Source organism: Pleurodeles waltl, chromosome 4_2 (assembly GCF_031143425.1).
Source record: "Pleurodeles waltl isolate 20211129_DDA chromosome 4_2, aPleWal1.hap1.20221129, whole genome shotgun sequence".
NCBI lineage: Eukaryota > Metazoa > Chordata > Amphibia > Caudata > Salamandridae > Pleurodeles > Pleurodeles waltl.
In genome coordinates, this window is record NC_090443.1 from 215,655,569 (window position 1) to 215,727,657 (window position 72,089).

Consider the following 72,089-nt stretch of genomic DNA (forward strand, 5'->3'; position numbering starts at 1 on the left):
ACCTATGAGCACTGGGGTCCTGACCAGCAGGATCCCAGTGACACATAACAACCATACTGAAAACATGGTGTTTTCACTATGAGCACTGAGGCCTGGCTATCAGGATCCCAGTGAGACAGTGAAAACAGTGACAAACACCCTGACATACACTCACAAACAGGCCAAAAGTGGGGGTAACAAGGCTAGAAAGAGGCTACCTTCTCACAGAGAGGGTGTAACAGCCTGCTCTCAGAGGAAATGCTTTGTTCTGCCTTCCTGGGAGTGGGCTGCCCATATCCCAGAAGGGCAGAACCTTGTCTGTGAGGTGGCAGTAGCTGTAGCTGCAGTGCAAGCCTCAAAGAGCTGGTTTGGCAGTACTGGGGGTACATGGTCGAGCCCCCAGAATGCATGGAATTGGCTCTCCAATACCAGATTTGGAATGAGGGGACAATTCCATGATCTTAGACATGTTACATGGCCATATTCGGAGTTACCATTGTGAACCTACATAAAGGTATTGACATATATGTAGTGCACGCATGTAATGGCGTCCCCACACTCACAAAGTCTAGGGAAATGGCCCTGAACTATGTAGGGGCACCTTTGCTAATACAATGGTGCACTCACACTTAGTAACTTTGCACCTAACCTTCAGCAAGTGAAGGTTAGACATGTAGGTGACTTATAAGTTACTTAAGTGCAGTGAAAATGACTGTGAAATAATGTGTGCACTATTTCATGCGGGCTGCAATGGCAGTTCTGTGAAAGGGTTTGTCTGAGCTCCCTAAGGGTGGCAAAAGAAATGCTGCACCCCATATGGATCTCCTGGAACCCCAATGCACAGGGTACCTAGGTACCATATATTAGAGACTTATGAGGGAGGTCCAGTGTGCCAATTGAAATTGGTAAATGAAGTCACTGGCCTACAGTGAGAAAGTTAAAAGCAGAGAGAGCATAAGCACTGAGGTTCTGATTAGCATAGCTGCATGACACAGTTAGGCACTAGCCAGGCATACAGTTAGGCCATAAACTATGAGCACCGGGGTCCTGGCTTGCAGGATCCCAGTGAGATAGGCAAAACACACTGACATATAGGTTTTTATCTATGAGCACTGGGGTCCTGGCTACCAGGATCCCAGTGACACAATAAAAACACACTGACACACACTCACACATAGGCCAAAAGTGGGGGTAACCATGCTAGAAATAGGCTACTTTCCTACACAACCCCACCCCAAATGACGGACAATAAGGCTAACCTTGGCCAGTTGAGACTTTATTGTCTAAGTGATGATAAGTGGAGAGTAGCTCTACAATAGAGTGGTTACTCCCTTTATCATCCACTATATGGATACTTCCCTGTGGGGATGTAAACCACCCTGTTTGGAGATTTTCACCTAACCAACAGTGTGAGTGTAAATTCTCAGAGTTCCTATTAGTATGTTTCAAAGTTGGGCAGTGGGATTTGTCCACTGGGCCAATGTTAAATGCAGGAAATGCTAGACGGGGATGCTATCTCAATAAAGCCATAGCTGGGCTAAAAGTTTGTCCATATGGTTGTAAGAGAGAACAGGGTTGCTGTCCTATAAGCTCCATACTAGGACAGGGCTGCTGTCCTAAGTGTTTAGAGGCAGTGCAGGGCTGCTGCACAAAAGTTTCTTTGGGAGGGCTGGAGGGGTGCTCCATACTTACTAAAATGGTGCAATATTGCACATCTGGTTTAGTAGTTGCACAGAGAGGTATTTTTACCTCTGGGAGTCCAGCCGTGGTAGCTGATGGCTCCTTTGGTACAGGTTCCACCCTAGGAGAGGTTTCTCCCACCACCGGAATGGTATCCTTAGTGGCAGGGTGGGGAAGGTAAACTTTGATACCCTTCTTACCTGTTGGTGGAGAGGAATCCTGAGATTTCAGGCCTTTTTCTCTCCTTTGCTTTTTCATTTCACCAGAAATGAGAGGAAGCAATTCCTCAGAAATACCTAGCATGGATGCATGGGTACTAAAGTCTACCTCAGCCCAACCTGAGGTCTCTAGGTCATTCCCTAAGAGGCAATCTACAGGTAATCTAGGTGATACCACCACCTGCTTACGGCCAGTAACTCCACCCTAACTAAGTTGAACTACAGCTAAGGGGAGAGACTGAGTGGAGGTATTGATATAAGTAACTTGGAACTTCTGTCCAAGCAAGTGTTGTGCAGGTGACACTAGGTTTTCAATCACCAAAGTGATACTGGCACCTGTGTCCCTGTAGGCCTAGGCCTCAACACCATTTATTAAGATTGACTGCCTGTACTTATCCATGGTAAGGGGACAAGCAGCCAAAGTGGCAAGGCCAATGCCACCAGGTATCACATAAACTGTCTTGGGACTGTCTACCCAAGTTTCTATTATGGTCCCTAAAGTGAACCCAACTACACCTTTAGTTTGACTATTGCCATTAGTCCCACCACTATTACCACTACTGCTAGGGGCACTAGAGTCTGATGTCTTAGGGGCGGTAGGCTCAGGGGCTTTACCTGTGCAGGACTTATCACCTGGCCAATGGCCTTTATTTCTACACACATAGCACCAAGGCTTTTTCTGATTGTGTGAAGAGTTTGAAGAAGATGAAGAAGTTTTATCCCCACCCTCAGAGGAGTGTTTTGGACTTGAAGAAGGATCTTTTTGTTTACTTTTATCCCCATGCTTGTCCTGAGATTTTTCACCATCTTTCTTTTTGCCATCCTTGTTACCCCCTGTATGAGCTTTTCTGCTCACCCTTGTTCTGACCTATTTGTCTGCCTTCTTTCACAATTCATGGGGAGCGATCAGACCTGAGTCCACAAGATACTGATGTAACAAGTCAGACACACAATTATTCAAGTTATGCTCTCTCAGAATCAAGTTATGTAGGATTTCATAATCAGTCAAGTTGCTGCCATGTAAACAACCTTCTAGGGCCTTCACAGAACAGTCCACAAAGTCTGTCCAGTCCTGTGGTGGCTCCTTTCTGGTCTCTCTGAACTTAAGTCTCTACTGTTCAGTGGTTAAGCCCAGATCATCCAAGAGTGCATTTTTAAGAACCTGATAATTATCTGTATCATCCTCTCTGACAATGAGACGTCTGTCTCTACCTTTGCCAGAGAAGGATAACCAAAGGATAGCAGTCCACTGTACATGAGGGACCCTCTGAAATTTACAGGCCCTCTCAAGTGCAGCAAACCACTTGTTCATGTCATCACCATCCTTTTAACGAGGGACAACTTTATGCAGATTTCTAGAATCAAATGAAGGTTCCCTAACATTTTTATTCCTAAAACTGCTGCTGCCACCATGGGGAACTAACCCTAAACCCTGCCTCTCTTTCTCCACAGCCAGAGATTCCCTGTCTAAGGCCAACTGCCGCTGCATTAGCTTCAGTCTGGCCTCCTCTAACCTCAGCTTTCTGAGTTACCTATCTAGGGACTGGTCCTCAGGGTTAGAATTATGTGAAGCCTCTGAAACAGAGGTAACATGAGAGTTTGCAGAGGCAGACCTATCTCTAACAGGGGCCACTCTAGGGAATTGGCCTCTAGGGGTGATGGGAGCCGAACTTGAGTGTGAACCCTTCCCACTACCAGTTATACTTGGGGGCTTGTTGACAGACAGGTCAGTAGAAGGACCCTCCCCAAGATTGTCATCTTGCTGCTCTGAGCATTCCTGGTTGGAGTCATCCTCTACCTCTTCCCCTGTCTGTACTGGACCAGTGCTGAGTCCCTGGTCATCCTGAAGGAGAAGATTTAAGAAGAACTCCTTATTGGAGTTCTTCCCAATCCCTAAACTTCTTTCAATGCAGAGACCCCACAAACTTTTAAAGTTTAGATTCTCATAGGTAGTCTTGACAACTCTAGGGGTAGCTTCTACAGAAGACATATTGAAAAAAAAAAGTTTAGGAAAGTGAGTAAAAAGTTAGTAGAATAACAGAGGTAACTTTTTAGAGAAAAGAAGGAAACTTTTCAGAGCTTTGTAAAAACGTTTGCAAAGTTTAAAGAACTTTTAAGAAAGTTAGAAAATTGTTTCTGGGTATATATTATATATGCTCTAAGTATTAGAGCAAGCTTTTCTTGTGAAAAGCACAGGTAACAAAGTGGTAAAGCAGTTGCAAGTACGTATCCCACCACTGCATCACCAATGTAGGAGGCTGGCCTGGTTTGTAGTGGGTACCTTGGGTACTTACACCTTATACCAGGTCCAGTCATCCCTTATTAGTGAAATGTAGTAGTGTTCTAGCAGCTTAGGCTGATAGAGGTAGCTATAGCAGAGCATCTTAGGCTGAACTAGGAGACATGCAAAGCTCCTGCAGTACCACTGATAGTTACACAGTACTTACACACAGGTAAAGACAATACTTAGGGGGTCATTACAACATTGGCGGAAAAAGGCGCTTACCGCCGTGCAGAAGACCGCCGATACACCGTCACGGCCGTGGAATTCCGCCACAGCCATTATGACCCACAGCACGGAATCCGCCGAAATTCAGACACCCACACAAGTCCGCCACACCAAAGGTAAGTGATAAACTGGCGAAAACAAAACCTCCACCGTCATGCCAACAGAAACACGCCCATGCTATTATGGCCCACGAATCCACGTGGCGGTCTTTCAACCGCGATATTCCATTGGCGATACACACTGCCGCGCTCAAAATACACACACATCTCCAAAACACCGCCACATTGGACAATTCAAAATATACACACCTGAGACACATACAAACACCACTCCCACACACACAACACAATATAAAACACACACCAACATCACCCACAAACCCCTACGACCAAAAAATCTGAAAGAAGGCCAGAGAGAGACAACAGCAATAGACAACCCCACCACACAGAGGCACACAACACCATCACCCATACAACATCCATGCTCAAAACACCCCACACTACCACACATCACCACACTCATCAACACATACACCACCCCACACATCACCTACACCACACCAAGTCACGCCAAAGATACCTCAGGTTTTCAGAGGAGGAGCTCAGGGTCATGGTGGAGGAAATCCTACGGGTAGAGCCACAGCAATTTGGAGCACAGGTGCAGCACACCTCCATAGCCAGGAAGATAGAGCTATGGCGAAGAATCGTCGACAGGGTCAACGCTGTGGGACAGCATCCAAGAAATCGGGAGGACATCCGGAAGAGGTGGAACGACCTACGGGGGAAGGTGTGTTCAGTGGTCTCCAGGCACAACATCGCGATTCAGCAGACTGGTGGCAGACCCCCACCTCCTCCCCCACAACTAACAACATGGGAGGAGCAGGTCTTGACCATCATGCATCCAGAGGTCCTCGGAGGAGTTGGTGGAGGAATGGACACTGGTAAGTCAAATCTTAACTATCATATCCCCCACTCTACCTGCATGCTAATACACACCCCCACCCTCACCTCCTCCCCTATCACTCCAACTCCTGACTAATGTACTAATAACACAAACCACACATCCCAACACCAAGCCCTGCATGACACAACTAAGCATGGATACCCAGCACTAAAGCATGCTCACTGCACATACCCATAACAACCCCCCAGCCATCATCATACAAGCCCCCACACAGGAATGCTTGCACTGGGGTACACGCACACCCACCCATTGCACACCATGACACACACACATGCAATAATCATGCTCTTATACCCCTGCAGGACCACTACGTAACGTCACCACACAGGAGGGTCCAGACATCTCCACTCCACCCACAGAAGAGGCCCACAGTGACGACAGCAGCTGTGGCCAACTGGATCCAGATGACCAGCCCGGACCATCGTGGGCCTCGGGACAGTCGGTTCCCCTTGCACAGGCACAGCCTAACACTGACCTTCCACCCTCTGGTAACACCAGCACAGCACCCACCCAGTGGGCCCATACCTCTGTCCCCCGGACACGTCAATCAGCGGTGTATCCACCACTACAGGGAACCCAGGGTAACCCACCACCCCAACAACAACAGGGACCTGGGGGCAGTGGTAGTGGGCACACGGTCCAGGGGACGGAGGCACAGGCACACAGGGGAACTGGGAGGGCTGCTGTGCGACAGGGGGCGGACAGGCCAAGGGAACCCACCCTCCACGAGGCCCTCTCCTCCATCATGGGAGCATACCACCACTCCCAGGAGACGATGGCTACGGTCCTGGCCAAGTTTCAGGAGACCCAGCGCCTGCAGGACAAACAGTATTTGGGGATCAGGGAGGAGCTCAGAACCATCAGCTCCGCCCTGGGCACCATCATAGGGGTGCTGAAGGACATTCAAAAGACCATGAGGGACACCGTGGCACTCCAAGGGGCCCCTGACACTAGCATGGACGATGAACTGCCCACCACCTCCGCCCACACAGTGGTGTGAGAATTTTGGCTGTTTTTGAACGATCTTCTCTCTGTGACTCATAATCTGGCAGTCGTGAAACTGCCAACACTGGCAGTGTTTTGGCAGCCCCCACCACGGCGGTCTTCAGTAAACACCACCGGACTGATAAGTATTTTTCTTTTTACATCCTTTAACACCTCCACAAAGTGTCCCATCCGCCCACATTTATTACACTCCTTTCCAATGTCAGGACATTGAGTTGACAAAGCTAAATGCCACACCTGTAACATGTAACTATTAAAGTATATTTTCTTTCTGTTTTTCCCTGTTTGCGAATTGAACCATCCCCAACAGCACACACCTCATCTGTCACAGTCATACTTTTCACTTTACTATCTTTCACAGATCACATCCATTTCTCTGACTGCTCAATAGGTTTAGCAGTGGTAATAGCATGTTGCAAGTCTGGGTCTCCCATTATCCATGATCTCTCTTGTATCTCTTTTCACATTAGATCATTATCAGTAATATTACCGAGATAACAGTGATTTGGAAGAGTACATAAAGTTGTTAGGAACTCATCAAAAGATTCTCCTTCAAATTGAGCCCTGGTATAGAATTTGAATCATTTCAATGCTCCACTGGAAGTAGATTATAATCTATGTTCAATTTGCAATAATGCTTCTTCAAACACATTAAGATCTCCTTCCCCCTGAGATGTAGCCTGTGGCAATGTTCTAAGAGTCAGATGCCGTTCAGAGCCTAAACGGTAAAGTAAAATATTCTTCTTTCTTTCAGCTCCCTTTCTATCCCAATAAATGACTTTCATGTAGGTCAAAAACTCCTTCTTTCATCGTGCCCAGGGTATAAGAGGTCACCCTTATTTTGTACAAAATTTGTAGGGGGCTCAAATTGTATTCTTATAACTATAAATAAAGAAAATTGCAAATGAACATACAATCACAAGCTGGAAGAATCTAAATGTTTTGACTCGTTATGACAGAAATACTGGTTAATGCACAAAGATGAATACATTTGTTGAGGGGACAACAGTCAAAGATTATGCAACACTTAATGTACTTGCATAGTGATGTGCATCAGTGGGATTGCCCTAAATTCTGCCAATGTCAGTGTATTCTGTGGGCAATGAATTTCATACCCAACTGTGAGCATCAGTGTTGATTGAGATTGACGAGTCGTGTGCGTCGGCATTGAAAATCCAGACGTCCAATGTAATCCAATCTGTGTGCATCAGTGTTAAAGTCTTGACATGCACCCAAACTAGGATGGAGTTGCTGTGTGCAATGAAGTCTATTTAAACTGTGAGCATCGGTGTTGAAGTCTTGTTGCACACTTTATCCAATATGGTATAGTTGTGCAGTGCAACAGCGCATAGCTACGTGCTTGCTGATTTGCGATGTTGCATTGCTTCCGTAATTGCTATAACAAGTGGTAGCACATAGCGTGACTCAATGCCACAAGGAAACCCCACTTCTTAGCAACATCTACATTCTGTTGTCACAGATCCTTGAATTCGCTGCAAAGCTGTTTGGCATGAGGGAGTAACCTGAGATAGCGAGCGTGCCTCACATCCATTAGAACTGTGTCAAGCCTTAAGAAATGTTAAACTGCCCAAAAGTAAAATAACATTTCTTCATGAGTGACATAGTTTTTCACAATTAAGCTTCCAGGAAAGAAGATAGAAAATCCTCTTTTCTTAAAATAATGGATGTCGAGTAACAAAACTAATTGTGAGTCCATACAATGTGTTCCAATAAAATCCAAGACTCATAACACTCCTGTGGTACCACTCCTGCTCGTCACCAGTATTAAATCCTGAAATAGGAGTCCAAAAGAGTTTTTCCAGTAGCTTATTGGAGAACAGTACAGTACCTGCCTCAAGTCAAGGAAGCCAACTCCAAACTTCTCATAATTCTAGATTCAGAGTCCACGTAGCAAATACTGGCAAAAGATGCAGGTTGGAATAGAAACATACCCTTTAAAGCAATATGAACACACAGTATATGTAACAAACTCTCCAACATCATCAAAAAATTCTCCAACCACTAAGCCACAACAAGCAATATCACACTCTCACAGGAACTCTGCAACAACTTTGCAAACTTCTTTCATAACAAAGTTTCCAACGTCTACCGAACCTTTGAGCCCAAGGTCACAGACTTCTTCAAGCAACACAATGACCCCATTGCCACCACACACATCTGACTAACCTAATGGAGACAGCTCACTCCACAGAACACCACCTCCACTAAGGGGCCCTAAGCCACCCATGCCCTCACCACCTTGATCAACATCTCAATTGCTACAGCCACCTTTCCTAAGGACTGGATACATGCAGAAATCCACACCTTCTAAAGAAACCATTGGCAGAGCCCAGAAAACTCAACAGACCAATCTCCTTGCTCTCATTACCAGACATGATATTAAAAAATAATCAACCAACACATCTCCTCACATCTGAATGGAACCTCCTACTCCACTCCTCCAAATCCAGATACTGCAGCAACCACACAGCCAAGATGGCCCTAATCGCAGTTACTGATGACATTCTAGCCCTACTCAACCAATGAGGGACTGCAGCGTTGATCATTCAAGACCTCTCAGCAGTCTTCAATATGATCTCCCCTCACATAGATATCCAAGGAGCCACTCTCAGATGGCTTGCCTCTTTCCTCACTTGATTGGACCTGGGCTTTAATGTCGTACTAGCTGCGATGAGGGCCCTCTTGGTGCTGTGGTTGCTGCGGTATCGGGATCATGTCTCAGCTTGGTGAACCATCAGTTGGAGCTGCAGAGTTGGTGTTTGTGCAGGAGAGGTTGGAGACATTATTCAGTCCCTTAGCTCAGAAATTTCTGCAAGGAGCTCAAATTGTGTATTAAAGGCCTTGGTGCTGTCATTGTTGCAGAATCCAGATTAGGAAAAGAGTTCTTTGCTATTATTGTGGCTTGATTCGGTGTTTGAGGCTCAGGTCTTTTTCTTCGATTCTTTCAACTGTCTGTGGTAAAAGTTGAGGGCTGTCTTGAAGGGGGTCTTGTTGGTCGGGTCCTTGCTGGTGCCCCATCTTCTTTCCAGTTGTTTACAGTGTTGTACATTGGTTCTGAGATTTACTGTGTGCCAGCTAGCATGCTTGGTGGACCTTCTGTAGATGTTGTTGCTATTGGGAGCTACACTGTCAGTGCAGTAGGTGAACTAATTATTGAAGTTTCTTATGTTGTGGTCTAGGTTGCTGGAGGAAATGGGGTGGGTTGTGTTGAGGGCATTGATCCATATGTCCTTTGAGACTCTGCTCCAGCTGCAGTGGGGGGGGGGTTTGGCAGACCCGGGGTGGAGATCCATGATCTGGTGCTGTTGAAGTGAATGATGGAGTGGTCAGTCCAGGTGAGTTCTGTGGTGTGGCTGCACCTGATGCGGTCGCTGAAACTGAAGATTGGGTCTATTCAGTGGCCTGCAGTGTGCTTTGGGTCATGGACTAGTTGGGTGAGCCTGATGCTGTTCATGCTGTCGAGGAGGTTGGTAATATTGATGTTATTGTGGTCGTCGAGATAAAAGTTGAGGTCACTGAGGAAAGTGTAGTTGTTGGAGTCTATATAAAGGGGGTCATGAAATCAGCGATGAAGTTACAGAATGCTGAACGTGGTCCTGAGGGAAAGTAACATGGGTATAAATGAAAAACGAATGCAGTAGTACTTTAACAAAATGTGCTGCATTGTGCCACATAATTTTTGTTTTCTTGACGCATAATTTAGTCAGCCGTCTGCATACTTTGGCCCTCCTCTGCCACATAATTTCAGTGGCCCTGCCTTTAATACAACAACATTCCAAAGTGTTCCCCTAGTCCCAAAAATCCTTTCCGCATATCAGGATGGCATCTCCAAAGTATGGTGGCATTAATCACAGCTGAAATGTGGCCACAAGGGCGTTTGAGGTACCCTTACAATTGGGGATCTTGTCCAGGAACAAGTCTGTAAATATATTCCCATCATCATTTGCCCATCCCTTCCACATTCAGCATGTTTGGCCCAAGGTTTAACTGGTTCTGATGCTGCTGATGAGTTAACAGATATTGAGTTGCTGATGAGTTAACAGATATTCTTGCAATGGGCCCCAGTTGATCTTTGGCTACAGAGAATTGGTAATGGTGGAATAGCGGAGTTCTAGTGGTCAGTTGCAGTATATCATATCATACAATCATGTCTTCATTGTGGGCATGCGATTCCCCTCTCCACACATAACGCACACCTCTCCCACTCCTTTACTCCTCATGTATACCCTCTCACTCCTCAACCTTCACTCATCAGTCCTTATCGATTACTCATCCTACCTCACTCCTTTCTTTTTATTCCTCAGTCCTTCCCTTCTTCTTCACTCCTCATTATTTACTCCTCTTCTATCACGCTTAGTGCCTGGTTTAAATTTTTGGTGGAGAGGGAAGAGTGGTATCTGTCAATGCTTAAAAATGTCTGTCGGACCAACGGACATTTCAGGGCAACGTGGTAATTTACTTTGTCGCCCTGTCAGAGTATGGGTCAACCCACAAAATATAAAGGAGGCAATAATGCCCTATTTCCTCCTCTACCATCACTCCCCATCCCTCACCATCCACAAGCCACCCTCTATTCCTCATACATGTCATGTCTCACTTCTGATTTCTAGTAATCACTTCACTGTGCATCACTCAATTTACTTTTTGTGATTCATTCCTCACCCCTCAGTTGTCCCTCCACACCTGTTATCCCTTATTCCATACCTTTATCTCCTACTCTTTTCTACTCACTCTACATTGCTTATTTGTCACACTTCATTCCTCACTTCTCCCTATTCTTCTTTCCTCATCCCTCACTGCTCCTACCGCCCCCTCTGAGAAATAAGTGAAATGGACAATGATAATAGCTTAATATGCATATCACACTGTCCATTTTAGGACATGCTGGCCTTTTACATCTCATGCCTCAGTTCTCATTCCTCACTCGTACCCTCTTGTACTCACTCCCTTTTCTTCGCTTCTCATCCTTTTTTCAATCAACCATCATTTCTCATTATCATCTCTCCCTCCTCAATGCTCAGCCCTGACATCTATCTATCTATGTATATATATATAGACATCTACGACAGCTTCCTGACCCAGGACCATCCCGCTCCCAACACCGTCATATCTACCACAGAATCTCCACCTACTGTGCTGGGCCAACATCTCCAAAGAGGAAACCCTCAACATCATGCACTCCATCCACTGCGGCTCTTCCTCCGATCCCTGCCGCCACCACATCTTCAACAAAGCAAGCAGCACCATCGCACCCATACTCTGGCACATCATCAACTGCTCCTTCGAAACCGCCACCTTCCCAGAAATCTGGAATCACTCCAAAGTCAAGCCCTCACTGAAGAAACCAACCACAGACCCAAACAACCTTAAGAACACCCGGCCCATCTCTCTACTCCCCTATCCAGCCAAGGTCATTGAAAAGGCTGTCAACAGACAACTCACCAAACACATGAACCTCAACAACATCCTTGACCCCTCACAGTCAGGCTTACGGAGAAACCACAGCACCAAGACCTCCCTCCTTGCCGCCACAGATGATGTCTGCATCCTCCTAGACAGGGGTGAGACCTCAGCTCTCATCCGTCTCAACCTGTCCAGCGCCTTCAACACCATCTCCCGCCTCACTCTACGGACTCTTCTCCACGACACCGGCATCCAAGACAAGGCACTAGAATCTATCACCTCCTTCCTCTCTGAGAGGACCCAAAAAGTCTGTCTCCCCCCTTCTACTCAGAGATCATCTGTGGCATGCAGCAAGGCTCCTCTCTGAGCCCCACTCTCTTCAACCTCTACATGGCCCCCCTAGCCACCATCGCCAGAAACCACACACCCAACATCATCTCATATGCCGACTACACTCAGCTAATCATCTCCCTCACCAATGACCCACACACAGCTAAAGCCAACTTCCACAATGGAATGAGGGCAGTTGCAGCCTGGATAAAGGAGAGCTGCCTCAAGCTAAGTACCAAAAAAAACAGAAGTCCTTGTCATCGGCAACAACCCCTCAGCTTTGGACATCTCTTGGTGGCCCACTGCCCTCGGAAGCTCTCCAGCCCCTAGTGACCACGCCGCAACCTCGGATTCATCCTGGACTTAGCACTCTCGATGAACCACCAAGTCAGCACAGTGTCTTCCGCCTGTTTCAACAGCATGTGCATGCTCCGGAAGATCTTCAAATGGGTCACTGCCAAATTCAAAAGAACAGTCACCCAGGCCTTTGTCAGCAGCCGCTTGGACCACTGCAACGCAATCTACGCCAAAACCACCACCATGGTACAGAAAAGACTGCAACGCAACCAGAACGCCTCCGCCAGTCTCATCAAAAATGCCCCCAAACATAGCCACAGCTACACCCTACTGAGAGACCTGCACTGGCTCCCAATTGATAAGAGAATCACATTCAAACTTCTCACGCACGCATACAAAGCCCTCCACAATGCCGGAACAGAATACCTCAACCAGAGACACCACTTCTACAAGCCCACCAGGCAGCTCTGCTGCACTGACCTCGCCGTAGTCGCCATCCCGCACGTCCGGAAGGCCACAGCCGGAGGACGGTCCTTCGCCCACCACACCGCCAAGACCTGGAATTCCCTTCCCATCCACTCAGATCTCACACTCAATCGCAATTCAGAAAAGACCTCAAAACTTGGCTCTTCACTTGATCCCCTCTGTTCATCGATGATCACTCACTTACTGACCCCGCCGTGCCTTGAGACCCTTGCGTGTGACTAGCCGCGCTTTACAAATATACTGATTGATTGATTGCAAAAAAGGAAGCAGGGAATTCTGGGTAGTTCCCATGTTTAGGTAGAGAGCAGCTCCTTTTTATGGAGCACCCTAAAAGTGCTAATTTTTGTAGCACAGTTTTCAAGCATAGGATTTGTACAGGTCCATCCACGCCAAGGTAGAAAGTGACAAAGCCTTTTGCCCTTTTTACAGCAAAGTCGTTAATCATAGGTTTCGCTGGTGCTCTCCACACCGAGCTAAAAAATAACAAACGTCTTTTACCACAATCTTTAATTGGAAAAATGTCATTAAAGGAAACCTGGAAAGTATAAAAGCAACCTCTGAGACATGTTTTGCTCTTATTAGAGCTCTCCAGAGAGGTATAGTGTTGTCCAGACACAAGGAAGCACCTAGTATTTGGTTCACCTGCACATCTATGTATATGTATACATATATACAGATATTAGTGTGTGCACACACATGTCTATATCTTTTTACATATATATATATATATATATATATATATATATATATATATATATATACAGTCATACACATACACACACACATAACTACACATAACTACATGCCCAAAATATGTAACACGCATTACATAATGGATAGAGGTCAGCATGTTATATTACATGTGTGATAAAGGTATGTGTTGAATTTGAATGTATTGTAATGTCTAACAACCATCAAAAATTGTTAAGAGGAATCCAACACTCATTAATTCACCAGAGGAAATATATGCACAGTGTGGGGATTAAGGCCCATATTTATACTTTTTGACGCTAAACTGCGCTAACGCAGTTTAGCGTCAAAAAATTTAGCGCCGTCTAACGCCATTCTGAAGCGCCATGCGGGCGCCGTATTTATGGAATGGCGTTAGCCGGCGCAAGCAGACCGGCGCTGCCTGGTGTGCGTGGAAAAAAAACACGTAGACCAGGCAGCGCCGGCATTGGGAAAAAATGACGTTAGGGCGTCTTAAAATGGGGCAAGTCAGGTTGAGGCAAAAGAATCGCCTCAACCCGATTTGCGCCATTTTTTTACGACGCCCAGACGCCATTTCATGACTCCTGTCTTAGTAAAGACAGGAGTCATGCCCCCTTGCCCAATGACCATGCCCAGGGGACTTGTGTCCCCTGGGCATGGTCATTGGGCATAGTGGCATGTAGGGGGGCACAAATAAGGCCCCCCTATGCCACCCCAAAAAAATTAAAAAATATAAAAAATTATACTTACCTGAACTTACCTGAATGTCCCTGGGGTGGGTCCCTCCATCCTTGGGTGTCCTCCTGGGGTGGGCAGGGGTGGCAGGGGGGGTCCCTGGGGGCAGGGGAGGGCACCTGTGGGCTCATTTTGAGCCCACAGGCCCCTTAACGCCTACCCTGACCCAGGCGTTAAATAGTGGCGCAAATGCGGGGTTTTTTGACCCGCCACCTCCCGGGCGTGATTTTTGCCCGGGAGTATAAATACGACGCATTTGCGTCGCCGTCATTTTTTTAGACGGGAACGCCTTCCTTGCATCTCATTAACGCAAGGAAGGCGTTCACGCAAAAAAATGACGCTATTTGGCCATACTTTGGCGCTAGACGCGTCTAACGCCAAAGTATAAACATGGCGTTAGTTTTGCGCCGAATTTGCGTCGAAAAAAACGACGCAAATTCGGCGCAAACGGAGTATAAATACGGGCCTAAATGTTAAGGAAAAGTAGTGAGAAATGAGTTAAGGATGATAGACAGAGATTAGAAAGGAAGGGGGTAAGGACTAAGAGTACAGCATGAAGAGTAAGGAGTGAGAGATGAGGAGTGCTGCATGAAGTATGAGGAGCAAGAGATGAGTAGTGCAAGATGGGAAGTGAAGGATAAGTGATTAGGAATGAAGGTTGATAAATGAAGACTGAAGGGTAAAAATACAAAACCAAAGATGAAAGTTGATGGAAGAGGAGGGCGGAATGAGGAGTAAGGGATAAACGTTAAAAAGTGAGAAATGGTGAGTTACAAATTAAAACAGAGGTGTAAAAGGTGATTGAGAGACAAGTCGTGATAAGTGAGGAGTGAAGAATGAAGAGAAAGAGAGGAGAAGTGTAGGACAAGCAGTGAGTGAAGAGAGGTAAATAATGAGGTGTGAGGGTTGGGAGGTGAAGGATGATAACCGAGGCTTGAGGCCATAATAGTGAAAATGTAAAGAGTGAGGAATAAGGAAAATGGCATGAGAAGTAAGGAGTGACGCACGGGCAATGAGGTAGTTGGAAGGATAGATGAGAACTGAAAGATGTGGGATGAAGATTGAGAAGAGAAAAATGAGAAATAGCGAGATGGGACAGAAAACAGGGAATTAAGAACAGTGAAGAAAAAATTACTATTGAAGAATGGAAGATAAAAATTGGGAGCTAAGAATTTAGACGTAAGGCATAAGCAATAAAGAGGTGAAAATTAAAAGAATGTGGAGTGAGAGATGAGGAATGAAAGATGAAGAGTGAGGTGAGAAGAGTGTGAGATAAATGATTAGGGGTGAGAAATTAGGAAGGATAGATAAGAATTGAAGGGTGACAAGTGGATCATGAGGGTTAAGAAGGGAGGTTTGATGGATGAGGGTTGATCAGTGAGTTACACGGACAATGCAAAACAGAAATAGGGATGAGTGATAAGGAATGAGGAATAAAAACAGAGGCATGAGTCATGAGGGATTAGATTATCCTAAAATAGACAGGTTGATTTACCTTTTAGGACATCACTGTTAATCAATTTCACTCATCACACAAAATTAGGAGAAAGGGTGAACCCCCAAGACAGATAGAATGAATGATTAGGGACAAGAGGTGAGGCATAATGATGGCAGAGTGAGAGAATAAGAATGAGGGGTGAGGGATTGGAGGTGAGAAATGAAAGATCGGTTATGAGGAATGAGGGTGGCACATGAGGCCTGAGAAGTGAGGAACAACATGATGTTTAAGGGAGCAGGGCTGAAGAATGAGAGATAAGGACTGAGGGATGATGAGTGAGCAATGAGGATGTCTTAAAAGGAATTAGATACTGCATGTTTAAAGAATGGAGAAATGGGAATGATGAAGGGAGAGTGAGACATGAGAAATAAGGAATGAGAGATGAATTGTGAGGGCTGAGGACTGAAGGTTGATTGATGAGGCTGACATGAGGAATTGAGAATGAGGGAACAATGAGGGGTGATGAGTGAAAAATATAATGGAATATTGAGATCTTTATCATGAGGAGGGAGGGATGAGGATAGTCTAATATGTTCACAGTGGTAGACAATTTAGGAAACATAATTTGTTCAGTTCCCTTGTCACTGCTGAAGTAAGGGGGAGTGAACAATGATAAATGACGGATGTTGAGTAAGAAATCAGGGGTGAAGAGTGTGTGAAATGAAGATGAAGAGTAAGGAAAGTGGGTGAGAAAGTGACCTCCTGTTTTTTATCCTGTGCTGAATTTTGTTTTTGATAGCTTTAGGACTCTGGGCACTTTACCACAGCTGACCAGTTCTAATGTGCAAGTGCTCTAAGTCTAAAAGGTATTGGTGATTGGTTTATCCATCATTGCCATATCTGAATAACCAGTAAGTCCAGGTGTGCCCTGGGCCTGTAAAACAAATGCTACTAGTGGGCCTGCAGCACCGAATTGTGCTACCCACATGAGCAGCCCTGTAAACATGTCTCAGACCTGCCACTGCAGTGTCTATGTGGGCAGCTCTAAACTGCAGTTTCGACTTGTCAAGATCACCCATTTGCCAGGCCCAAACCTTCCCTTTTATTACATGTGAGTCACCTCTAAGCCAAGCCGAAGGCAACCTCATGGGCAGGGTGCAGTGTATGTTAAAGGTAGAACATGTAGTGATGTGTGTTTCATGTCCTAATAGTGACATACTGCCAAATTCGGTTTTCACTGTTGCAAGGCCTATCTCTTTCATAAGTTAACATGGGGCTGCCTTTAAATACCTTTTAAGTGAAGTTTCCCTTTGGGAGCAGAAAGGGATATGGAGTTTGGGGTATTTGAAGTCATAATTTAAAAATACATCGTTTGATAAAGTTTGTTATTTAATTGTCAGTTTGAAAATGTAACTTTTAGAAAGTGGGCATTTTCTTGCTTAAACCATTCTGTGATGCTGCCTGCTTGTGTACTCCCTGTCTGGGTCGGACTGACAGTTGGGTTGTTTGTGACTCTCCACTAGACAGTGACACAAAGGGAGCTGGAGTATATCCTGCATATCCTGATTGGCCCGCTGGGCTAGTGTGGAGGTAGGATTGGTCACTTAAATCTGCCAGGGATGTGCCTGCCCTCACACAATGAGGTGAAGATGGGGTCAAGTGTGTGTCCGGAGAAGTGGGTGGGCGGGGTTATGAGTTGCTTGAGTCCAAAGTTGGCAAGGTTTTCGAGCAGCGTCGTGGAGTTGTTGTCATTGGGATTCTCCAGGTGGAAGTTGAGGTCCCCGAGGAGTATGTAGACCTTGGAAGCAAGCGTGTGGGTGGTGGTGAGGTCAGTGATGGTGTCGCAGAATGGAGGGTGGGGGCCCGGCGGCCTGTAGATGAGTGTGCCCCGCAGAGTGGTGTTAGGGTTGGTTCCATTCTGGAAGTGGAGGAGTTCCATGTTGGTTGTGGAGTCTTCGGTGCTGGTGGAGAGGCACAGGGACTCTTTGTGGACGATGGCGATGCCTCCCCGAGGCGGTTCATGCAGTCTATGCGGATTATCTTGTAGCCGTCTGGGATGGCGGTGGTGATATCTGGAGCCGAAGAGGAGTTAAGCCAGGTTTCTGTGAGGAAGGCGATGTCTGGGGATATGGCGTCGATGAGGTTCAGGATCTCGATGGCATGCTTGTGGATGGAGCGAGTGTTGATCAGGATACGTCTGAGGTTGTGTTCTGCTTTGTGTGTCTTCCGGGGTGGGCTTGAGTGATGGAGGCTTGCGAATTTGCAGTGGCGACAGGTAAAGTGTCCCTTGTTGTTACTTGGTGATGCCATCTTACAGTTGTTGTCGTGTCCTGGGTTGAGTGCGATGAGTGCAGCTGATGAGTAGCGGTGGTGAGTGAGAGGCCCAAGGGTCCTGGCACTGGTTGCGGTCAGGTCACGGACGGGCGCAGACGGGTTGCCTTCAGTGTGCCAGCGGCGTGTATCTGCTGCATGGCTACGCAGCAGCCACTATTAAGTATGGACGGGAGAAGGGGGAGAAGGGGACAGCTGGGAGGTGGAAGTGGGAGCGTTAAACGGCGTGAAAAAGGGGAGCGGGCTGTAGGGGCATAAGCAGTGGGGAGAGAGAATGAGAGAGAAGAGGGGGCGGGCCCACGGGGGCAGCAGTGGCGGGGATAGAGAATGAGAGAGAGGAGGGGAACATCCGAGGTGTCCTGTCTGGAAATCAAGGCATCACTCTCTTGCAGGAGAGAAAAATTACGTATTGCTTACCCGAGTAGAGACGAAATGACGAAAAGCCTCACTTGCAAGTAGAGAAGCAACGCATCACCGAGTTTTTCAACACGTACTGGCCCGTGCGGCTTTATTTTTTACTCAAAGCAGGTACTTTGTGTAACAGCAATGTTTCCATTGTTTTCTAAGGAGTAAGGTTCTATTATTTTAAAAATTCATAAATTTACGTGTGTATGTTATATTTTGATCATTTTTGTCTTCTTTGATTTAGATAAATATTGGCTATTTTTCTAAATTGTTATGATGTCCATTTTGTGGTGTGTTCACTGTATTACTGTGTGTTTTGGAACAAATAGTTCACACATTGCCTTTGAGATAAGCCTTGTGCCAAGCTATGAAGGAGAGTGAGCAGGGGTTATCTAAGTGTGTATCTCCACTGTCCTGACTAGAGTGGGGGTCCCTGCTTGGACAGAGTGCAAACTGACTGCCAACCAGAGACCCCATTTCTAACAGTTTGAGTTACTGCTTTATTGTTTACAGCATGGACCATATGAATTTCACTATGATTGATATATATTGCAGTATATTTCTTATTCAATTTGGTGTGTGTGTGTGTGTTATTCATATTAATCACCAAATAGCTTATTCACTCTGCCAGGTTTCATATTTGATTTGGCTCAATTTGTATTCACTCTGTCAGGTATGACATTACATTCATTCTGGTGTGTATCATATTCATTTTGCCACACGCTATGCACTTCAGGAGGAGTCCTGTACATGGGGAGCTGCAATTTTGACATCAATGGCTTCCCATACATATATACAGAGAAAGAATGTAATAGACCCATAAAGATATTTAATATTGAGATACACATGAACGAAGATATACATATGCACTTGGTCTCTTAAATTACATCAGGTAGAATAGACAGACTTTTGCATGTAATGTAAACATTCAGAATACATCACAATAGTGGCTTTTAAATGAGTATAAACATTGATGACATTACACAAGGGAGAGCGGATGGGAGCAAGGAAAAAAAAAAAAATAAAAAAAAAAAAAAAAACGTACTCGACTCCCACATAAACACAATCACAAAAAAGGGGAGTACGGGGTTGTTTATAAAGTAGGGGGGTCAGTAGTGTACTAATTGTGACGCTAGACCACTCGTAGTCCTCAACTAGAGGTGAAAATTGGGTGGGCTGTGTAGTGGTGTTCGGTATGGGGGGAAGGAGAGGATCTGGGGAAAAAACAAGGAAAGGAAAGTTTCCTTTACGGACTAGGTGGTCTCACACACTATATAGTGTCATGCTTCATCATATGACCACCTAGCCCCACCCAGGTAGGACAGTGCCACCTGGGCGGACTCGACCTCACTGTTAAAAGAACAGGAGGGAGTGCGTAAATTAATCTTATTCCTGGAAATAGGGATCCAGCTATACTAGGGAAATAAAAACACCTACTCAGGTACCCGGGTAACTTTAATGGGGGTCCTGTGTGGTGTGGTTAAAAAGGATGGGGAACCAGTGTGAGAGCAATGACTCACAAGGTCACCTGTCTAAAATGGGGTAGCCGACATGTTTCTGCCCTTATGGTGGAGCTATGGAGAGTCTCTGGGCATTCATCAGGGCATTGGATCCCTGTAGTGATTCCTACTTAAACACTGCGAAAATAATCACATAGGGAAGGGAGGGCCTACCTTAACCAAGAAAATATCTGGGGAGGACCTAAAGAAAAAGGGATGAAAACAGACCAAAACATAGTGAATAATAAAACACAGCACACCACTCCACACGTGTCAAAATTCATGCATGCCGCAGAAGTGCTGGTTGCAAAATTTAAATCGCAATAGCATCGAGGTAGGTAATGCACGGTACGCATTAGGAGGGGAAGACAATTTCTTACCCTCACAGTTGAGGCTACTAGCCTCTGGTATCCTGGAGAGGGAGCGTCCCCTTATAGTCAGACTCTAAGGTTCCAGGGGAAAAAGAGAAAGAGCAGAGGAAAAAACCGATAATAGTTAAAGGAATGCAGGGGAGGGGAAGAGAGGGAAAAAAAAGAAAAAGAAAAAAGGAGAGTGAAAAGAAGGGAAAAACAGGGGGAAGGAGTAGAGAGAGAGGGGATCCAATGACAGAGAGAGAGAAATGGAAAATAGAGGCAAAGATTATAGGTCAAGATGGAGAGGAGGAGATAAAAAGGAGAAAGAACGAGAAGAAAAAATAAAAAATAAAAAAGAGAATAGGAAAAGGGAAGAGAGGAAAAAAGGGGAAGAGAAAAGGAAGTGGGAAGATAAAATAAGAAAAATTAAAAATAAATTAAAAATAAAAATAATAAGAAAAATAAATTAAAAATAAAATTAAAAAGGGAACAGAGATGTCTTATCTGTGTCTCCCACGCTGTCTGACTCACTGCATCAAAGGTGGGCGCTCTCTGTGCGCCTATACCGACCTCTCGTTCAGGACCGCTTGGATACAATGGTCTGGTGGTGAGGGGTAGATATAGTGGCCTTAATTAGGACAAATGGCAGCTGATGTGAATCACCGTCGCGGCCCAAAGGGGCGGGGCCGGAAGTCCGGAGTGGTCCCTCCAAATATGGTCATAGCCCGAAGTGGCCCATAATGGCTTATAGAGTGCCGGGGGCCGGAACCTTCAAAATCCACTAGGACGTGCGCCGAGGGGAAACACTGTCCCCGTAGAAGGAAACGCCGGTATGGGGGCGAGGACGCGTCAGCCAGAACACTGTTACTGGCGATGACGCTCGCCCCGCGAGTGCCGTAGGGAAATGTAGTTTTCCGGCAGCACTCGCGGCTGACCAGCGGTGGGAGCCGCCGGGAAACAGAGTTTACGGGCGGCTCAGTGCGCTTAGGGAGCGCAAACTGAAAAGAGGGGGGGGGGAAAAGGGGGGAGAAGGAAGGGGGGGCGGGGGGAAAAAAGGAAGGGGAAGGGAGGAAGGGGAGGGGGAACGGGGAGGGAACAAGGGCAGGGGGGGGGAGAGAGGAATGAAGATGAAAAATAAAAATAAAAATAAAAATGAAAATAAAAATAAAGGATAAAAATTATATATAAAAAATGTTTTATACATAATAAAATAATAAAAAAATATATAATAAAAAAATATATATGCAACTGAAAATAAGAAGGGGAGGGAGGTGGGTAACAGAAGAAAGGATGGGGGAGGGAACAGAGAAGGGGAGGAGCGAGGAACACACAAGAGATGAGAAAGAGAACGAGAGAAAGAGAGAAGAGAAGAGAAAGTCCGTGGGCAGAAAAAATTCCTGGGCAGAAAAAATTCAAGTGGGTTCTAGGGTTGCAGAGAGAACCACGGTATCTCATCATTTAATCCAACCGTGTCTGTGTGCAACCTCCAAATCCAGCGTTGCTCAGCCCTAAAAAGTTTTTCAGACATGTTGGTGGTCGAGGGGGAAAATTGTTCCAGGACTGTCCATGACATGTCGTCTGGGGAATGATTTTTTTGTAAGAAATGGCTGGTAAGTTTAGTAGCATCTCGTTTGCACCTGATCGTGCTCCTGTGCTCACAGATTCTGATGCTAACTTTTCTTGTGGTCATCCCCACGTACTGAAGTGGGCAAGGGCATTTGATTAGGTAGATTACGTTTTTGCTGTTACAATTGGTAAATGATTTTTGCACCCAAGGGGTTCTAAGGTTGAGGTTGATGGTGGAGGATTTTTGGGTAAAGGGGCAAACACTGCAGTTGCCGCATGGGTGGTGACCAGCAGGGGGGGCCAATTGCCAGAGTGTGGTCTGTGCGGGTCGCCGTTTCTCCTTTGGTCTGGTATGGACCACCATATCACGTATATTACTTGCTCTCTTATACGCGTGTAGTGGTGGATCAAAGGGTAAGCCACCTGAAGTCAGGATTTTCCAATTGTCTTTTATGATCTTTTGAATTTCATTAGATAAAGGATTAAATGTGGTCACACAAACGATCTTGTCCAAATTAGACTTCGGTGCGTGGGGCTGTAGCAGCTGGTCTCTATTATTATTGCGCGCTCTTTTTAAAGCCCTGCTCACTAGGTGTGGGGGATAGTCTTTGGTGTGTAACTTCACAGTTAATTTGTCTGCATGTTTGCGATAGTCAATCACTGAAGAGCAGTTTCGTCTTAACCGTAGGAACTGCCCAACCGGGAGGTTATCTCTTAGAGCTTGAGGGTGGAAGCTCTGATATTGTAACAGATTATTACAGTCCGTTGGTTTGTAGTATACCTCAGTGGCTAACCCTCCATCATGCTCATAGATAAGTAAATCTAAGAAAGGTAACTTGTTGTCGCCTATGTTCATTGTGAATGTGAGGAAAGGGTTTGCTCCGTTAAGCCAAACTGCAAACGCCTGGGCTTCTACCCTACTTCCCGTCCATATTAGCAGTACATCGTCGATGTATCGCTTCCAGAGTTTGATCTGGTCACGGTAGGGGTTCTCCTCATTCAAGACAATTTGTCTTTCAAAATGGTCAACGTATAGACATGCTAGACTAGGGGCGAATGTGCTGCCCATTGATGTACCCTGTGTCTGTAAAAAGAAACTATCCTCAAATTTAAAGTAGTTTCTGGTGAGAGCGAGATGTGCTAAGTCCAGGATAAAACCCGGAGGGGTTTGGGATTCATTCATGTGAGTTTCCAGCAGATCACTTATCACTTCCAAGGTCGCCTCTTGCGGAATATTGGTGTATAGTGACTCCAGGTCGAGGGTAATCAGGAGCTCCTTGGTTTTGTCAAAGGTTATAGAATCCAGTAAAAGGAGGACATGGGTGGTGTCCTTCAGATAGGTCGGGATTCTTTTAACTAGTGGTTGTAGAAAGAAATCCACGAATTTTGACAAAGGCTCTAGTGCTGAGCCTAGACCGGAAACTATGGGTCGTCCGGGGGGCGGAATCTTTTCTTTGTGTACTTTTGGTAAAATATAAAAGTACGGGATTTTCGGATTGGTCTGTATCAGGAATGATGCCTCATGATCTGTAATCCAGTTATTTTCTTTCCCTTTAGATACTAGGAAAGCGATTTCTTCTTGGACATCAGTAGTAGGATCACGTGCCAAACGTTTATAGTGTCTGGTATTCCCTAGTAGTCGCTCACACTCGTCTCTGTACATTTGTTGTGGGAGAATCACTGTGGCCCCACCCTTATCTGCTGGTTTTATAATGATGGTGGGGTCAGCTGTGAGGCCCTTCAGTGACTCTATTTCGATTTGGCTCATATTGTGGAATATTTTGTTGGGTGCTTCAGTGAGACCATTGATTTTTAGGGATACTGATTTTTCAAAAGCCAGTACCTCCGGGGGCATTTGCCCTGCCGGGGGACAGAAAGTAGACTTGGGACGAAGTCCCGTGTTCTGTGTGGGAGTGTCGTATTCCTTCCCAAGGAAGAAGGTCTTTAGGCGGATCTTACGGAACAGGCCCGCTAGTTCTGTTCTAGTTCTGAATAAGTCAACCTTCGGGGTAGGTACAAAGTTCAAACCTTTGTTTAATGCTAGAGTTTCGGTTTGGCTCAAACTCCGGTTGCTTAGATTGATGATGTTGCTTGTCTTTTCAGGGGCCAGTTTCACTTTGTCTTGCTGGTCCCTGGGACGGAATCCCTGTGTAGTGGATTTTCCAAAGCATCCTCTTTTGGGCGCCACTGTACCTCTTTTCTCCTCCCCCTGTCCCTCCCGTGACCTCTGTCTAAAAAAGGCGGCGGGGGTTCGGAAAAGGACCATTGGGCTGGGTGTTGCAGGTAGGGTGCTTGATATTGTTGAGGAGGGCCATATTGATTTGGCCAACCCCATTGTTGGTTAAAATAAGGCGGGTAAACGGGAGGTGCCGGTGGAAAGTTCCATCCTCCTCGACGTTGCCCACGCCGCCCACGGCGATGTCGTATGTTTCCTGAAGAGTTACTGTCACTGTCTGAGCTGATATTGCCCCCGGATGAGGTGTCAGAAGTGTTGGTGGAATTCTTTGCTACATAATCAGGTTTAGTGTAGGGATATATCCTTTCCAGGGAAAAACGATTCAGATCTTTTTGGAATTTGGCTATTTTTTGCTGGGTGAGGTATTCTTTATATTCATTCATGTTTTTGTTTACCTCCTCCAGTTTCTTTTTGAAGGAGAGAATACTCACACCTGACTTCAGGTTGTTCTCACTGGTTTTTATCTGGACCAGTAGGGTTTCAGAAAGCCTAGTGGCTGTTTTTATAATTAATATCAGCCAATCTCGAGTGCATTTCCATGCTATAAGTGACCAATCTTTACGAAACTCAAAGTCGTCAAGGAATATGCGGGGTTCATTAGTGACGAGTAGTCCATTTGGTGCAGAGTTACTACGGAGGTATTCTGTGAGAACAGCTCCATGTAGTATAGTCTTAACTTGGGAGCGTTTTAATTCCACTAGGGTGTCCCAGTCCCCCAGTTGGGACAAACTTTTTGACAAAGCCGTGTCCCCAAGAAGTGAAGGGGCTGCGAGGATAGCTGATACTTCCTCGTCATTGAAGGAGAGACCATCTGCCATGATGTGGGTGGGGGGAAGAGAAGGGAGGAGGGAAAAAGGATCTAATTGTAGAAGACAGACGCGGGAACCGAAGTTCTAAGGGACGCAGTCGAGGTAAGGGTGCTCACTGGGAGACAGCAAGCTACGACTCTCACAATCGAGAGATAAGGATAAGAAAGCTCTCGCAGCCGGACGGCTGCTCTACTATCACATTACACAAGGGAGAGCGGATGGGAGCAAGGGGGAAAAAAAAAAAAACCGTACTCGACTCCCACATAAACACAATCACAAAAAAGGGGAGTACGGGGTTGTTTATAAAGTAGGGGGGTCAGTAGTGTACTAATTGTGACGCTAGACCACTCGTAGTCCTCAACTAGAGGTGAAAATTGGGTGGGCTGTGTAGTGGTGTTCGGTCTGGGGGGAAGGAGAGGAGCTGGGGAAAAAACAAGGAAAGGAAAGTTTCCTTTACGGACTAGGTGGTCTCACACACTATATAGTGTCATGCTTCATCATATGACCACCTAGCCCCACCCAGGTAGGACAGGGCCACCTGGGCGGACTCGACCTCACTGTTAAAAGAACAGGAGGGAGTGCGTAAATTAATCTTATTCCTGGAAATAGGGATCCAGCTATACTAGGGAAATAAAAACACCTACTCAGGTACCCGGGTAACTTTAATGGGGGTCCTGTGTGGTGTGGTTAAAAAGGATGGGGAACCAGTGTGAGAGCAATGACTCACAAGGTCACCTGTCTAAAATGGGGTAGCCGACATGTTTCTGCCCTTATGGTGGAGCTATGGAGAGTCTCTGGGCATTCATCAGGGCATTGGATCCCTGTAGTGATTCCTACTTAAACACTGCGAAAATAATCACATAGGGAAGGGAGGGCCTACCTTAACCAAGAAAATATCTGGGGAGGACCTAAAGAAAAAGGGATGAAAACAGACCAAAACATAGTGAATAATAAAACACAGCACACCACTCCACACGTGTCAAAATTCATGATTGCCGCAGAAGTGCTGGTTGCAAAATTTAAATCGCAATAGCATCGAGGTAGGTAATGCACGGTACGCATTAGGAGGGGAAGACAATTTCTTACCCTCACAGTTGAGGCTACTAGCCTCTGGTATCCTGGAGAGGGAGCGTCCCCTTATAGTCAGACTCTAAGGTTCCAGGGGAAAAAGAGAAAGAGCAGAGGAAAAAAACGATAATAGTTAAAGGAATGCAGGGGAGGGGAAGAGAGGGAAAAAAAAGAAAAAGAAAAAAGGAGAGTGAAAAGAAGGGAAAAACAGGGGGAAGGAGTAGAGAGAGAGGGGATCCAATGACAGAGAGAGAGAAATGGAAAATAGAGGCAAAGATTATAGGTCAAGATGGAGAGGAGGAGATAAAAAGGAGAAAGAACGAGAAGAAAAAATAAAAAATAAAAAAGAGAATAGGAAAAGGGAAGAGAGGAAAAAAGGGGAAGAGAAAAGGAAGTGGGAAGATAAAATAAGAAAAATTAAAAATAAATTAAAAATAAAAATAATAAGAAAAATAAATTAAAAATAAATTAAAAAGGGAACAGAGATGTCTTATCTGTGTCTCCCACGCTGTCTGACTCACTGCATCAAAGGTGGGCGCTCTCTGTGCGCCTATACCGACCTCTCGTTCAGGACCGCTTGGATACAATGGTCTGGTGGTGAGGGGTAGATATAGTGGCCTTAATTAGGACAAATGGCAGCTGATGTGAATCACCGTCGCGGCCCAAGGGGGCGGGGCCGGAAGTCCGGAGTGGTCCCTCCAAATATGGTCATAGCCCGAAGTGGCCCATAATGGCTTATAGAGTGCCGGGGGCCGGAACCTTCAAAATCCACTAGGACGTGCGCCGAGGGGAAACACTGTCCCCGTAGAAGGAAACGCCGGTATGGGGGCGAGGACGCGTCAGCCAGAACACTGTTACTGGCGATGACGCTCGCCCCGCGAGTGCCGTAGGGAAATGTAGTTTTCCGGCAGCGAGTGCGGGGCGAGCGTCATCGCCAGTAACAGTGTTCTGGTTGACGCGTCCTCACCGCTCGCTGACATCACACTTACTTTCCCCACCGTTTGGGAAGGCCTTGTTTGAAATGGGAGATTCTCCCCTTTCAAACAAGGCCTTCCTGAAACTGTTTCCTGGCCCTTGATCGCATCAGATGGCCATTAAAACCCCACTAGACACCAGGGAATTCACTTGGGGGGGTCGGCTCCCTCTGGAAATGGGCCAGCCCCACCTCAGGGGCATATTTAAAAAAAAACATTAAGTTTACCCCTGGGGGCCCCGATTGCGCCCCCCCCCTCGGGGTTAAAAAATGAAAAAAAATGTTGTTTAAAAAAAAATGAAATTGACAGGGGGTCGTCAGTGGGCAGGGTGACCCCCTGTGGGGGAAATATTTCTTTACACTGTGGCCCCCAGGAAAATCATACAGCTATCAAAAAATTATAGATCTCTCTCTCTCTCTCTATATATATATATATATAGATCACTTTGTCAATGCGTGTGTGGTTTACCTGTGGGCTGCGATTGGCCCCCAGGAAAACCACACCCACATACCCACATATAAAAGTGATCTCTTTACACCTATATGTATATAGGCTTTATATATATATTCGCCATCAGTTTTCTTGCAGTTGCAGCTTGCATCTTCAAAGCAATGCACTTACTTTAACTGACGTGTTTCAACTGCAGCTTTTTGGCAGCAAAAATAAAGTGTAGTAACTCTTGTGATTATGTTTCTGCTACAAAATGATCTGACTTTTGTCTACTGGCAGTTTTGATGCCACAAAACAGCGGAGAAGGTTTGTATGCCTACTTCAAAGATCAAATCTGTATTTTATGTAAATAGCTGGATGGATTAGTAAAGCCAGCGATTACCTGTGCTATAGTACAAATGAAATGTATGTGTGAGGGGGGCTATGGAGAGATGAAGGGCACTTTTGCTGGGTGGTAGTGAGTGAATCCGAGGAGGAGGTCATGGAAGTGGGAGCACCAATAATGTGCACTAGAGACTCTAAAGTCTGTGACGATTGGTATGTGGCAAGGGGAAGTAAAAGTGTGTCTCTTCTATTTTTTGAGTGTCTTGAGAGAATGTGCTGATTGAGGGAAAAGGCAAAGGTAAGGTGACTGACATTTACTATTGCACGCATCTCACACACTCACCAGCAATTGTGTGACTGTCTACGTAGGCTAATGTTTTAGAGCGACATTTTAGCCAGTACTGAGACAGCATCTGAGGGACAGGACAATGGTGCAGACTCTGGGAGTGATTTTTCCAACATCTCCTCTTCCAGTGATTCTGAGGGAGGTGATGAGGACGGTCCTGCTGTCACTTCACAAGCACAGTCTGTGCATCGGGACAATAGTGGGTTAGCTCAACCCGGAGAGTGCTCTCTTGGGAGCTCCCCAATTTAGTTCAGCCCCAAATTTCACATCGCAAATTGTATTGTGGAGACATTAAAATTATCTGTCACAAAACAACCTGGTTTTGTAAGGATGGCTTCTGTGTTTTTGGACCCGGGCTCGGCGGCCATATAAGGAAACCTACAAAACCCAGACATTTTGGGAAACTATACACCTGGGGAAGTGCACAGAGGTGTGACTTGTGTGGATTCCATGAAGTTTCCTTACCCAGAATTCCCTGCAAAGTGAAATGTTGAATAAAACCTCCATTTGTTTTGCATTTCTGTCACACAAACTACAGGAATATACTGGGATCCACAAAATTCCCACCACCCAGTGCTTCCCACCTGTCCTGATAAAAATGCTACCTTACTTGAGTGCCTGTACCTAGTGCATGCATCAGGAATGGATCACCCCAGGGTCAACAGTTGCCCTCATGTAAGGACTAACATTGACCATTGTGTGATCCATTCCTGACATGGGCACAAGACCTACCCACACAAGTGAGGTGCCATTTTTATCTGGAGACTTTGGGGAATGATGGGTGGAAGATTCCAGAACTTTTTTTCACCGAAATATGAGAAAAAAGTCACCCCATTCTGAATTTCCTAGCTGTCTAGTTTTCAGAAATGTCCAAGTTTGCAAGATTTTCCTAGGTGCCGACTGAGCTAGAGGCCAAAATCCACAGCCAGGCACTTTGCAAAAAACAGGCCAGTTTTCTTTGGGAAAATGTGATGTGTCCATGTTGTGTTTTTGGGAATTTCCTGTCGTGGGCACTAGGCCTACAAACACAAGTGAGGTACCATTCAAGAACTTTGCAGCACCAACATCAGAGGGAAAAGTGTATTTTTTTGCCACATTCTGAGGTTTGCAAAGGATTCCGAGTAACAGAACATTCCAAAAAACATGTCATATTTCAATGTAAAAATGGTTCCATGCTGCGTTTCCTGTCGAGGGCACTAGGCCTACCCACACAAGTGAGGTACCATTTTTATCTGGAGACTTGGGGAAACACAGACTGGGAGAAGAAGTGTTATTGCCCCATGTCTTTCTATACTTTCCTTCTTTCTAAATGTAAGACAGTGTGTAAAAAAAAAAGTCTATTTGAGAAATGCCATGCAATTCACATGCTAGTATGTGGACCACGGAATTCAGAGATGAGCAAATAACCACTGCTTCTCAACACCTTATCTTGTGCCCATGTTGGAAATACAAAGGTTTACTTGATACCTATTTTTGACTCTTTATATTTCACCAAATGAAGTGCTGTATACCTGGTATTAAATGAAAACCTATTGCAAAGTGCAGCTCATTTATTGGCTCTGGGTACCTAGGATTTTTTATGAACCCACAAGTCTTATATATCCCCACAACTAGAAGAGCCCAGCAGATGTAATGATATATTGCTCTAAAAAATCTGCCATAGATGGGAAAAGTTATAGAAGAAAATGTGGACAGAATTGATGTTTTTTCACATCAATTTAAATTTTTTTTTTCAGCTGTTATTTTCTGTAGGAAAACTTTGTAGGGTCTACACAAATGACCCTTTGCTGAATTCAGAATTTTATCTACATTTCAGAAATATTTAGCTGTCTGGGATCCAGCATCGGTTTCACACCTATTTCTGTCACTAACTGGAAGGAGGCTAAAAGCACAAAAAATAGTAGAAATGGGCTATGTCCCAATAAAATGCTAACATTGTGTTGAAAAATGTGGTTTTCTGATTCAAGTCTGCCTGGTCCTGTACACTGGGAAGTTGGTCATTTTAGCACTGAAAAGACTTTGTTGATGCCATTTTTGGGAGAAAAAAACACATACTTCCTTCTGCAGCCCTTTTTTCCCCCATTTTTCTGAAAACAAATGACATTTTAGCTTATTTTGGCAAATTTCTTGGTCTTCTCCAGGGGGAACACTCAAACTCTGGGTACCTTAAGAATCCCTAGGATGTTGGAAATAAAGGAAGCAAATTTGGCATGGATAGCTTATGCGGACAAAAAGTTATGAAGGCCTAAGTGCGAACTACCCCAAATAGCCAAATTGGGCTCTGCACTGGGTGGGGGTGGGGTGTAGGAAAGTACCGTATTCCTTGGCATGTTACCCCCATTTTTACCTGTATGTCAGTATGTTTTTGCGTGTCTCACTGGGATCCTGCTGATCAGGACCCCAGTGCTCATAGTTTATGGCCTAATGTGTGTGTCTGTATAGTGCTTGACTGTGTCACTGAGGCTCTGCTAATTAGAACCCTAAGTGCTTATGCTCTCTCTGCTTTTACACTTGTGACTGTAGGCTAGTGACTTCATTTACCAATTTCCATTGGCACACTGGACCCCCCCTTATAAGTCCCTAGTATATGGTACCTAGGTACCCAGGGCATTGAGGTTCCAGGAGATCCTTGTGGGCTGCAGCTTTTCTTTTGCCACCCATAGGGAGCTCAGACAAAACCTTGTACAGGTATGCCATTGCAGCCTGCGTGAAATAATGCACGCATTATTTCACAGCCATTTTCACTGCACTTAAGTAACTTATAAGTCACCTACTTGTCTAACCTTCACTTGCTGAAGGATAGGTGCAAAGTTACTAAGTGTGAGGGCACCCTTGCACTAGCAAAGGTGCCCCAACATATTTCAGGGCCATTTCCCGGGACTTTGTGAGCGTGGGGACGCCATTAAATGCATGCACTACATATAGGTCAATTCTTATATGTAGCTTCACAATTGTAACTCCGAATATGGCAATGTAACATGTCTAAGATCATGGAATTGTCCCCCCATTCCAAATCTGGTATTGGGGAGCCAATTCCATGCATCCTGGGGGCTCCACCATAGACCCCCAGTACTGCCAAACCAGCTCTCTGAGGCTTCCATTACAGCTACAGCTGCTGCCACCTCACAGACAGGGTTCTGCCCTCCTGTTAGGTCCTTATCTGATAAGGTAACCAATCCCCCTTTCAGGGCTATTTAGGGTCTCTCTTGTGGGTTCTCTTCAGATTCTGCTTGCAAGTTTCCTTCAGGAATCCTCTGCAACTACTGCTTCATCCTCTGACCTCAGATCAACAGCAGTCTGCTCCAGGAACTGCTGTAACAGCAACAAAGTATCCACAATCACAATCTTCTTCAACTTCAGCTCCAGCCAGCAACTGCAACAGTTTCCATGGTATGCACGCTCTGGGAACTCCCTGTCTTCATCCTGCACCAGAAGGACCGAAGAAATCTCCTGTGGGGTGACGGAGTCACTCCCCTGCTCATGCAGCCCCTTCTAAGATGATGACTGGTACTCTTGGACTCCTCTTACAGCAACAAGCATGCTCACACAGAGGGTGGACCCCATCGACATAGACTGTTCTGAGGCTCAGCTGATGCAATTTGGAAGAAGTAAGATCTTGCCTTCCCGGAGAGCGACGGTACCCCTGTGTACTGCGTCTTCTTCACCTCCTGAGGCCTCTGTGCACTATTTGCAAAATTCCTTCATGCTCAGCCTGGCCCAGGTCCCCAGCACTCCATCCTGCGAAGCTCAACTTGCTGATTTGTTCTCCGGTGGTGTGGGACCTTCCTTTGTTGTGCTGCACCAACCGTGTTTTGCACCTCCTTTGTCCTTCTGTCCTGGGACTCCCATGGGTACCGCCTGGCATCCTGATTGCTCTCTAAAGTGCTGAGAGCCCCCTCTTCCTCCTCACACAGAGTTGAGGATCCCAGCTCCCTCCTGGGTCCAGCCAGTGCCATTTTGACCCAAAACGGATATTTGTCATGACCAAGGCTTGTGGGGTACTTCCAACATGAAATCACACCTACATCCATCTTCTCGTTGTGGGATATCTTTTGCATTATGCAGGAACTCGCTGGCATCTTCCTAGGGTGCATTCCTGCAGTCTTTGACTAACCAGGGACACTTCTGGGGTTGGCAGGAGCTCCTGTCCTTCCTGGAACTTCTTTCGATTTCTGGACGTGGTCCCCTTATTTTGCAGGTCTTCAGGTCCAGGAATCCAGCAGTTGTTGTTTGTAGACTTGGTTGGTTACTGCAATAATCCATATCACAAGGTGTTGTGTGTCCTAAGGAAACTTGCAGTACTTTACTCCTTCTTTTCTGGGCTCTGTGGTGGGGTAATTTATTTACCTTTACTGTATTCTTACTCTCCCAGAGATTCTGCGCACACTACACTTGTCTAGGGGGAAGTTGTGATTAGCATTTCACTTTCTTAGTATATGGTTTGTGTTGCCCCTAGACATATTTTCTCCCATTGCACTCTATAGCGTTTCCTATTGTTTGCACTATCCTATGACTAATTCCTTGTCTAATTTTGGTATCTAGTATATATATTGTGTATAATACTTACCTCCAGAAGGAGTATTGTCTCTAAGATATTTTTGATACTGTGTCACCCAAATAAATACCTGTATTTTTGGTAACACTGAGTATTGTCTTTACTTGTGTATACGTACTGTGTAACTATAAGGGGTATTGCAGGAGCTTTGCATGTCTCCTAGTTCAGCCTAAGCTGCTCTGCTATAGCTACCTCTATCAGCCTGAGCTGCTATAATACTACTACTTCACTAATAAGGGATAACTGGACCTGGTATAAGGTGTAAGTACCCAAGGTACCCACTTCAAACAGCCTCCTTCATGGGGGAAGGCCCAGCAGAAAAGGGGTTAAAACAAACATTGGCTGCAGGAAGCTCAAATCCCTGCAGTTTTCCATACTTTGCAAAACCCTTATATAGTGCGTCCTTACAAGTTCAACACTGCCCCAATTTGCAAACATGGCCTACATTTTTTAGCGTTCCCCTTTACTAGCGCGCAGCACTTTTATTTTGGCGCCCAGGCCTATTTTCTATCCCTGACAGATTGTTTTAATCTGTTCTTGTTCTATATTGGTCCATTTCAATTTCTGAAAGTATAAAATCATTCAATAAAAAATGAACTGTTTAGCGATAATTTCGGACAATGAGGATTTCCTATTGTTTCCACATTTAGCAGCCAATTTGCATAAATGAACACTTTTCTATTTGCCATTCGTTTTTAACTGTGACCTTTGTATTTCAGTCAGTAATAACTGCCTGTAAGCAAAATGGAAGAAACAACACAATGATATCATTTCCTCCCATATGACACCCAATATCAGAGAGATAAGAACCAATTTATGAGCTGCCCTATGAATGCCACCACTGTTCTGAGCTCCTGGGAAATTGCGTAATTGATTTCCCTAATCTCCTGTCTGAATTTTATCAATTAGTTCCTGCACCTACAGTACTTTCTGTACTGTTAGGGACGGCATTTTTCTTTAAGTTTGTCGAGTAATGAGGACCCTTTTCTTAGGACTTTTTGTAATGTACAGTTTATGTGTAGTGCTCTAAAGAAGTTATGCATTAAGGAGAATAAATACAATCTTTATTGTTCTCAGCCATAATAGGCCAACCAGTTATCAATATAATTTAAAACACGACCTTTACATTAAAATTCACGGTTTGCTCTAAGATCATAAATATTACAAATACAAATATTATTTTAGAATCTTTTAGATTCAATAGATTGACATTTATAGGTGAATATGTAGCCTAGAAATGCATTTCTACTTTTTCACTTTAAGGCCCTTATTTAACTGAAAATGATGGAGCGCAATGCTGCGCCAAAATTGGCAGTGGCATGCTCCATCATTTTTACAATGCAGGGATTTGCCGTATTTAATTGAATACGGTGCACCCCTTGCGCTGGCACTAAATTGAGCTGCGTGGCACCAATGCAGGCATATTTGAACCATCATGGAAGGAGGTCTGCTTTGAGGGGGTTTGAGTGTTTATGCGTGGGAAGGTGCCCCTTCCCGCCTTACGCCACCTTGTAAATTCTGCGCAGTGCTTAGCGCCACCAGACCATCACGAAAAGTGACCCTCCAGTGGCTCTAGGGGCTCATAAATATGCCCCTAAGTGTCTTCAGCTAAACAATAATCCAGACCATTATGGTACACTTTGGCCCAAATAGTGAGCGGTGAAAGATATTTAAATGCTGTTGGTTTTGTGAGCATAAGGTGCAAGTACATAATGCTTGCCTCAATTTTAACCCCTCGAATGATCAACATTGCACTCAAATTAGCATCACACAATAATTTCTCCATTAAAATATCTCAGCAAAACTGCATGCTATATTTTTCCAACATAAATCTAGGAGAAAATTAATTTAGTTCAGAACCGATGCTTGCTCAAACTCTTATAGACAGGGACATATTTACAAAAACTGAGACATCAGCATTGATGCGTTAGATTTCTTGCTCCTGCCGCACATTCCCTAACAGCACCATAGATGCAATGTATTTAACACACAAGACTCCATTGCACAAGGATTCACGGATCCATCAGAAATTCTGACGCATTTGTTGGTGCTAAATTGACGCATTGCTAGAGTTGGTCGTAAGACCGGACCAACTCCAGCAATGCTTTAGAACACAGAGGCGAATCCCATGTTAAAAGCTCTGCATCAATCCTTACTCTTGGGTTTAGAAAGTGTAGGGATTTTGACTGTCAAGTCATAGAGTACGCAGTGAAAAGTTGTAAATTTCACTGCATCATTTCTATGTGGCTTTAACGAGAGAACGAGAGAACGCCTACCCTGCATACATTATACCTGGCATAGGTATAAGGTGAAGCAGACCTCTACAAACTGAAGGATTGGGCCTTATGTGCCAATTTGTAAATATAGAGCAGTGTGGAGCACTGATTGCGCCTGCCGCTGTTTAAAAAAAAATGATGCTGCGCTACCACAATTCTCTTTATAAATGTGGGCCTTACAGTGCATGTACAATCAACCAGACCTCGGAATCAGCCCCTTCAGAGTTAACTCCTCAGTAAGTCAGCATATTATTGAACTAAAAAACAACAAGGAATAGTGGTTTTGCAAGTGAGACATCTTTGAATGTCTCAAAATAAAGTACACATGCGTTAGTGCTTCCCTCAATAATGGCTCTTCAAACAGTCATCACCCGAGCATTAGAATATCACTTTCTCCATTGTATTATTGCTCAAAAAGACTACATGGATTAGGATTATTTTAATAGCATGGATCTGAGAACATAAAGTGCAAATCTGTTATTTATGCCCTCAAAATTAACCCCTCAGCAGTCAACATATTAATACACTAGATAGCAGCAGAGGCGCCAACTTACAACATGGGCCTGGCCAGGAAATAATTAAAATCAGAACAATTGCGTACTTAAGGCTTTGCAAAGACTTCTCAATATAAAGTGGAAGTGCATTAATCCTGCCCTCAGTATTACCCCCTTGAACTAATATATTATTGCAGCAAGGGAACAGTATTTTCTCCAATTCATGGTCTTAAAAAAGCCACATGAGTTGTTGCAATGTGGGACTTAGTGACATTTGCCTTCGGGATCGAATTCTTTTTTCTGGTTTTTCAAAGACCAGACCAGTCCCTTTAGTTAATAAATACAAATCTACACAAACTACTCCAATTCTGTTTCTTTACACGTCTATCTTGCTCAGGTCGGGAGTGAGATGGAGGTACTTGGAGTTAGGAGGAAGATGGAAGGACTCATGGTGGGACTATCTCAACAGCCAGAAAAGGAAGTTATCAACTTTAAAAGGAAACCATGATGATCAGTCGAGTACTCAGCTCTGTGGATTGGATAGAGGTGTGTTGATTTGGGAAATGGTGCTGAGTGTGCTGCGCTGTTCCATCAATCATGAAACTCCTCGTGTGTTCTTGTTCTGCCTCTGAGTCTTCTTGGTACACCCCTCAAAAAGCTAACCCTTCTTCTGCCCTTCCACTTGACTCCACAATACAGTTTCTGTTTTTCAATCTGCAGACTTTTTCCTCTCCTGCACAAATGAAAAGCAAAAGCTCAACGCTCTTTTTTAGAAATGGGGTCTTTGGTTGGCAGTCAAGCAAGGACCCTCACTCTAGTCAGGGTAAGTCACACACAATCCAAATTATCTTGGGCCCACCGTCTGGTAGCTTTGCACTGAGCAGTCAGGCTTAACTTAGAAGGCAATGTGTAAAGTATTTGTGCAATAAATCATGCAATAACACAGAATAACACCACAAAAATACACCACACAGTGTTTAGAAAAATAGATAATATTTATCTGGTGAGATGCAGGTCAAAACGATTACGATGCAATAAGTATAGGCTGAAATATCACTGTAAAAATGATATAAAGTGTCTTTAGTCTCTTTAAAAGCAACAAATGTCTCTTGCAAACACAAAGTACCTGGTTTGCGTTCAAAATCTCCGCAAGGAACCTGCAGAGGAGGAGGTGTGTGGAAAACAGGGAGGTATGTGTCGACTTCTCGGGCTGTACATGGCGATGAGTCGTTTATTTTTCACGCAGGGAAGGCTTTGCGTGGAGTTCCGGCGCTCGGAACTTGGATCCTCTTTGGGTTGGGGGATTTTCGTACTTCAAAGAGTGGCTTAGAAGTTCACAAGGTCCCCTTTCAGTTCCATCCCGTCTGCCAGGGTCCCAGTTGGGGGTGTGGTAGTCCTTTGTGTGAGGGCAGGTTACTTTCCTTTGACATGTAAGTGTCAGGCCCTCCACACTCCCAGCTCAGGAAGACCCATTCAAAATGCAGATGTATGCAAGTGCGACTGAGCATCCTGGGTTTGGAGTTTGTCTGAGTAAATGCTCAAGGGAGCTGTCAACTAAACCTAGCCAGATGTGGATTGTAAGGCACAGAATGGTGTAAGTGCAGAGAAATGTGGCATTTCTAAAATAGTAATATGAAATCCAACTTCACAGCCAGCAGGATTTTGTATAACCATTCTGGCCAAACTAAGTAAGCCCTTGTTACTCCTTTCAGATCAGAAGCTACCACTCAAACAGTATATGAGGGTGGCCCTAATGTTAGCCTATGAAAGGAGCAGACTTCACAGCAGTGCAAAACGAATGTAGGAGTTTTACACTACCAGGACATGTATAGTACACAGGAACATGTCCTTCCCTTTGTCTACACAGCACCCTGCCCTATGGGTTACCTAGGGCCTACCATAGGGGTGACTTATATGTGGAAAAAGGGGAGTTTTAGGCCTGGCTAATACATCTAAATGCCAAGTCAAATTGGCAGCGAAACAGCACACGCAGGCCTTGCAATGGCAGGCCTGAGACATGGTTAAGGAGCTACTTAAGTGGGTAACACAAGCAGTACTGCAGACCCACTAGTAGCATTTAATCTACAGGCCCTGGGCACATATAGTGCACTTACTAGGGACTTATAAGTAAATTAAATAAGCCAATTTGGTATGATCCAAAGTCATCATGTTTTAAGGGAGAGAGCACATGCACTTTAGCACTGGTTAGCAGTGGTAAAGTGCGCAATGTCCTAAAACCAGCAAAAACAGTGTCCAAAAAGTCAAAAAGTGGAGGGAGGCACGCAAAAAGTTAAGGGTGACCAAACTATGGCTTTCAGGTCTAACACTCTTGTTTTACCTACTTGACCGGTTCAGCCAGGCACCCAAGAGTGACGGACATTCCGAGAAGAATTGAGATGCACAGCCCAATTAGGCAATACAGTATTATTTTTCTTTTCACCATTATTTTTAAGAACTGTGGGGTCATTCTGACTCCCGCCGGCTGCGGTAACCGCGGTGCCGGCGGGAGCTGCCAGAATACTGCTGCGTGGTCAGAAGACCGCCGCGGTTATTCTGTGTTTCGCGCTGGGCTGGCGGGCGACCGCCAGAAGGCCGCCCGCCCCCCCAGCGGGAAACCCCTTTCCACAATGATGCTGGCTCCGAATGGAGCCGGCGGAGTGGAAAGGGTGCGACGGGTGCAGTTGCACCCGTCGCGAATTTCAGTGTCTGCTATGCAGACACTGAAATTCTCAGTGGGGCCCTGTTACGGGAGCCCCTGCAGTGCCCATGCCATTGGCATGGGCACTGCAGGGGCCCCCAGGGGCCCCACGACACCTCATACCTCCATACTGTTCCTGGCGGCCAAAGCCGCCAGGAACAGGATGGCGGTATGGGGGTCGGAATCCCCATGGCGGCGCAGCAAGCTGCGTCGCCATGGAGGATTCCCCAGGGCAGCGGAAAACCGGCGGTACACCGCCGATTTTCCGTTTCTGACCGCGGCTGTACCGCCCCGGTCAGAATGCCCTTGGGAGCACCGCCAGCCTGTTGGCGGTGCTCCCGCGGTCCCCGGCCCTGGCGGTCCATGACCGCCAGGGTCGGAATGACCGCCTGTGTGTGTTCACTTCACTCCTCCATAACTTGTATTTCTCAAACCTAGATGACATAATATTAAATATAATAACATGGGTCTCTGGGGCTGAAGGACTGTTTGCAATGCAACTAACTGAGCTGTGTCATACTCATTCCGTCAATTCCTTCGACAACAGATTGATGATGGTGTGCTGCACCTCACCAGATGAATATTGTCATTGTGCAGTGTTTGTCTTTGTCACACCTCTCCCCAAAACCTCTTTCCTATCCATTCATCGAACCCCTAACCCTCTTCTCCCGGGCTGTGTGATTAATTTGGGTGTGACTTAGTTTTACACCATAAATGGATCACACACTTGTTGGGGCAGATCTGGCTAAGGACACTAAGGGGCACAACAAAAGGGGAACTGCACTTGGTACAGCGCCACTTCTTAAATCTGGCCCTAAGTCACTAAAGTGACTACATGTGGCTTCCTAAATCAATAATTTGTATGTTTTCATTTATTTTGGTATGAGTCACTTCAGCATTAACGTTAGCAACCAGCAATGTTCTGACCCAGATAGTCAAGCCTCCTGTGGATCTGCCCTTTTGTTCAAGTTCAAGCAAGCTTTATTCGGTCTAAATAACCATCAAAGCAATAATTTACAACAATAAAATCAAGATCTATACATGATAAATATATAAGACCAGAGTTAAAAAATAGGTGATAAAAAATGAGATAAGAATAATGAAAAATGGGGAATCTGCGAGTGTACAAAGAGAAAGAAATTCAGATAAATCTTCACATATGTGCCCCGGCCTGTAGATAAAAGGGAAATATCAAAGATCCTTTGATTGACTGCTTTTAGCTTCCACAACGGTAATTTATAAAAAGTACATTTATAAAACAAATAAGTAAAATAAGGTAAAATCAGAAAACAATTAATAACAAATCACTTATAGTCCTATTTTATTTTAAAAAGTATGTACGTATATGCCAAGCGGACGCAAGGAACTTGCTGACCGCACAAATTAAAGGAGAGGAGCAATCTCTCAACATCAGCCTAAGGGCATCTCTACATGTTCTCAACCCCATGTTTCTACAAATGGGAAGAAGCCATTTCCGCCGGGCAATGCCATAGGCAGGACAAATAAACATAAAGTGCACTACTGTTTCCACAGAGTCATCACAACACGGACATTTGTTGGATAACAGGGTGGAGCTCCATGAACTGGAAAAAGACTTCAGAGGGAGACATCCGTACCTAAGTCGAACATACAAGCTTGAGCTTAGTTGATCAGTAATTAGGTCCAGAAAGGGTTTGAACTGGTGAAACCACTTATAATCGAGGAAGAGAGATGTCAGCCTACCATGTGAGGTACAAAGCAGATATTTTTCCCTAACATGGGACCAATAAGCAGATTTCAGGTGGTCCTTGTGAGCCCTCCTTAACTTATTGGGCTGGCTCCAAAAGTGACTGAGTCCCAAGGTATGGAACCATTCTGAAATGTGCTTGAACCAGGGGATAGAGAGTACGTTTGGTCTATCCAATAAGTCTTGCAAGGATTCCTTGTAAGTGTCTAGTTCTGGGGTAGTCCACATACGAACCCAAAAAATTAAAGGCCTTAAGGCTATTACATCGGAAATGCGAGGGAACCCTAGATCCAAAAACACTGGAACCAGGGGCGTACTACGAGGACATGCCAAGAGTGATCTTGCAAAATAATTTCCCCCCACGGATAACTTGCTGGATTTAGAGCAACCCCAGACCTCAGCACCATAGACCGCAGCACTCTGAGCCTTAGCTAAATAAATTTTAATAGCAGGGGAAACAACTTTCTCAATATTAGACATTTGAAAACGCAAAATTGCCCCTGCCCTATGTGCTAAGAGGGCTGAGCTTTTCCCTACCTGGGCCTGCCAGTTCATATCATTACTGATTCTTACCCCTAAGTAATCAATAGAGCATACCTTACTCAAGGGAACCTTATTATACAGAATGTTGCATCGCTTTGAGCTACCAGGACCAAAGATCATAAGTTTTGTTTTGGTGGAGTTGAGTTCCAATCCATGATCTGCACAAAACACACTAAACCTATCCAGAAGGGCCTGAAGGCCCATAGGTGTTTTAGAGATCAGGAGGGAGTCGTCAGCAAATAAAAGGATTGGACATTTTGTATTATTCAAAGTAGGGGCATCGTTTAGACAGTCAGTTACAACTTGCACTACTTCATTGATAAACAACGAGAAGAGGGTAGGAGTCAGGATACAACCCTGGCATACTCCCCACCTGATGTTAATACGATCAGTGAGTTCCCCCTGGCTGCCCCATCTTACTCGGGCATAGGTATTCTTGTGTAATCTTTGGATTAGATGCACCAAGTTCAGCGGGACGCCAGTTTTCTTTAAGACTTCCCACAATGTCTGCCTTGGAACAAGATCAAACGCGACTTAAGGTCAACAAAAGCAACATACAAATTTTGTTTGGCCAGGGTAGCGTATTTCCAAAGTAACAAAAAGAATCTAAAAACTTGGTCCATAGTGCTAATTTTTATACGAAACCCAGCCTGATGGGGAGAAAGAACCTGGTTAGCTTGGACCCAGTCCATTAGCCTATCAAGGACTTGCTTAGAGAAAATCTTTTGAAGATTATCAATGAGGCTAATTGGGCGATAATTGGCTGGCAGACCCACATCTCCTTTTTTGTGAATAGGGATAATTTCGGCTCCGAGCCACGAGTCCGGAATGGGGCTACCTGCTGCGATGGCATTTGATAAAGTATTAATGTACCACGCCCAAATGACGGGTTCAGACTTAAACAGGTCACCCGGTATGTTGTCGGGTCCGGGGGCCTTAGCAGGTTTCAGGGAATTGATAGCTGCCGTGGTTTCAGCAATTGTAAAAACAATGTCCTCCAAGGGACTCTCAATTAGGGATCTACATTTGCCACCCGCATAGGTCTCATGATGTAATTGCTCAAAAGAGGCATAAATCTCTGAAAAATGAGACACCCATCTTTCAGGCTGGATGTGTTGTTTGTTAGTGAATAGTATTTCTCGTACCACTTAGCATGCCCTTGATGCCACCGTGTGTGCACAATATCTAAGATACGGCACACCATGGTGGGAACAAGCCTCAAAATTTGACGCTAGTTCAGAGCTTTGCTGGATTTACGTCAAAATGTTGATGATAATCCTGCAAAGACCATGGAGGTCCATTGTAGACAATGGTGTGCACCCTTTTAATGCCTGCTCTGAGCAGTCGTCAAAAGTGCATAGAAATATGATGTAAAGAAATCTCTTAGATTTCTTTGCGTCATTTTTTTAGCCCTCCCTAACGGGGATCACCCCCTTCGCATACATTATGCTTACCATAGGCATAATGTAGTGCAAAGGATTACAAAGTGGCACAATGTACGCATTGCACCTCTTTGTAAATTTGGTGCATCGATTTTGGCCTTTTTGGGCCACTTTAGCATATAAAAAAATGACACTAATGTGGCAAGCAGGAGCTTGGGGTTCTTAGATCTGCCCCCAAATGTCCTGTTGTTTTTATAAAGCTCAATCAATCCTTATCATCCATTTTTGATGTTAGACCTGCTATGTTCCAGTCAAAACTTTTAAATGTGCGGTTGATTCAGTTACCGGATTAGAAGTTCTGGATTTTTGCTATCTATGATTTCCTACTTGATCTGGTAACAAGGGTCTTCTTAGCAGCAGATATTAGTAGGTTTCATTCGGAGAAACTGTTGTTGAAATTCCGCAACAGTAGAAACTTGTTGGTTTTGTAGTAAACTATTCACAACACAAAACTTCACTTCGATCTAGTTGGCTCACCTCGAAAGAGGTTGGTAAGAACTAACTGCAGCAAAATAGAATAATAAAACAAACTGATTAGCTTAAGAGTCTAGCTGCCTCTTTTTAGGGCATGCTGATAATTAAGAAAAAAGAAATTTGCCTCTCAAAATGGCAACCCTCGCAGGCCAATTACGAGTTGCACAGACCACATTTCTTATTCAAAAAGTACAGGGCAATAAGTAGGCTGATAAAATATGGAACATGTGAATTTAAAACTACAGTTCATGGTGCCTATGAGGTGAAAATAAGGTTGAACATGCTGCAGCAGTTGATAGCACATTTCACACATGCTGCAGTAATACAAATGTGTAAGCAGGTCCAGAAATGTGTTGTGCGATTACCTCATGAGTTTTGCCGTTTACAAGATATTTTTCCACGTTGATGTTTCTTCTGCCTTGAGCACATTGAGGCTCATAGTTATACTTTTTGACGCAAACCAGCGCCGACTGCCTTCAAAAAGATCTAGTGGCGAATGATATACCAAGATCCCCAGGTACCTGAACACACTGGTGTACCAAGGTATCTGAATTTCTTTGAGGACAAGGTCGGATTGGATGGGGAATTAGAATGTTTTTGGCCAGTTTATACTCAGGCCAGAGAAGTGGGTGTAGTGATCAAGTATTCGGGCAATGGAGGTCGGGAATGAGTGCGTATCGTGAATGTAAAGAAGTAGGTCATCTGAGTAGAGAAAACTATTTGAAGGCCATCACCCAATGGGATGCTCCAAATGCTATGATGCACCCGAAAGGTCTGCACCAGTTGCTCTATTGATAGGGGAGATAGCTGCTGGTAAAGGGGCAGCCTTGACGGGCGAATATGTGTATTGGTATTGGATCTGAGGTGAAAGGTCCTGTCTTGACTGTCGCCACAGACAGAGCATATAATAATTGTATCAGGAAGATAAAATGGAGTCTTATACCATAATGTTGGAGCGTTGCAAAGATGAAGGTCCATTACAAAGAATTAAAAGCCTTTTCAAGGTCTAATGCTGAACATCCTGCATTTGGATGTGAGGTGTATGTCATAACATGCAAGAAGCGTCTCAGGTTTAGGAAGATGTTACGGGCAGGGAAAAACCCATTTTGTTCTTGGTGGACTAAAGAGGTGAGCAGGGGTGCAAGTCAGTTGGAGAAGATCTTAGCCAAGATGTTATAACTGGTGTTCAATAGTGCCAGGTATATGTAGGAGCCTAAGTCTGTAGGATCACTGCCAGGTTTAGGAAGAGAAATAGGAAGGGCTTTGCGAAGGGAGTCAGGGAGGGAGGCAGATCTTAGGCCTTCATCATATATCACTTGTAGTTGGAGAGGTAGGAGGGGAGCATGGGTTTTGTAAAAATTTGCAGGTAATCTGTCAGGGACTGGCATTTTATTGGTTGCTAGGGCCATAATGGCCCCCTGTATTTACAACAGAGTGATGGGGTCATCTAGCTCAGTCCGTTGGTCAGGAGTGAGGTGAGGCATAGATGCACTGTAGAGAAAGGAGAAGATATCATCTGGGATGGAAGTCACAGTGGATTGATACAATATAATGTAATGTTGTGTCAGTTCATCATGAATGGTGGATTGAGTGTAAAGAAATAGGGGGTCATTCCAACCCTGGCGGTCGGTGTTAAAGCGGCAGCCAACCCGCAAACAGGCAGGCGGGCAAAAAAATGGAATTCCGACCCTGGCGGGAACCGCCAACACAGCCCGCCACTTTAACATTCCGACCGCCACGGCGGTACAGACAAGCAGCGCGGCGGTCACCACCAACAGACAGGCGGCAGACAATGTACCGCCCACACTATCACAACTCACCAATCCACCACCTCTTCCGGGGCGGGAGCCCCGCCGATAAAAACACGGCGGAAACAGACTACGAACGGGAAAACGCTCACCTCTACACACTCCACGAGGAATCTGGACAGCATGGAACCAGAACTACACATCCTACCAGCTATTGTCTACCTGCTCCTCTACCAGGAGCACGAACGCCAGCGCAGAAGACAACGGTGAGTACTGCACCTACGACACACGGGAGGGGGGAGGAGAAAAGATTACGGGCACACACATACGTGACCCCCCCCCCAACTACCTACACACCAATGCAGAGCAACAACTCAGAGTGACACCCCCCAAACCCCCCGGAAGAATGCAAAGACAAAAAATAAGTAATTGTAATACAAATATATTGTAAGGCAAAGTAAATAAGTAAGACGAACATCCCATAACTATATACACATATGTATATTGTCCTGTCAGAATTGGCTTTCTGTCATTGTACGTGGGCCAATGGTCCTCAACACATGGGAAAGCCCACACATGAGACACGAATCCATTGGAGAGAACACTGCAGGGGCATCAGATAGGAAAACTACAGGCACCTCAGGGGGAAGGGAAGGGGGGCCACCTCAGCCACATGAGTCCACGACGCCAGATCCACGAGGGGCCTCCACGGCCAATGTTCAATCCTGGGGAGTGCAAAGCCACAGTCTCTCAAGTCTCTACAGTGGGTGGGTTGCCCACTGTGCCATCCTGGGGAGTGCAAAGCCACAGTCTCTCAAATCTCTACAGTGGGTGGGTTGCCCACTGTGCCATCCTGGGGAGTGCAAAGCCACAGTCTCTCAAGTCTCTACAGTGGGTGGGTTGCCCACTGTGCCTTCCTGGGGAGTGCAAAGCCACAGTCTCTCAAGTCTCTACAGTGGGTGGGTTGCCCACTGTGCCATCATGGGGAGTGCAAAGCCAGAGTCTCACAAGTGGATGACAGACTCCAGCGGTACTGGAGGACTCTTGGTGCCCAGAGTGTATCGTGCAGCCCTGTCTGACACTGATCCGGGCCTGCCCCTTCTGCCAATGTGTCAGTGGTGCTTGAGATGAAGGCCCCAGCGGAGCGGTGCTTGAGAGGAAGGGCCAAGCGGAGCGGTGCAGAGACGGCGGTGCCCAGCGGAGCGGTGCTTGAGATGAAGGGCCCAGCAGAGCGGTGCTTGAGATGAAGGGCCAAGCAGAGCGGAGCAGAGACGGCGGTGCCCAGCGGAGCGGTGCTTGAGATGAAGGGCCCAGCGGAGCGGTGCTTGAGATGAAGGGCCAAGCGGAGCGGTGCTTGAGATGAAGGGCCAAGCGGAGCGGAGCAGAGACGGCGGTGCCCAGCGGAGCGGTGCTTGAGATGAAGGGCCCAGCGGAGCGGTGCTTGAGATGAAGGGCCAAGCGGAGCGGTGCTTGAGATGAAGGGCCAAGCGGAGCGGTGCAGAGACGGTGGTGCCCAGCGGAGCGGTGCATGAGATGAAGGGCCCAGCAGAACGGTGCTTGAGATGAAGGGCCAAGCGGAGCGGTGCAGAGACGGCGGTGACCAGCGGAGCGGTGCTTGAGATGAAGGGCCCAGCGGAGCGGTGCTTGAGATGAAGGGCCCAGCGGAGCGGTGCTTAAGATGAAAGCCCCAGCGGAGCGGTGCTTGAGATGAAGGGCCAAGCGGAGCGGTGCAGAGACAGCGGTGCCCTGTTCAGCGGTGCCTGTCTTGAAGGGCCCTGTTCAGCGGTTCTTGAGACGGCGGTGCCCTGTTCAGCGGTGCCTGTCTTGAAGGGCCCTGTTCAGCGGTGCTTGACACGGCGGTGCCCTGTTCAGCGGTGCTTGTCTTGAAGGGCCCTGTTCAGCGGTGCCTGTCTTGAAGGGCCCTGTTCAGCGGTTCTTGAGACGGCGGTGCCCTGTTCAGCGGTGCCTGTCTTGAAGGGCCCTGTTCAGCGGTTCTTGAGACGGCGGTGCCCTGTTCAGCGGTGCCTGTCTTGAAGGGCCCTGTTCAGCAGTTCTTGACGCGGCGGTGCCCTGTTCAGCGGTGCTTGTCATGAAGGGCCCTGTTCAGCGGTTCTTGACACGGCAGTGCCCTGTTCAGCGGTGCCTGTCTTTAAGGGCCCTGTTCAGCGGTTCTTGACACGGCAGTGCCCTGTTCAGCGGTGCCTGTCTTGAAGGGCCCTGTTCAGCGGTGCCTGTCTTGAAGGGCCTGTTCAGCGGTGCCTGTCTTGAAAGGCCCTGTTCAGCGGTACTTGACACGGCTGTGCCCTGTTCAGCGGTGCTTGTCTTGAAGGGCCCTGTTCAGCGGTGCTTCACATGTGTCTCCAGGGCACCAGATCCGGCCAATAGATGGTGTTCACTTGCCATACGACTTCTCGTTTGCTGGGCCCTCCTGTGCTGGTGGCCCGTGCCCGTGGGTGTCCTCCTTCACCCCCGGAATGGGGCTGGTGGGACCCTCCTGGGCAGCTCGCCTGCTGCCGGACTTGTCGGCCGTGCTGCCCTTGCCATCCTTGCCTGATCCTCTGTGGCCCTTGCCTCCCTTTGGAGATGTGCCAGGTGGCACCCCACTCCCTGACGGTGCCAGGGTGGTGCCTATGGAGGCTGCCATCTCTGTTTTCTCGCGCCGGCCCTTGGCTTTTTTTGTTTTTTTTCCCAGGGGGTGGGCTGGCTGTCCCTTTGCTGCTGGCCGATGTGGCTGCCCTCGAAGGTGGGGGACTCCAATATCCCTGGACTATGTTCCTTGTAGGTCCAGGGGTTGTGGTGGCTGAGGTGCACATTGGACTTTTACGAGATGGAGGGGGTGGGTCAGGTGATGGAAAGAGGTTAATTTTGGAGAGGAAAAACTTTTTGGGAGCAATGGGAAGGGTAGGTGCAGTGGGTATGAGAGTGGAGGAAGAGGATGTGGTTGTAGGAGAGTCAAGTGTGCTGTCTATGGGTGAAGGTGCTTGTGACAGAAGCTGTTGTGAGGTGGATGGCTGTTGGGTGGGTGGCTGCCTGCGTTTGTGTGGTTTGAAAGAGGGGGTGACAGACACACTGGGAGAGGACACAGGGGACGTGTAAATGGCAGTGGGGGTGGTGAGTGCACGTGTGCGGAGTGTTCTGGTGGGTGTGCTGGTGATGGTCGTAGTGGCTGATGAAGTGGTGCATGCAAGTGTGAGTTGGGACGTCACAGGGAGGGAGGAGGGAGACGAGGAGGAAGGGGACACAGAGGAGGCAGTGGCTGTTGGCATGTCTGCATGTGGATGTTGCTTGTGTGAATGCTTCTGTGATGTGTGGTGCTTATGTTTGGATGAGCTGACCTTGGGTGTTGAGGTGTGTGCAGGCTGGTCTGTAGGTGTGTCTGGGATAGGCAGAGGAACAGGGGAGTGGGACTGGGTGGAGGGAGTTGGAGGAGGGAGGCAGGAGACAGGGCCAATGGCTGCCGTCAGTGCTGAGGCCAGAGCGTTGAACGACCGCTGATGGGCAGCCTGACCCGAATGAATGCCCTCCAGGTATGCATTGCTCCGATGCACCTCCCTTTCCACCCCCTGGATGGCATTCAAAAGGGTAGACTGCCCAACAATGAGCGTCCGGAGGAGGTCGATGACCTCCTCACTGAGGGCAGCAGGGGTAACTGGGGCAGGGCCTGAGGTGCCTGGGGCGAAGGAGATGCCCTCCTTGGTGTGCAAGCGGGCACGGGGCGAACGCTGAGGGGCTGCTGGGAGGGTGGAGCTGGTGCGCTGGGTGGCGGCTGTACCTGTTGTTGCGGTGGGCACGGATGTTGCCGCCACCACAAGGGAGCTCCCTTCCGAGGAAGTGTCGGTGTCGCTGATGTCTTCACATGTCCCCGTTGTTGAGCCCCCCTCGCCCTCCATCTCACTGGTCAAATCAGAGTCCGCTGCATGGCCCTCCGGGGCCATGTGAGATGCAGCTCCCTCATGCTCCAATGCCACTTCTCCTCCGCCAGATGATGCTAATGCACACATGAACAGGAAGTGCAGACAAAAAAAGGGGGGGGAAGAATAAAGACATGTTGAGTGCATGCATTGGCAACACAGTTAGCGGAGAGGACAGACACAGAAGCCCCCTGCACTACGCCGCGCACTTGGGGTACACTACTCAATCAGTGGGACATGGCCTACAAGCCTATGGACGACAACTGCACACATAGGTGAGACAGGGCCATGGATAGCTGTACTTGGCACCCTACAGAGGTGGGGGGCGGGGGCACAGGGCCATGCCTTACGGAGGGGCCTAGCCTACAGAAATCGCCCTGGCCTAGGGATACCCACAGCCCTCCTCCCCCACCCAGACACCTCCACTGCGCGCATAGTCTGCAGAATGAGAGTGTACTCACCCCCTTGTGTCTGCTGTGATGTCCTCACGCGCCCATCCAAATCTGGGTAGGCCACCGCCAGGATCCGAGACATCAGGGGGGTCAATTGACACGTGGCACCCCTCCTACGTTGGGAGGCCATCCCCAGCAAAGCCTCCGCGGTCTTTCTGCTCCCGCGGCAGATGTCCTCCCACCTCTTGCGGCAGTGGGTGCCCCGTCTGTTGTGGACCCCCAGGGTCCGGACGTCTTTGGCGATGGCACGCCAAATGTCGACTTTCTGATGGGCGCTGACCTATGTGACACGTACAGGGTGAGAAAATACAATATCAGAATTTTCTGCATGCTCGATGTGAGTGTCCCCCCATCCCCACACTTGCCATGTGGCACATGCTCTCATCTGTCGTTTGATGCATGCCTCATACGCTCCCCTCCGCACCATCGTTCATTCACCCCACTCAACCCAGGCATTGCCCACAAAGCATGGTCCCAGTGTACTTACCTGTTGGTCTGGAGGACCGTAGAGTAGCGCATACTGGGGGAGAACCCCATCAACAAGTTTCTCCAATTCCTCAGATGTGAAGGCAGGGGCCCTTTCCCCAGTCGCAGCAGCCATTGTCTCTTCCAGACCGAGGTCACAGCAGCACTTGCAGTATAGGTCCTCTCCTGTGGATGATCAGGTCTCGAGTGATTAAGCAGATAGAAAATGGCGATCACGCCCGCGGCGGTGCGTACCGCGGCGGTGCGTACCGCGACCGCCGGCGCACATCGTCATTGGCTCCTGAGACCCATAGGGTTCAATGTTAACCAATGCTGCTTTGCGCCGCAGACTTCGACCGCCTACCGCCACGGTGTGCCACGCCAGCGCATTGACCTCACATCCCATTGTCACACTTCACAGGTCAGGCAGTTGCCATTTCAAGGGCCCACATAGCTTAATTTCTACTGCGTCACACAGGCCTAGGTGTTGCATTGCCACTCATACAAGCCATTCAATGCATAGCGAATCGTGTTCTGTGCAAGCTGTGGTTACGTACCTGTGGGTTGCTTGACTCTGTGCTCCATGTTGTCCTTCCTAGGCACCGTCCGCTGGGACTTGAGAGGAGATGGAGGAATGTTCCCGTGTACAGACCGCTGGTGGACCTGTCGACAATGGAAGAAAGACATGTCATACTGACGTACAGACTTGACCGAGCCACTATACAGGAACTGTGTGCCCAGCTGGAGCCATACCTGATGTCCCCCATTCGCCAACCCACAGGGATTCCCCCTCTGGTGCAGGTGCTGTCAGTACTCCATTTTTTGGCAAGTGGATCATTCCAAACAACAGTGGCCATATCATCAGGGATGTCTCGGCCTATGTTTTCTAAGGTTTTGTCCAGAGTGTTGTCTGCCCTGATGAAATACATGCGGAGCTACATTGTTTTCCCTGAGGTGGGCGATTTGGCTACAGTGAAGGGTGATTTCTATGCCCTTGGACATATCCCCAACATCATTGGTGCCATTGATGGGACCCATGTGGCTTTGGTTCCCCCCAGTGAAAGTGAGTAGGTGTACAGGAACAGAAAAAGTTATCATTCGATGAATGTCCAGGTGGTCTGTTTGGCTGACCAGTACATCTCCCATGTAAATGCCAAGTTCCCTGGGTCAGTGCATGACGCGTACATCATGCGAAATAGCAGCATCCCTTATGTGATGGAACAGCTACAGAGACACTGTGTGTGGCTAATTGGTGACTCTGGTTACCCCAACCTGTCGTGGCTACTGACCCCAGTGAGGAATCCCCGGACCAGGGCAGAGGAACGGTACAAAGAGGCCCATGGGCGGACTAGGAGGGTGATCGAGCGGACCTTCGGCCTCCTGAAGACCAGGTTTAGGTGCCTGCATATGACAGGTGGATCCCTAATGTACACACCAAAGAAGGTGTGCCATATCATTGTGGCCTGCTGTATGCTTCACAACCTGGCTTTGCGACGCCAGGTGCCTTTCCTGCAGGAGGATGGTCCAGATGGTGGTGTTGTAGCAGCTGTGGAGCCTGTGGAGAGTGAAGAGGAGGAAGACGACGGGGATGACACAGACAACAGGGACACAGTGATACAACAGTATTTTCAGTAGCACACAGGTACGAATCAACCCTGCCATTTTACATTTACTTAAAGTCTCCTGCCTCTCTACTGTCTGTGTTTCCCCCCAGTTCCTGTTAACTGAGTTGTGACTTTCCCTTCCGTTTTCAGAGCTGTGGGCACCACTGCGTGACCTCTGCTTTGTTTGCCCATGGACTACAGCTGTGTGACAGTGGTATGTTGTCATCACAATGTAACTGAACATTTTGGCACCGTTATGTCTAATACATTTGTTCAAAATACAAGCAGACTCCAGATTTTTTAAGTGCAATAAGTGATTTTATTAAAGTGCAAAATTTAGGGACATGATTGAAAAACGGTGATGGGTGATGGTGGAGTAATGTCCATGGCAGAGTCCAGTTTTCAGTCTCACAGGTGCATTGTCCATATGCCTGTGGAAGGATGGAGCAGGGGCAGTTTAAGTTTGGACAGGGTGACAATGTGGGACAGTGGGATGACATCAGGGGGTATCCTTTGCTGGCGGGGGTCTTGGCATCCTACTCTGTCTTCTTCTGAGATCTCAGGTACCGCTTGTGGGGTGGTTCTTCTTCTGCAGGAGGTGGGGTTCTGGTGGCCTGTCGTTGTGTGGGGGCCTCCTGTCCACTAGCGCCGGTGGAGGTGGTAGCCTGGTCTGGGTCCATGCTAGTGACAGGGGCCCTTTGTGGTGCCACATGGTCCCGCAATGTGGTGACTATCTGGTTAAGAGCCACGACGATGGTCCCCATTGAGGAACTAATGTTTCTCAGTTCCTCTCTGAACCCCATGTACTGTTCCTCCTGCAGTACCTGGATCTCCTGGAACCTGGCCAGTACCGTAGCCATCGTCTCCTGGGAGCAGTGGTATGCTCCCATGATGGAGGAGAGGGCCTCTTGGAGAGTCGGTTCCCTGGGCCTGTCCCCCCCTGTCGCACAGCAGCCCTCCCAGTTCCCCTGTTTCCCTGGGCCTCTGTCCCCTGGACCGTGTGCCCACTACCACTGTCCCCAGGTCCCTGTTGTTGTTGGGGTGGTGGGTCAACCTGGGTGCCCTGTAGTGGTGGACACACCGCTGATTGACGTGTCCTGGAGACAGAGGCATGGGCCCGCTGGGTGGGAGCTGTGCTGGTGTTCCCAGAGGGGGTTAGGTCTGCTGTAGCCTGTGGCTGTCTGTGGGGAACCGACTGTCCCGAGGTCCCCGATGGGCCGGGCTGGTCATCTGGGTCCAGGGAGACAGAGCTGCTGTCATCACTGGGGGCCTCTTCTGGGGGTGGGATGGACATCTCTGGACCTTCCTGGGCGGTGTGGTGGCGTTCGGGTCCTGCAGGGGTATAAGAGTATGGTTATTGCTTCTGTGTGTGCCATTTCGTGTAATGGGTGGGTGGCCGTGTACCCCAGTGCTGGCATTCCCTTGTGGGGGCTTTTGTGACGGTGGCTTGTGGGGGAGATGGGTATGTGCAGTGGGCATGCTTTGGTGATGGGTGTCCATGCTTTGGGACGCATGCAGGGCTAGGTTTTGGGATGGGTGGGTTGTGATGGTGAGCCATTTGCAAGGAGTTGGTGTGATGGGGTGGGGGTGAGGGTGGGGGTATGATTTGGCATGCAGGTGGGGTGGGGGGAATGAAGTAGTGAAGATTTGACTTACCAGAGTCCATTCCTCCGCCTACTCCTGCGAGGCCCTCAGGATGCAGGATGTGCAAGACTTCCTCCTCCCATGCTGTGAATTCTGGGGGAGTAGGTGGGGGTCCGCCGCCAGTCTTCTGCACTGCAATGTTGTGCCTTGATACCATGCAACACACCTTCCCCCGTAGGTCGTTCCACCGCTTCCTGATGTCGTCCCGATTTCGTGGATGCTGTCCCACAGCGTTGACCCTGTCCACTATTCTTTGCCATAGCTCCATCTTCCTGGCAATGGTGGTGTGCTGCACCTGTGTCCAGAAGAGCTGGGGCTCTACCCGAACTATTTCCTCCACCATTACCCTGAGTTCTGCGTCAGAGAACCTGGGGTGTCTTTGGGGTGCCATGGGGTGGTGTGGATGAGGTGAGGGGTGGTGTATGTGTTGTAGAGTGTGGTGAGTGTGGTGGTGTATGGTGTTTTGTCCGTGGATATTGTGTGGGTGATGTTGTGATTTGCCTCTGTGTGATGGTCTACTCTATTCTGTGCTGTCTCTCTCTGTCCTTCAGTCGCAATTGTGGTCGTAAGGGTTTGTGGGTGATGTGGGTGTGTGTTTTATATTGTATTGGGTGTGTGGGAGTGGTGTGTGTATGTGTCTCAGGTGTGTGTATTTTGAATTGTCCAATGTGGTAGTGTTTTGTAAAGGTGTGTGTATTTTGACCGAGGCGGTGTGTACCGCCAATGGAATACCGCGGTTGAAAGACCGCTGCGTGGATTTGTGGGTCGGAATGGCATGGGCGTATTTCTGTTGGCGTGACGGTGGAGGTTTGGTCATCGCCAGTTTTTCGCTGGCCGTTGGTGTGGCGGAATTTTGTTGATGTCGGGTTTTTGGCGGTTTGCCAGTTGCGGGTCAGAATGACCGCAGCGGTGTTATGGCGGTCTTCTGACCGGCGGTAAGCGCCTTTTCCCGCTGAGGTCAGAATGACCCCCATAGTCTGTTAGCGATGAAACGTTGTGTCACTATGGGGTGACAATTTTGGTCTTGGTGAATTAACCATGCTAAGAGAGCACCAGAGCGGTTCGCTGAGCTGTGAGTTTTAGAGGAGAGTGTTATATAGTTAAGGCATCTTAGCCACTCTAATAAGTAGGCACGGTCTAGCTGTGCCTTTGTCAGTTGGTGAGCATGGGATGGGTCATGCGCTATTTGAGTCTCATGTTCTCAGAGTTGGCGCTCGATGTGCAAAATGTCCTTGTAGAGTTGTTTGGACATGTACCAGTTGACCCACAAAAGGTGTCTGTAGGAGGCTGACCTGGTTTGTAGTGGGTGCCTTGGATACTTACACCTTATACCAGGTCCAGTTATCCCTTATTAGTGAAATTTGGTTGTGTTATAGCAGCTTAGGCTGATAGAGGTAGCAATAACAGAGCAGCCTAGGCTGTACTAGGAGACATGCAAAGCTTCTACAATACCACTTACAATTACATCGCTGGGAGAGTAAGAATACAGTAAAGGTAAGTAAATTACCCCACCCCAGAGCCCAGAAAAGCAGGAGTAAAGTACTGCAAGTTTCCTTAGGACACGCTACACCTCGTGATTGGGATTATGCAGTAACCAACCAACTCTGCAAACAACAACTGCTGGATTCCTGGACCTGAAGACCTACAAAAGAAGGGGACCAAGTCCAGAAGTCGAAAGAAGTTCCAGGAAGGACAGGAGCCCCAGCCAACCCAGAAGAGGGTGCGAAAGAAGAGTCTTTATTTAGTCTAAGACTGCAGAAATACACCCTAAGAAGATGCCAGTGGGTTCCTGCATGATGCAAAGGATGTCTCACGACAGGAAGATAGATGCAGACATTATAGAAGTCACCAACAAACCTTGGTTACAACAAAAGTGCATTTTGGGTCAAAATGGTGTGGTAGGGACCCAGGAGGGACCTGGGGGACTCACCTTTGTGTGAGGAGGAAGGAGGCTCTCAGCTCTTTATAGAGCGCTCAGGATACCAGCCAGCACCAACTGGAGTCCCAAGACATGGGGACAAAGGAGGTGCAAAATGCAGTTGATGCAGCACAACAAAGGAAAGTCCCACACTGCCGGAGAACAACTGAGTGAGTTGAGTATCGCAGGATGGAGTGCTGGGGACCAGGGCCAGGCTGTGCATGAAGACATTTTGCAAATAGTGCACAGAGGCCTCAGGAGGTGAAAAAGATACAGTACACAGGGGCACCATCGCTCTCTGGGAAGGCAAGGTCTTACTTCCTCCAAATAGTGTCAGTAGGACCTCTGGACAGTCTATGTCAATGATGTCCACCCTCTGTGTCCTTAGGAGCAGGCTCGTCACTGTGAGAGTGGTCCAAGGGTACCGGTCGTCATCTTGGAATGTGCCTGCTGGAGCAGGAGAGTGACTCTGTCACCCCACAGGAGATTTATTCGGTCCTTCTGTTGCAGGATGAATACAGGGAGTCCTTAGAACGTGCACCTTGGAAACTGTTGCAGTTGCTGGCTGGAGCTGCAATTGCGGATACTTTGTTGCTGTTACATCAGTTCCTGGAGCAGGATGCGGTTGATCCGAGGTCAGAGGATGATGAAGTTGTTGCTGAGGATTCCTGAAGGAAACTTGCAAGCAGAATCTAAAGAGAACCCACAGTAGAGACCCTAAATAGCCCTGAGAGGGGGATTGGCTACCTTATCAGGTAAGGACCTACCAGGAGGGGTCTCTGACATCACCTGCTGGCACTGACCACTCAGAGCACTCCGGAGTGCCCCCACACCTTGTAAAGCAAGATGGCTGAAGTCAGGGACACACTAGAGGAGCTCAGGGCACCACCCCTAAGGTGGTGATGGAGAGGGGAGTTGTCACTCCCCTTTCCTTTGTCCAGTTTCATACCAGAGAAGGGGACAGGGGGTCCCTGAACTGGTGTAGACTGACCTATGCAGGGAGGGCACCATCTGTGCCCTTCAAAGCATTTCCAGAAGCTGGGGGAGGCTACCACTCCCCAGCCTGTAACACCTATTTCCAAAGGGAGAGGGTGTAACGCACTGTTCTCAGAGGAAATGCCTTGTTCTGCCTTCCTGGGACTGGGCTGCTCAGACCCCAGGAGGGCAGAACCCTGTCTGTGAGGTGGCAGCAGCTGTACCTGCAGTGCAAGCCTAAGAGAACTGGTTTGGCAGTACTGGGGGTCCATGGTAGAGCCCCGAGGATGCATGGAATTGGCTCCCCAATACCAGATTTGGAATGGGGGACAATTCCATGATCTTAGACATGTTACATGGCCATATTTGGAGTTACCATTGTGAAGCTACATATATGTATAGACCCATATGTAGTGCACACGTGTAATGGCGTCCCCGTACTCACAAAGTCCTGGGAAATGGCCCTGAACCGTGTGGGGGCACCTTTGCTAGTGCAAGGGTGCCCTCACACTTAGTAACTTTGCAGCTAACCTTCAGCAAGTGAAGGTTGGACATATAGGTGACTAATAAGTTACTTAAGTGTAGGTAAAATGGCTGTGAAATAACATGTGCGTTATTTCACCCAGGTTACAATGGCAGGTCTGTGCAATGGTTTGTCTGAGCTCACTATGGGTGGCAAAAGAAATGCTGCAGGCCAAATGGATCTCCTGGGACCCCAATGCCCGGGGTACCTAGGTACCATATACTATGGTCTTATAGGGGGGCTCCAGTGTGCCAATTGAAATTGGTAATGAAATCACTAGCCTACAGTGACAAATTTAAAAGCAGAGAGAGCATAAGCACTGAGGTCCTGGTTAGCAGAGCCTCAGTGACACAGTCAAGCAGTACTGACAACACACTCCTTAGGCCACAAACTTACACACTCACAAACAGGCCAAAAGTGGGGGTAACCATGCTAGAAACAGGACACTTCCTCACAGTGTCCCCGCATAGTAACTTTAAAAGCATCCCACTCTACCATTTTGGGGTTGTCCATATTTGTGTTAAACATGAAGTAATCTCATAAAGCAGTATTAAGAGCAGAGCAAAAAGTGGGTCCTCTAGTGCTGTGGTCTGTAGGTGTCACATGGGAATGAGGGAAAGGCCAGTGTCCCATGCAATCTGCAGGTATTAAGTATTGTGGTCTGAGTGTGTGCCCTAAATAATCAGTGAGGCTGATCGATGGTAAGAGGACAAATGTATCAACCAACGTTTGTTCCATATGTGGAGACGGTGAGGTGCGAGAAGAAGGAATACATCTTAGTGTTTGTGTTACGTTTTCGGCAGATGTCAGGTGCCAATGTTGTAGCCAATCATGTAGTGTTTGGGTGTTAGTGAAAGCAGCTCTGCGGGGGAAAGTGTGGTCTAGCATAATGCACAGGATGCAATTGAAATCACCCCCTAAAAGCTAGGGTACTCCACTTCAGCTGGATAAGATCTCAAATAGGCTGTGTAGGAACTTAGCTTGGTCTGAAATAGGAGAGTATGGCCCTCATTCTGACTTTGGCGGGCGGCGGTCGCCGCCCACCAAAATCAGGCCGCCGAAAGACCGCGGCGGCCATTTTGGCTTTCCCGCTGGGGCGGCGGGCGCCCACCAAAGGAGCGCCCGCCGGCCCAGCGGGAAAGGCCCTGCAACAATGAAGCCGGCTCCGAAAAGAGCCGGCGGAGTTGCAGGGGTGCGACGGGTGCAGTTGCACCCGTCGCGATTTTCACTGTCTGCAATGCAGACAGTGAAAATCTTTCTGGGGCCCTGTTAGGGGGCCCCTCGACACCCGTTCCCGCCATCCTGTTCCTGGCGGTAAAAACCGCCAGAAACAGGGTGGCGGGAAGGGGGTCGGAATCTCCATGGCGGCGCTGCTTGCAGCGCCGCCATGGAGATCCAGCCCATGCAGGGGAAATCCGGTGGGAAATCCGGCGGGAAACCGCCGGATTCCCTTTTCTGACCGCGGCTTTACCGCCGCGGTCAGAATGGGCTGGGAAGTACCGCCAGCCTGTTCGCCGTGCTTCCGTGGTCCCCGGCCCTGGCGGTCTTGGACCGCCAGGGTCGGAATGACCCCATATATGTTGTCTATAAGAATGTGACGCTCATCTAAACGGTCTTTTAGGAATATATACCAACCCTCTGGGTCTACCACTATCTCCTCTGCTAATTTAAGCTAATTTAAGCTAATTTAATGTCCTTTTTAGAAACGGATGTAATATCTTTCAACCTGCTCAACATTTTTCAATCCCCAGCTTCCTGAGCATAGATAGAGCCAAGAGATCCTTAAGGGGTTCTCTATATGATCCTACATGGCGAAGTCCATATCCTATGCCAATAGAATAAGGGCCTGAGATCAGATTTCCATGATATTTTGATATTTTTTCCTAAGAGATGCTGTTACTAGTCCCTGTCTCCATGATTTCCTGTGGGAGTATGTTGCAGTACCAGGAAGTTTTTTTTGTGATTCTAGACTCACTCCAAGGAAGGTCTAGTGACCTTTTAACCTGTAATAACCTTAGAAGTGTAGTTTGTGACTAGCAATCATCTTATTCTTTTTGTGGGAGGCTGTTTACATCAGCATGTTATTCCTTAAACCCCTCCTTACACATTTCAATATCATTTCGGTTTAGTAGCAAGTATTTCTCATTTTCCAGGCTTGCAATCTGGTCGAACAGAGATTTACTCCAAAAGTGGATACTTAGGTGTATGGATATCTTCAACACATTCTTGAAGATGTCACAAAAGACAAGCGAGGGAGAGGTCTCCACACATAAGTTTGCAAATAGCTGTTTGTATTATCTGAGTAGTACTACTATAGCAGTATTCCAGTTTCTACAAAATGCAATTTGTAAATGTGCCCCATAAATTATTGCATTACATTGCATATCAAAGATTGCCTACAATTAAAGCACATGGAAATACTTTTAAGCACTATAATTTTCAAACTCCCTGAATAGTAAATGCTCTGTGTGGTGCTAAATCTAAATACTCATAATGTGTCAGCCAATAACAATACAAAATCTCACTATGATTTATAACATTACAATATCAAGAGTTTTGTTGTTTTCAATTGCCAAGGCCTTGAATTTTAAAATGATATTTACACAACGCACTAGAAGGTGATGATGGAAAAAGCCTCTTTTTGCATGAAAACACTAATTTTCTTGGACTGAAGCTTCTTTTTTTTTTTTACTTTTCTAACCACGCCACAATGCATGTGCACTGACGAGCAAAACCTGTCGAAATTGACTAAACACCTAGTTGGGATATGTACTTACCTATAAGTGCCTAGAATGCGGTAAAAGTATACCCGGGGCCTGTACATTTAATATCATTAAAGAACTTCTTGTAAGATCAAAATTGATAGGAAATATAGGCATGCTTCTGCTACCTACAGAGGGCTTCCAAGAAGCCAAGCTAGTCATCCAATGTAAATGTCGACTTTCAGCTGCAACCGTCCCACATGCATTGCTTCACTGGTAAGGTTGTAAATTCAGAACACATCCAAAGAGAGGAAAATAAAGCAGTCATCTCTAATATATATGCCAACCACGTTTTCTTGAGTAAATCGAAAACTTTATTTATATCCACTCAAAAAATCACCAGAGTAATTCAGAAAGAGTCACAACAGCCATATACTAAGACATTTGTTGATCAGCAGCTACTAATTGCTGATTTTCTGATCTGCTGATATGCTAGAATGGCTGCTAATTGCTGATCTCCTCATCTGCTGATTTGTTTCCCAGGTGTTATTAGATCCCTGCCCTGGTTGATCTATAATGGGGAAACAGTAGATGGCCTGCAGCAAACCAACAGTGAAGCCAGGCACTACCCTCAACAGCTTCTGAATAGGGAGATTGATCTTGCTGAGTATTGCCTAACCCTGACATCTCTGGCAAATCCTGAGTGTGACCAACCATGTACTGTCCCTGAGAGCAATGGGTCTCTTACCTTGCTTACCTCGCTTGTACCTAACACTGGCCGACTTGGCCCATCTGCTCATGCCTTGGCCAACAATACTCTGGAGGACTCTTCAAACACCACAGAATGAACTCCTCACCCTCCATTCCTCCTAACACAGACAAGCTTAGAAGTTTGGGGGGGCAAAAGGAAAAGGGCTGTCAGAGGAGTCAAGTCCAAACTTCAATGTGCTGGTCCCTGGCCGGCCCCCTGGCTGAAACACTCATAGAGTCCCCTGATTGGATCTCAGACCCTAGACATTGCTCCTTAAACTACCTGAGGTCATCCTTGGCAGACATAGTCGGGAAAGCAGACAGGAGTGTGCTCCCTATCAAGTGCACTGGCCCCCATTTTGGCCCACTTGAAGAAAGTGGTGGATGCCCTGACCAAATTAAATGAAGCTGTGCTTGTGCAATGGTCAGAATGTATTCAGCAATCTGCTTCTGTTGGCTCACAGCCCATGCATTTCCATCATCATTACCATCGTTGGAGATCCAGAGCCTGGGTGCCATATCCTTAGGAACAGCAGAATTCCCCAGGTAGGATATCACCATACCAAGGTTAGCTGCACATGTTCCCCTGGAACGAGGTGCGTAATGTGGACTGTGCTCCACGGCATTAGGGTGGACAGTGATAGCCTTTCTCTGCCACCAATATCCTCAAGGGCTCATACACTGGATCTCTGCCTCAGATGACCCCTTTTGTGATCATACTGAAGAATGTCCCCCTCGAGGGATGGTATGTGGGGGGACCATAATCAACTGAAACATAAGATGGTTCACTAGGCAAACAGCAGACTAGGGCCCAAATTTAAGAAAAATGACCCACAACTGCACTAGCGCAGCGGTCATGCTGGAGGAGCTGGTCACCGGAGTCTCTGGACAGGAAGATGCAGATTTGCAAGACCTACCACAAATGAAGGGTAAGTTGCATTGGGGGTATTCTTGAAACTAACAAATGGCAGAACGGGGAGGCTCATAGGACACAATGAATGCATGCAAAAGGGTCTCTTGTGGACACAACAATGGCCAAACACTTCACATGCTCTCACACCATCCCCCTATCTGCACAGACAATTTCCCAACCCTCACATCAATCCCTTCACTGTTGCAATTTAACCACTTGCCCATGTGTGACACTCATTTGGCAAAATGTACTACGCTTGTTGCACATAGCGAGCCGACAAGAACTGCAAGACGCCTTCATGAACCATTGGGAATGGACACAAAAGTGATCATACACAATATATACGGGGCATGTCTGTGATCATCATCTGTGCTGCTGTACAAGTAGCTTTCATGTCACCATGTAGCAAGGATGCCTCTGTAGTGGGAATGGTTGGTGTCGTGCACAAAGGGACACCTTCATGCATAACATCAGCTACGAGTGGTCTCAATGTCTCACTAGGTGCCCATATTTACAAGCCATTTTTGCAACATTGGCATCATTTTAATTGATATCAATGTGGACTCAAGCCACCCATTCTGTTTGTGCTACATTCACAAAGTCACACTATGCATGCATAGATCCACTTTTTACATCCTTACACCACAATAGGCCTGTGCCAGATATGATGCATGCAAAGAAATATTCCTTACGCAGGGAGGGAAGAACAAATGGGGCTGACATTCCATAGAGATTGCATTGTGCTATCTGTTAACTCTATTTTGGGCCTGCCGAAGGCGATGTGAAAGTGAAGCAAGCATTGTAAGCAATAGACCTCTCTGTGCTTTGCTGCACTAGAGCCATCATTAATGATGCAAATGCAGTAAAGAACTACTATACTGACAAAACCCATGAGGCTACTGTGAAAATGTCCACCATGGTGACCAGTAATGTGACTAAGGTGTTTCCATGGTGTCGTTGGCTGGGGCAAGGGCGCTGCAAGGAAAATGGTAGGTTGGGATCACTGCACCAAATACACTGAAAGTTTGCCCTATGTGTGATGCACAATGCAACACACAATGTACAACTACATTCCTCAGAAATACGAATGTGTCACACATGCACTTGTTACTCCCACTCCACTTTTGAGTTCCTGGGCTATACTGAACCAAATACAGATATGCAATATTTTTAAAGGCATCACAAACTGGGTGGGTCACAAATGTTGCATGAGAAGATCCCAACTGTACACATGGAATGGCGACTAACTGCAGTGTCAGATGTGAGAGGGGCACATGAGATTTGTGACAGAGTAAGGTATGCAAGGTGCCTTACCTTGGCATGTTAATTATGAGCTACCACTGTCCACCTCTAGAGTGTAAGGTAAAAGAAATATGCTTTAGTAGAGTACTATGATGTCTGTGTCTTGATGTTGTGGCACATATTTACCCATTTATGAAGAAAGACGCAGTGCAATGGCTCAGCTTGCTGTGCTGAGCATGATCATTTTAAATGTGCAGGGATGTGTAATTGTCACAGATAGTCAGTGCATCCCTCTATTAACCTTGGTTATGGCAAAACATATGACGGACAATACCAACTTTCCAATACAAACTGCATGGTGTAGGGGTGTCCCTCTTGCCTGTCCTGATGCACATGTGCAGGAAGGTACACATCCTGCAAATTCAACTAACACAAATGCTGTCTGCCACTTACAATGATTGATGATGATTGCAACACACATTGAAAGTAGTCCACAATAGGATTAGAACAATGTCAGTCCTTAGTACAATGACTACAATGCCACCCCTGATGTGGTGTCCCAAAATGATGCATCCACACATCAACAAAACCTCAAAATGTGTAGGATCCTCATGCCACCTCACATGTGTTGTCAGAGTGATGGAAGCGGGTGGGCCTTCCACATGCATCCCCCTAGCCACTTTGAGCCATGTGTTCGGCATCCTGCATCACACAATGTATCAATAAACCACCTTGTATATATGTGGGCAAACAGAAAGGTCTACCTTCAAGAAAAACAACACTCAGTCCAGAAATGCAGGCATCCTTGCAGCTCTGCAACAAGGAAATCTCTGATACAGAGATGAGTGTTGTTCTGCAGGAAGGGAGACATTCCTGGTTGCCCACATACAAACGAGATGGTTGAATCTCACAATGGGTGGTGCAAGACGCTGGACACGTGGCTCAAAATGGCTAGGAGGATGCATGTGGAAAGTTCACACCCTTCCATCACTCTAACAACACAGGTAGGATGGCAGAGGAGTCAGTTACTTACTCAAATATCTTGACAAACCAAATGTAATTTATTCTGTACATCTCTCTTTGTGGTGTGTGCACAAATCACCCCCATGGCATGCATATGTAACACAGTCAAATCAATGAAAGAGGTTCATATTCAGAAGACCATGACAAATCAATCAAGGTGGGTGTAACACACCGGGAAATGTGAACTGACAGATTGTGCCAATGGTGCCTCCATAACAAATGATGCTCATAAATGTGTGACTTGATGTGTGGGTCAGTACCATGTCACTAAGTCACCAGTATCAAGTAAATGATGACTCATGTCAACAGCCACTATGGTCCAAGATTGCCCTTTCAATATCCTATTGCAGAGGATGAAGCCATACCTGTCCTGCAATTTTCAGATGATCTGGATGACCAGCTGGTGACCAATAATGCTGACACTCTCCAGGATGTCCTGGGTTCCTTCCAGACACCACCTATAGACACAGGGAGGCCACCCAGCCTTGTGGAGTGTTCACATGAACCAACCAACAACCAACACATAGCACCGACGAGTCCAGCCACAGCCATGGACTCTGAAGACTCAGACAATACCTCTCAGAAGACAGAGGTAGGAGTCGAGCAAGAGCTGGCCCAGCAGGTGCAGGTGGGGATGAAGATCATGGCGGGCAGCCCTAAGGGCCTGCATAGGTGCCTCAGTCCAAATAAGGACACCTCTTCTGCCATCAGAGGCACCTACTCTCTGCTACTTGGACCCCAGCAGTCCCAGGCCAACATAACTGCTGTCTTGAGGCAGAGGCTGGAACAATTTCCCTCCCAAAGTGGCAGCAGCATGATTGACAATGGAAGGGGGTGTTATCCAAAATGTCCTGGAGTCCATGCAGCGGAACCTGGCCTCCCTCCTCGAAAACATGGCTGCCTACCACTGTGAATTGACTGCTGTGTTGTGTAACCAGCAGTTCCTCCTTGCTGCATTGATGCCCTTCGCTTTCCCACAAATGGCAGCTGCAGAACCTTTGATTCCACATATCTATCCACTGAGTGTGTGCCCCCCTCATCTTCAACAACAGTGCCACCCATGACACAGGAGGCACTACACACATCTGAGGGTAAAGATGTGGAAGGAACAACATTCACTAGAAAAAACACCCAGTAGCTACAGTCAGTGCACATGGACAGTATCTCTTTATTTCCATACTTACGATCATCCCAGTATTGTGACAGCTTTCAACATGCCCTCTTCACTCTACCACAATTGACTCATCATGCCTGGACTGCTGTCGTCTCAATTCCTACCTATTGTCAATTTGGACACCTCCTCACTGATGCTCACATCTCCTACACATGTCTCATGACATGTCCCTCCCCCTTGGACTCTGACTGGACAGTCAATGGCTTGGGATCTCTCATGGGGTCAGTGAACTGTACATTGTACATCATCTGAAACAAAACTTGCACATGTAAATAAGTTACCATAATCACATATGTTCTGCTTTTTTTCAGTGATCCATCAACTGGTTCAAATGTATGCATTGTGTGAAGCTAGGACAATGACTACAGAACCAAATGACATGTGTTGCTTTCTGTAAATGTAAATTTGTACTTGTAAAGCACACTGCGACCCTAAGGTATCAAGGCACTGAACACATACCACTGTGGAACCCCTCCTGGCTTTTCCCTGTGAGGTACCCACTCCTGGGTAACCCCCAAGGTAAAGCAAGGCATCCCAGTGCTGTTGGAGTCGTTGTGGAGATTAAGCAAGCTACTGCCCAGAGTTGCAGAGTGAGACCCATGAATTAGATTAGGCACCAAGGCGAGAAATATCTTGTCTAGGGAAATTGAGCTCAAGAACCGCTGAGGCAGGAATTGAACCATGGTCCCAGGATAAATCTCTGCATCAGGGTCTGCTTCTCTAACCATTGTGCTGCACCTCTCCACGACCGTCAGACTCAAAGCCACACACATAGACCCAAATATGATTTAGGTGACTGATAGCATTGTGGACTACAACAAAATGTCTGAGTCTTCCAAGCATGTATTGAACAGGTACCATGGACGTTCACATGTGGCATGTGTGGTTCAGAACACGTGTCTGGAAGCATCCCTGATGATTGTACCAGTACAACGTTGATGTGACCAACAAAATAGGCAAATATAAGACTGTGAGGGGCAGCCATTAGTGTACCACTATCTATTCGATGTGCAATGTTCTAAACTTTCCAACAATGAATGTTACATAACTTACCACAAGCAATAGATGTTGTCTGATTACCTGTCTTACAATTAGTATCCATGCACAATCAAAGTGTCAGGAACTACAATGAATACTGTATTGAGTAGCTGATGTCATACCCCTGCCAATCAGAGAGGTCCTTGATCATAGGGGATACACGTAGTCACACATGTAAATCAATAATGAATGCACATCCAAAGGCATTTGTACACTGTGACCAGTGCAGAGATAATAACACCCAGACAGTCAAACATCATGGACACGATATTGTAGGACACTAACAAGATTTATTAATACTAAAAATCACTACCTAACAAAAAGCCTAAACTACACACTAATCTCCACTAACTTAACTGTAGGAGGCTGACCTGGCTTATAGTGGGTACCTTGTGGTACTTACACCTTGTGCCAGGTCCAGTTATTACTTATTAGTAGATTAGTAGTGTTCTAGCAGCTTAGGCGGATAGAGGTAGCTATAGCAGAGCAGTTTAGGCTGAACAAGGAGACATGCAAAGTTCCTACTATACCACTTATATCAAATAGCACTATATCATGAGAAACACAATACTCAGAGTTACTAAAAATAAAGGTACTTTATTTTAGTGACAATATGCCAAAAGTATCTCAGGGGATACACTCCCTTAGGAGGTAAGTAATATACACAAAGTATACACACAAACCAAAATCAGGTAAGTAAACAGTTAGAAAAGTAGTGCAAACACTGTAGAATACAATAGGATGCAATAGGAGACAATAGGCCTAGGGGCAACACAAACCATATACTCCAAAAGTGGATTGCAAACCACAAATGGACCCCAGGCTTAGTGTAGTGTGTAGAGGGTTTCTGGGAGTGTAAGAAAACACTAAGGGTGTCCAAGATACCTCACCCCAAGACCCTGAAAAGTAGGAGTAAAGTTACCCTACTACCCCAGAAAGACAGTAAAGTCGAGATAGGGGATTCTGCAAAGGCAACAACTGACTGCAAAGCACTGAAGATGGATTCCTGGACCTGAGACCTGTAAAGGAAGGGGACCAAGTCCAAGAGTCACGCAAACGTCCGCGGGGGGCAGGAGCCCACTAAACCCCAGATGAAGGTGCAAAAGGGCTGCCTCCGGGTGGAAGAAGCCAAGGATTCTGCAACAACAGAAGGTGTCAGGAACTTCTCCGTTGGTCAGAAGATGTCCCACGGCGTGCTGGAGGATGCAGAGTTATTTTCACACAGAAAGACCACAAACAACCCTTGCTAGCTGCAAGAGTCAGGGTTAAAGATAATGGGTGCTGCCCTGGCCCAGGAAGGACCAGGAGGTCGCCCCTTGGAGGAGGACACAGAGGGGGCACTCAGCAACAGCGAGAGCCCATGCAGAAGCAGGCAGCACCCACAGAATCACTTGAATAGGTGCTCAAGAAATCTGAGCACGGCGGTCATCTCAACAAAAGAGGGTCCCACGAAGTCGGTGGTCAACTCAGCGAGTTGAGCAATGCACGACGGAGTGCTGGGGACCTGGGCTGTGCTGTGCATGAAGGATTCCTTGCAAAAGTGCACAGAAGCCCTAGCAGCTGCAGATCACGCAGTACACAGGATTACTGTCTGGAGTGGGCACAAAATTTGGACAGAAGGACCACTGGACTGTCTGGGTCACTTGGATCCAGCTCCTGTGTTCCAGGGACCACGCTCATCAAGATGAAAGGGGCCCCAGAGGACCAGTGATGTAGAAGTTTGGTGCCTGCGTTAGCAGGTGGAAGAGTCCGGCGACCCACTGGAGATTTCCTCTTGGTTTCCAGTGCAGGATGAAGGCAGACAGCCCTCAGAACATGCACCACCAGGAAACAGTCGAGAAAGACGGCGGGATTAGGCGCTACAATGTTGCTGGTAGTCTTCTTGCTACTTTGTTGCAGTTTTGCAGCCATCCTGGAGCAGTCAGCAGTTGATCCTTGGCAGAAGTCGAACAGAGAGATGCAGAGGAACTCTTGTGAGCTCTTGCATTCGTTATCTGAAGAGAAACCCAAAGGAGAGACCCTAAATAGCCCTCAGAGGAGGATTGGCTACCTAACCAGGTAAGAGCCTATCAGGAGGGGTCTCTGACGTCACCTGCTGGCACTGGCCACTCAGAGGCCTCCATTGTGCCCTCACACCTCTGCATTCAAGATGGCAGAGGTCTGGGACCCACTGGAGGAGCTCTGGGCACCACCCCTGGAGTGGTGATGGACAGGGGAGTTGTCTCTCCTTACCTTTATCCAGTATCGCACCAAAGCTAAATTAAAGCTAAACATAGACTACCTAAACCTATTGCCTAAACACACACACATATATAAATATATATATATTTGTTTTTTGTCTTCTTTTTTTCTTTAACATACCCCTATACATAAACCCTCCCCAAAGCAAAAAGGATTCTTAAATCCCACCCCCCTAACTATACCAACTATGTCCTAAAACTAATCTACTCTATACTACCTTGCCTATGCCTACCCATCCAAAACTAACTAAAATTATTCACAATTAAAACTTAGGGAAAGGAAGGAAGGTACTGGGAGGGGAAAGGGTTCAAAGTAAGTGCTTCTTCAGCTTCTTTTTAATGAACTTCAAAAGTTTGTAATTCTGCTCATTAGTCTCCTCCAGTTTGGCCAACCTCAACTTGATCTCTGCCATGTCCTTATGCATTTCATCCACAAATTTGGAGGCAGTGGAAGCTGTTGGTGGCTATGGCTACCATGCTGTTGTGGTGGGGGAAGTTGATATTGAGAGGTCTGAACCTGCAGACCCACCCCTGACCCTCTGTGTTGAGGTTCTACTCATTTTTATGCTTGTAGCAGGCTGTTTAGCTGGTCCTCCATGAGGAAATGCCTGCCATGACCCCGATGATTTCTCACATCTGTAATGCTATGGCATCCTGCAGTATCCTCTCTGGACCTCACCAATGTGTTGGAATCTCTCAGCAATCTTCTCAAAGGCACCACTTCTGTGCTGGAGTCATTGAAAATGCTAAAGCATGAGGGAAACATGTAATCAGAAACTGCGTTGGGTACAGGAAGAACAAACATGCAATGAAAACAGCATCTTCAAATGACACATGTAGTTCACCAGACCTCATAATACAACGTCAAGCCCAAAGTCTATACCAAACTGCCACCCAAGCATCAAGGATGTATTGTTCATGTCACAGGGATAACAGCTATCCAGTGTTGCACAATATCTGTGCACAAACTTGAAATATCTCCTGTGTACCAGGTAAACACTCACCATGCACATCTCATACACATGTAATGTGACCATCCTCACTCGCACTTATCATGATGGGTGGATCATGCAGATTCATCTGCACACATCTTATTTAATACAATCTATAGACATGGACCACAATCATCAGAAGAAGAGCTGAAATCTCAATGTGTACTCAACTAACAGTTGGCAGTATCAAAAAGCTCCTTGGATGGCTGGTGTATCACTTCATTTCTGAAGAGTAGTGAAGCATCAGTGGTGCAAGTGTCTTATTGATAAGCAAATTGGAGACCTCAACACATGGACATAACTTGTACCAGGTCCAGAGTAACTTTGTGCAATGTGTGGCATACAGTGCAGTAACATGTGCTGTGACAAATATGTTTCCAACTTCCATATCTTTCTGAAACCCAACACCTCTGACATATCTTGACAGACATCACTGTGTTTGTGCACATATTTACCTTTTACAAGGACTCACAAATCCATTGCAGCACATGTTAGCACCTGTGCATCATTCTTTCTTATTCCACATACTGAACATAACATGAGACATGATGTTGATACCCAAGGATAGATAATGGTGCCTTAATTGACACATGTTAGAAATGGAGTCTTTAGTTGACAGTCAGTGTAGGAAAGTACCATCTTGCCCGGCATGTTACCCCCATATTTCACTGTATATATGTTGTTTTAGTCTATGTGTCACTGGGACCCTGCCAGACAGGGCCCCAGTGCTCATAAGTATGTGCCCTGTATGTGGTCCCTGTGTGATGCCTAACTGTCTCACTGAGGCTCTGCTAACCAGAACCTCAGTGGTTATGTTCTCTCTGCTTTCCAAATTTGTCACTAACAGGCTAGTGACTAAATTTACCAATTCACACTGGCATACTGGTACGCCCATATAATTCCATAGTATATGGTACTGAGGTACCCAGGGTATTGGGGTTCCAGGAGATCCCTATGGGCTGCAGCATTTATTTTGCCACCCATAGGGAGATCTGATAATTCTTACAAAGCATGCCAGTGCAGCCTGAGTGAAATAACGTCCACGTTATTTCACACCCATTCACCACTGCACCTAAGTAACTTATAAGTCACCTATATGTCTAACCTTCACCTGGTGAAGGTTGGGTGCAAAGTTACTTAGTGTGTGGGCACCCTGGCAATAGCCAAGGTGCCCTCACATCATTCAGGGCAAATTCCCCAGACTTTGTGAGTGCGGGGACACCATTACACACGTGCACTATACATAGGTCACTACCTATGTGTAGCGTGACAATGGTAACTCCGAACATGGCCATGTAACATGACTAAGATCTTGGAATTGTCACCCCAATGCCATTCTGACATTGGGGGACAATTCCATGATCTCCCGGGTCTCTAGCATAGTACCCGGGTACTGCCAAACTGCCTTTCCGGGGTCTCCACTGCAGCTGCTGCTGCTGCCAACCCCTCAGACAGGTTTCTGCCCTCCTGGGGTCCAGGCAGCCCTGGCCCAGGAAGGCAGAACAAAGTATTTCCTCTGAGAGAGGGTGCTACACCCTCTCCCTTTGGAAATAGGTGTGAAGGCTGGGGAGGAGTAGCCTCCCCCAGCCACTGGAAATGCTTTCATGGGCACAGATGGTGCCCATCTCTGCATATGCCAGTCTACACCGGTTCAGGGATCCCCCAGCCCTGCTCTGGCGCGAAACTGGACAAAGGAAAGGGGAGTGACCACTCCCCTGACCTGCACCTCCCAGGGGAGGTGCCCAGAGCTCCTCCAGGGTGACCCAGACCTCTGCCATCTTGGATTTAGAGGTGCTGGGGGCACACTGGACTGCTCTGAGTGGCCAGTGCCAGCAGGTGACGTCAGAGACTCCTTCTGATGGGCTCTTACCTGTCTTGGTAGCCAATCCTCCTTTGTTGGCAGCCAAACCTCCTTTTCTGGCTATTTAGGGTCTCTGCTTTGGGGAATTCTTTAGATAACGAATGCAAGAACTCACCAGAGTTCCTCTGCATCCCCCTCTTCACCTTCTGCCAAAGGATCAACCGCTGACTGCTCAGGACGCCTGCAAAACCGCAACAAAGTAGCAAGACGACTTCTAGCAACCTTGTATCGCCTCATCCTGCCGGCTTTCTCGACTGTTTCCAGGTGGTGCATGCTCTGGGGGTAGCCTGCCTCCTCCCTGCACCAGGAGCTCTGAAGAAATCTCCCGTGGGTCAACGGAATCTTCCCCCTGCTAACGCAGGCACCAAAAGACTGCAACACTGGTCCTCTGGGTCCCCACTCATCCTGACGAGCGTGGTCCCTGGAACTCAGCAACTCTGTCCAAGTGACTCCCACAGTCCAGTGACTCTTCAGACCAAGTTTGGTGGAGGTAAGTCCTTGCCTGCCCACGCTAGACTGCATTGCTGGGTACCGCGTGATTTGCAGCTGCTCCGGCTCCTGTGCACTCTTCCAGGATTTCATTTGTGCACAGCCAAGCCTGGGTCCCCCAACACTCTATCCTGCAGTGCACAACCTTCTGAGTTGTCCTCTGGCATCGTGGGACTCCCTTTTGTGACTTCACATGGACTTTGGTTCACTTTCCTTCCAAGTGCCTGTTCGGGTACTTTTGCGGGTGCTGCCTGCTTCTGTGAGGGCTCCCTGAGTTGATGGGCGCCCCCTCTGTCTCCTCCTCCAAGTGGCTACATCCTGGTCCCTCCTGGGCCACAGCAGCACCCAAAAACCTCTACTGTGACCCTTGCAGCTAGCAAGGCTTGTTTGCAGTCTTTCTGCAAGCTTCACCGTGACATGGGACATCCATCCTCCAAAGGAGAAGTTCCTAGTCCTCTTCTTTCTTGCAGAACTCCAAGCTTCTTCCAATAGGTGGCAGCTTCCTTGCACCCTCTGCTGGCATTTCCTGAGCTCCTACCCACTCCAAACACTGCCGCGACTATTGGACTTGGTCGACTTGTCTTACAGGTACTCAGGTCCGGAAATCCACTGTTGTTGCATTGCTGGTGTTTGTTCTTCCTGCAGAATCCCCCTATCACAACTTCTGTGCTCTCTGGGGGTTGTACACCTACCTTTCAGGGTCTTGGGGTGGGCTATTTTTCTAACCCTCACTGTTTTCTTACAGTCCCAGCGACCCTCTACAAGCTCACATAGGTTTGGGGTCCATTCGTGATTCACATTCCACTTTTGGAGTATATGGTTTGTGTTGCCCCTATACCTATGTGCCCCTATTGCAATCTATTGTAATTCTACACTGTTTGCATTACTTTTCTTGCTATTACTTACCTAATTTTGGTTTGTGTACATATATCTTGTTTATATAGCTTATCCTCATACTGAGGATACTCACTGAGATACTTTTGGCATATTGTCATAAAAATAAAGTACCTTTATTTTTAGTACTTCTGTGTATTGTGTTTTCTTATGATATTGTGCATATGACACCAGTGGTATAGTAGGAGCTTTAGCAGCCTAAGCTGCTTTGCCATAGCTACCTTCTATCAGTCTAAGCTGCTAGAAACACCTCTTCTACACGAATAAGGGATAAGTGGACCCGGCACAAGGTGTAAGTGCCTCTGGTACCCACTACAAGCCAGGCCAGCCTCCTACAGTCAGATTACCCACTGTCCAAGCAAGTCCCTAATTCTAGTCAGGGCCAAGGAGAAACACACCTGGTTAACCCCCGCTCACCCCCTTCGTAGTTTGGCACGAGCAGAAAGGCTTAACCCAGAGTGTAAAGTATTTGTTCCAATGCACACTGTAATACAGTGAAACACTACAAAATGGACACTACACAGGTTTAGAAAAATAGTAAATATTTATGTAAGTAGAACAAGACCAAATACAATAAAAATCCACAATACACAATTAGAAATGTGACATTAGCAATTCGAAACACAAAAATAGCGCTTAGAAACACAAATGCTTTGATTAGGTAATATTAGTACTGACCTGTCCACGTCGGATATCACTAACAATAGCTCCCTCAGAGCTGCAACTGGACCAGAAGAAAGCCCCAGGTGAGGGACTTCAGTGATACCCCAGACCTCCTGCCAGACTGCCCGCGATGTCCTGCAGGACCTCAAGAAGAAGTCTTACCTCGAGCTCCAAAGGGCCCTTTTACACACAGCATCCAAGACCTCCAAATCACCCTGAACCTGGCTGTACTGAGCCTTGCATCACAGGGTCTGCTGTGTATTCCAGGTCCCCAACCCCTTGCAACCTCAACAGTCCAAGGGAACCCCCAGGCACCAAACTTTAAACCTGAAAAAAGCTATTTTTCCAAGTGGACCCTGCAGGTGGTCCTGTGCCAACGCTGCTCCTGCTGGAACCAGGAGCCGCCAGAGGCTCTCCAGTTGGCATAGTGTGCCCACCGACTCCTCCTGCCACCATGCAGAAGAAGAGACTGATAACCCAACTGTATAATTTTTAATGCTTTTTTAAAGGTGACTGTGCATTGA